This window comes from Glycine soja, chromosome 10 (assembly GCF_004193775.1).
Source record: "Glycine soja cultivar W05 chromosome 10, ASM419377v2, whole genome shotgun sequence".
NCBI lineage: Eukaryota > Viridiplantae > Streptophyta > Magnoliopsida > Fabales > Fabaceae > Glycine > Glycine soja.
Window position 1 is genome coordinate 9,951,105 of NC_041011.1, and position 72,089 is coordinate 10,023,193.

Here is a 72,089-nt window from a genome sequence, read left to right on the forward strand (position 1 = left end):
AACTGCTCCTTAGCTTTATCTTCTATAATATATCACTGAAGCTACTTAGAAGTCCCAATACATTCCATTGGATTTTGTAGAATTCCAAGCCAAAAGATAAGGTGCATTTAATGCATAGTGGGAATTGTATTTTTATCACTAAGGTTTAAGTGGTTTAAATGCAAAGTTGAAGATTGCATTTTATCAGATGAAGCCTTTTTGACTGAATGCTTTGGAAGTTGTTTTTGTTTCAACTTTCAAGAGAACTTATTTATTATAGTTAGTGGCAATCTTCAGTATAAATAGAGAAGAGAAATAGTGGAGAAGATACACATGAAGAAAGAGTGTGTGAGAAGAGAAATTGTGAAACAAAGTCACTTTGTTGAGAGAAAAGTGTCTTTGTGTGAAAGTGTTATCATTTCTTGTAACCATTGAGTGATGTACTTGGATTTGTAAAGTGATACACAATTTAGGGTAGGTTACAATTTTGTAATCATTTTTGTGATAGTGAAATACTTTTGAGACGATTCTGTGGAGGTAGGTAAGAGGCGTCGAACTACGCTAAATTCTTGTATTTGCTATTATTTTTCCTACGGTATAATCTTTATTGTGTTCTCACAATCCTTTGTGGGTGTGGGTAATTTTGTTTAAGGGAGTGTTGATTCCCAATAGATTTACAATCCAATCTGATAAAATAAAGGTTGTGAGAACTTGCCAGTTTCTTGACTCATTCCCAAGTCATAATTTGCATTGGTTCACACTTCAGCTACCTATGCATTTTGTAGTGCCATTTGTTACATTGATTAACATGAAGCACTCTAAAGATTTTTAAATTAATGTATGTACTAGTAAAAGATTTTTTAAAATAGAAAACCCATGAAGGTTTTATGCCAAGAACTTCGAAAGAGGCAAATTAAATTGAAATGTCAAACCAATTAAATAGAAAACCCATGATGATTTTTTTGTCGAAAGAGGCATTTCATCAAACCAATTAAAACCTCGTGCAACGGGCCTACCAGAATTAAAAGTTTTTTTTTGGTTTTATTTTCTTTTGGGTTGTAGCAACTATTGTCCCATAGCTTTAAATGGGAAATTTTTAGCCTAATTTAGGTTTTGAAAACACTAAATGTTTAGGAAAAAAAGAGACTCGAAGAAGTGCTTGGCAACTTTGCATGCGGAGGGATTCATTCTCCATTATTTCTCCATCAAGTATTTCTTCATCCATAACTAGTAGTTAATTCTTCTCTTTAGTTGGGGTTTAACATAATTAGTCTTACTTTTATGTAATTGCTACCTTATTTGTATTCATAAAGTGTTATTATAGTTCTTCTTCTATGTTTAATGCTTGTATATGACTTGATCACCTGTTTACGTGATCTTATTTATTCAATTGTAATTGAAAATTTCCTTTAAATTGCAAACTAGATAGACATCCAATAATTTTTATGTCTAGGGATAGAATAAAAAGGATTGGGCATCAATAAATCCTTTTTTAAATGCAAATGGTTTGGTTGTACTAATTCAAGGAATTGATAATATAATCAAGGGACTTAGGTATTTTTGCTAAAGGAATTAAGGTACAAATAAAATATTGGGTTGATGATAATATGAGTTTAATTGAATAAGAATATATAGTGATTGTATGTTTGAAAGGCCAATGAAGTTAAATCCCGACAACATCTTTCATTGAAATTAATCCAATTTTTTGTGTATACCTAGTGCCTCTTTTATTTGACGCAATTGTCTTTAATTTTGGTTACTTAATTTCTTAATTCTCATAGTCTATAATTTTATTATTAATTACTCAATTATTGCACAAGTCCTTGTGCATGTGATACTTAACTTATTAGTGTGTTATTTGAACTATTTGATATTCTTGTCAAAATCCCAACAAAACGCCATGATCACTATATGATCACTATTTGTTCCTCGTCCTTCATTATTCTTGCGACTCTGACGCTCAAATTGTCATGACCTTTGTCACTCTTTCTTTTATTGCATGGACGAGGTTAAACAAACATTATGAGAACAAATCTCACACTTGTGTGTGTCTCTAAAGAGCGTCTTTCATTCGTTGTCAAATTCACCTTTAGCGTTAATGATTATTTACGTTCAATCCGACTCATAGCAAATGAACTTGCTCTCATTGGTTATCCCGTCAATGACCTTGATCTTGTCATTGCCTTCCTTAATGGGCTTGGCTCATTATTTTGTAAATTCACAATCTAAAACGATATTTATTTTGTGACAGAATGCGTTATATAGATAACTTTTGTTTATTATGCACATTGACATATAAATTAATACGCACCGGTATTATTTTCCATATGTTCTATCCAAGAAGGGATTTTATCAATAATATAAATATATAATGTACATTATTTTCATCTATTTGAAGTCGATTGTGGGGGCAACTTAATTGGATCATGGATTTTTTCGGGATCATGGGTTGCACACAGTTTGAGGTCGGTGATGCTCGCTTTTCAAGTTTGTAGTTTCACTCCGTCAAAATATTCAAACTTTGAATATTTCTTCCCTCACAAAAATAAAAGACAAAAAAATAGTTGTTTATGTGAGTGCCAACCCGCTACAAAGTGTATTATGGTTCATGAATTTCGCCATGTATGTATGTTATATTACCACAAAAATATGTCCAATTTGGCCATTTGTGTTCATTTAATCTGGAAAGTCAAATTAAATACATGCACATACACGAACATGAAACAAAATGTATAGATGGGCATAATTTTATGACCGAATTAAGGAGAAAGAGTGACCCATCATCAACTTGGTTATGGCCAATCAGTTATTTCATAAAGTTGATTTGGAATTCAGAGGGAAAATGAGACTCCCCGATTAATTAATTGTAAACTGCATTAATTAATTAATGTCCATGCTGACCTTTACACTTGTCAAAGTCTTCTGGTGATTCAATTCAATGAAAAACTATTTAAACCCCAAATAATTTCAAGTAAAACCACATTCGTTGATAAACAAGTAGTCTATGATATATAAGGTGATGTTTATTTTTTAAAGTTCAAGTAAATTGGAGGATACTTCTTAATTTTTAGCTAATGCAATTCATTCAATCTATTTATAAAACAAAATGGGGAAGTAGTCTAAATTGGGAGGACTCAATTTAAAACAAGAAGAATCGGTGGGATGAATACGTGGTTTAAAGGAACTACTTTGAGATGCGTGGTTAATTATGACTTACTAGAATGATAAACTTCTTAAAAGTTTTATAATAATTTAATTAGTCAAATGAAAAGAATAAGAGGAAAGTCTATGGCAACTAAAGTATCGTTAATAATGTAAACAGAAAAGTTTTTATTTTTATTTTTTATCAGTAATGTAAATAAACAAGTTTCATTGCATTTGTTACTATAATAAATTTTATTGACCAATAAGTGGTTGAATTGAGTCCTAATGGAGTCCGTCATCTTAAATAATATCTTGGATTTAAATTTTATAAATGAAAAAATTATGATTAAGAGAAAAAAATTAATTAAATATGATTAATCAAATTTTTTAACGAATATTAATCATCATTAAAGTTGATGAATATTTTATATTAATAATACGGTAAAAAAAATAGTAACATTAATTATCATACCGAATATTCTCACATTATCTAGCTAGGATGAGGATTAGGAATATTCTTTTTTTAGACTTCGGACTAAAAAATATAAGCTAAAATGAATCGGTTGCAGCATGCTCTTATAATTTTGTTAATAAATTATAAAAGAAAAACAAAAAACACAACAATGTTTGGATAAAATTTGTCTCCTGAGCATTTATAGGAAAATAAAATAAATTTTAATTTCTCCTCTAAACAAAAATCAACTTATGTAATAAACTTTTATAAAAACAACCTCATGGAACAAAAATCAACTTATGTAATAAAATTTTATAATTATTTCTCATAAAAACATCCTTATGAATTTAAATTATATAAAAAAATCATTTTATCTTTTGATTTTCTTTTTCTATAATGAAAAAGTTTATTCCAACAACATGTTCACAGTATCACTCCTGCCATGATACTTATGGAACAGTAATTGTTTGATGTCAAGAAATTGTTTGAGACAAACTCTAACTTCTCGTGATGAAGAATTCCCTTTTCAGACAACCAAATTTGAATACCAGGGAACTATAAAACCAGACTGACATATAACACTAAATGTGATCATCAATATATAGTGTTACTATATATATATATATATATATTAATTATCTAAACAAAAGACCCTCCTAATTTGTTTACATTTATAATAATCTGATTATTTAGTAGTAGCAATCCATTCTATACATAACTACATATAACAAGCAAACAATGCAAAATGAAGAGAATAGTTTATTTATTATCAAGGCCTGGAAAAAGAAGCATCTCTTGGCAAATCAAAGGAGCTCCAATTGCCTATTAACAAGTCTGCATCATGAACATCAGGTCCAAGAAGTGGAGGTTGTGTGACTTGAAATGCATGATGATGATTTATCATCATCTCAGAATTTGACCACATCATGTGATGATCGTGTGAGACTTCCTCTTCACCAGGCAATGGTGGCAGCTCAAAATTCATAGCACCACCACCATGATTACTACATTGCTGATCAATTCCATCTTTTTGATGAAGTGTCTGCATAGTGTTGAACTCACCATAGCACATTTGGTTATGATTATTATTAGCCTCACTAGAATGTGTTTGTGGTTGTTGTTCAGGAAGATTCAAACACCCAGTGAGACCAAGTTCTTCAGGCAAAGTATTTGGTCCAACAACAACTGTGTTTGATAGCCTTGAATTGTTTTCTAGAGAAGGATAAAAAACTGTTTGCACTTGATCTGGATTAGTACTCTCAACCCTAGCTTCAGAATTGGGCTTTTGGTTGAGGAAATTTGCATAAACTAGAGCAAGATCAATATGAGGTCCATCACTCACCACTGAAGAGGAGCTAGAAGCTGAAGAAGTTCTTATTCTAGGATCATAAGAATGCCCAATAGGGTTATTATTATGATCTGTGACATTGCCACAAGGTGGTAGTGAATTTTTGAAAGTGAAACCATCAATGGATTGTCTCAATAGGGTCTTGTTACCTCTTCTGTTCTTCCTGCAGCCACCTCCAACAGGCACATTTCGGAGAGACCCTCCTTTGGTCCAGTACCTTCTGCACCCCTTGCAAAAGTACCTTGGTTGAGTTAAGCTGTAGTTGTTGTAGTAGCAGAACTTGGTGTTGGAAGAACCACACCTAGGGCAATTTGGTGATATCTCAACCTCAGGCTTCCACCCACTCTCCATCACCACAAAGCATACACCTGCATTCAAGGTTTTAAATTGCGGTCAAAAGTCGCAGATTCGTTGCCTTTCTTGATATTACAAGAAATAGTAGATAAACACTACCGACGATATCCAGCCACAATTGTGTTCCCCTTACAGACACATAAAAAATCTTGATATTATGGCCAAAATTGCAATTGCAATTGTGTTGCAGTTACAGACACCCCAAAAACTTTGATATTAGGGCCGATGCCACTACAATTGCAATCGTGTTGCAATTGCATAAACTCCAAAAACCATGATATTACGTTCAAAATTGTGGTTTTTTAAAACCTTGCCTATATTTTATCATAAAAAATATATACACCCTTTTTGTTTGTGTGTTATATATATAGAGAGAGAGAGAGAGGAATTTCAAGAGAAGGTGATAATGCTAGTTTGCTAATTAGAGAGGGGTTATATGTGGTACAGGTGAAGCTTGAGCTCCCAAAGCACACATTGAGTGTTGGGGTGAAGTTTATTTGGATGCACATGAGATGATGAACATGATGATCTTGGAAGTGTGTATGCATCCCATGCACATGAGGATGCATGGGGTTAGGTAAGCCCTGTGGTGTGTCACAACCCCGTAGGCTAATACATGGTGTCGGTGTTGAGGACACGTGGCGTGATGGAATTGGTGGAGGTGAGGGTGAGTGGGGAAGCAATGCCATCGGTAGCACCATTTTAGGTTTCTTTCAACAGCAGACAACCTAGTTATGAGAATTAAGCACATTCCAACAAAAAGGGTAGCATCCCAATTCCACTTATCACTCACTGGTGTTTGAAAGTAGAAAGTGGAAACTCACACGGTTTTACACCCATGTCCCATTTTTGTAAGATGAAGAATTTACTGCAGAGATGACTGATAAACTATGTTGCATGATGTACTTCATATACGTATATAAGGAAATTTATTAAGAATTGAAGCTGTGAATATGTTAATATAAAATTTTTTAGGAGTGATGTTTGACACCTAATAATCCCAAACACTTAGTAGTTATTAACACGTATAATTTCTCTGTATCTTATTAACACATTTTTCTACATATTCTTTCTTTTTATCTCTCTAGCTAGGTGTTATTTAGAATTGGGTGTCCACTAATTACTTTTCAATTTTTTAAAACACATAAGATAAAATAAAAAGAATAACTTGTAATGTAGAAATTGTTGTGAGAACAGTTAAAATAAAAGAATTTAAGGAATACACATCTTACAGGTAAGAATGAAAGTATAGGTTTCATTGAGTAGAGAAACAAAAATGAAAAAAATTGTATTGCTAACTATTCAGACAAAACCTAACATGTACACCTATACTTAATACATGCCCAATATATGTAAGAGCGGTGATACTTTAATATCTCATATTTCAAACACATCCTAAAACTCTCATTTTTTTCTATTTTTTTATCACGTCATATCACTAATTATATTTATCTTTTTTTTCACTTTTTCTTTCTTTCTCTCACTAGGTATCTATTAGCATTTATGTGTCAAAATATATTTTTCCATACGTGTAATATTCAAAAAATGAAGTGGAGATGAAATTAACTGTTGACATTTCAGAGCTAATAAAGAAAAATGAAAGCATGGCGGCTATCTGACTTTTCCAAATAATGCTAAAATTAATTAGGTTATCAAGATGAAGTGGAGATGCAAGCTGTTGAATTGATGCATCCACATGAAAAAAATAAAATGGTTTACTGCCGACAAAAGATTTGAATCCAGTCCAAAAGAACGAAGGTTAATCAAACCCTTCAAACCAATTAATAGTTTGGATTTAATCATACCTATTACTCATTTAATTTCAGAACACCTTTGTGGAGTGGAGCGTTGCCATTTGTACTAATTCATCCTTTTTGGGTTTTTACCACTTGGTTCTTTCAAGTTTTGCTTCTCAACAAAGTAGTTGTTTAGTGATTAATTAAACTGATATTGTTATTTTTTTGCAATTTGATTACAAAATATAGTTATAAAAAGCAAATGTAACATATACGTTTTCTAGTTTCATTCATCTTCATGTTAAAATAGAACTTCAACTTATTTTCATCTTTATTGGCTGCTAATGTTTTTTTCTCTAATAATGGTAAGGTAAACTTTTTTTTGTCTTTTCATAACCCTAAAACTGAGATGCTTCTTTATACGAGTTCTTTGGTCCGCAATTTGGAGGTCTGGCTGTCACTTCTGCAAGAAAGAGGCACATGGGAGCCAAGTATATTAGCATTTTCTGAAGAAAGAATGTCTCTTTCAAGATGACAATGAATTTTTCGTTGACTCTTATTTCTTGGATCATGGGCTTCTCGGATCATGCAACTCTAAGATTTTCATCAATATTCCCATAATACTACTTTTATAAATCAATGAAAATGCAAATTGTTTACTTGTTTTAAATATTCCTAAAACGTCTCCCACGTTAGAGGCTTATAATGAGGCGAAATGCATAATCAGCTAGCGGAACAAGAGCTGCCTAGAAGCGTTTGCCATGTATGACAATATGAAATCCTCAAATATGTTCAAAATTTAGAAAACGAAATTTGTTTGACATGATAATAAAAAATGGTGATGAAAGACGACAATGGTGACAATATGATCAAAATCCAATATATCGATTTTTATAACAAATATAGTGCAATTCTTTGGGTAATTCTAAAAATAATTATTTCTATAAAAAAAAGATCTTTATGTTAAAGTATATATAAATAAAATAAAATATTCCTGAAATATCATTATTGTTGTTAGTTTTACACAAGTCTTATTTCAATTATCTATCATATGATATATCCAATAAGAATTCGATGGATAATTTAACAAGGAAATGACAAAAAAAGTAATTTAGAAAGAATGAGGAAGGTTTGGGGGGTGTCAAGAACAGTTAATATGCAACCAAAGTAATCAACTTTCTAAGAAACTCATTCCAGTTACGGATTAACTTGTTTAAATGAATTTTTTTATGAATCGTAGCAATATAAGTAATATTTATAGACATTAAATTGTGTACTTATTAAAAAATTACAAATATGATTTGAAAATACTTTCTAAATAAAATTACTTAAATCAAAATAAGGGACCAATCTCATGTTAAATTTTCACATGATCTTGTTTTGTAAATTTTTTGGATTTATCTCTCTTAACATACATGTAATGGTTAGATAAATTTAAAAACGTATTGATAAAATAGCCTACGTGGCACAGAGGGACAAATTTGTTACTGAAATAATTGTCAATGTGATCATCTCTAAGTGTCTGTTTCCATTATATAATTTTTAAGTTTCATCGACGGTTGAGACATGCATAAAATATTATCAATGAAAGTAAATTTTTATTGCTTTGATGAATTCTTCTTACTTTTCTTCAACTACAAAAAAAAAATCAATACTTCGGTTGTTAACTCTTGAATAAATGCTATCAACACAGAAAAAAAAAATATTGTGAAACAATAAGAAAATCATTTGTTTCTGTTTACTTAAACACTATTTATTTAATTTTTTTTAATAAATTTTTCATAATAAAATATGAATGTCTATTAGTATATGCAATGACATCAAATTACAAATTATAATAAAACTTTGTTGATTTTTAATTTTTTTTAAATCATACATAATTATTTTTTATTGATCATTTAAAAAATCATAACCTTAAAAAAAATTATTCTAAAGAAGGTGAATGTTTTTTATAAATTAAAAGTGTCATTGCAATTGCAATTTTTCCTAAAAATTATTCATGGACCTAATTTAACAATAATGTTTTACAATAAGCATTTTTTTTACTTGAACCTTTAATCAAGCATGAGAATGTAAAAAAATTATTTATAGTTTATAAAACGAGTATTCCTTTTTCTTTTAGACTCAATTTAATTTACGAGTTTGTTAAAAAAAATTGTTGCAATCATTGTAAATTCTTTCAAATTATAATAATTAATCACAATTTATTATTGACGTTTGGATATATTTATCACACTTTTTTTACACGTTCGGAGATTAAAAATATATCCAATAAGAAAGGGCTTTAAGGAGGAAATCGTTAACAATTTCGAAGATGACATCATTATTTTGCAAATCACGCCTCAAAGATAGTATATGGTCTGACCTCTGATAAAAAGCCTTAGCTAGTAACTCCTTTCACACACTAGAGAATATTAATCATTATTCTTGTAAAAAAAAAATCTAATACTCTCTACGTTCTTATTTATAAAAATTAGCCAACAATGTTTTTTTTGCTTATCATAAAATTTTATTTCATCTTTCTTGTGTATTAATTATTTTTTTAACTAAAATATCCTTATTTATTTTAATATATAATCAAATATTACTTTAAATTATTATTTTCTTTCTTTTGTGAAGATCGGAGAAGATGAATAGATACCTATGAATATTATGGACAAATTTGAACGAAGGGAATTTTCTCACATGATTTTAATCAATTTTTAAATGAATCTAACTACTTACAGATGATTACTTATTGAAATAGTAAAATGTTAGTGTCAAATTTAATTAGCCAATCAATAACTACACATATAACCATTAAGTTTAGAGAAATATGTTCAAAGTTTAAATTTAAGTTACTACTATTAAATCGTTGAGACTCTTTCCTTTATAAGACTATTTAGTGTAAAAAAAGAGGAAGGAAATGAAAAGAAATGAGATAATATTTGTTTGAGAAGAAAAACAAGAATCGGGAATTTTTTTTGTGGGATCCCAAAAGCATTCCCCCTAAAATGGAGTAAAATGGAAGAGAAGGAGTTGTCTCTCTTTCCTGTTTGTAGTTTCTTAAAAAGTTAAATAAATGTTATATATATATATATATATATATATATATATATATATATATATATATATATATATTTCTATCCACTTTCTCCTAATAGTTTTTTGTTTAATCCATTGGAATTAAACATGATATTAGGAATATATAATATTCACATATCTTGTTCAATCAACTGAGTTAGACTCCTTTAATATATTTTAATAGTTTAATTTTCTTACACTAATAATATAAAATAATTTTATACTATCAACCAATAAAAAAACTTTATCGATATAATTTTTAAGATATTTATTATTTAAATTAACAAGCATGTAATATATGATATGATTATTTATAAATAAACAGCTATATAAACTATTTTATACTATCAACACATTATTTATTTTTCATCTCTTTAAAATTCTATTTCTCTTTTATTTTCACCATTCATACCTCTTTTCTCTCTAATACTTTTTTCATTCTATCTATACTTCTGTAAAAAAATATACTTTATACTACCAATACATTATTTATTTCTCATCTCATTTTATTTCTATTTCTCTTTTATTTTCATCATTCATATCTCTTTCCTCTCTAATGCTTTTTCACTTCTGATTCAAATCTAAAACACTTGAAACATAAGATTGGTACATTACTATTTCTCAATCAAAGTTCCTAAATATATATTAAAAAAAAAGTAGACAAGATTTCAACACGAAGTTTGAATAATCTTTTTGTTTATATTCTTAAAATTTGAGAGACCGGCAAAGCTAAGGGAAACAAAATATGCTAAACCTATCGGAAGCAAAATTGGAGTTTTAATCAAGTATTGACTATCCCCATTTCATCTATTTAACAATGTAAAATAATCTAACACTATCATTCAATCACAATCAAAATTTAAACTATCATTGCATGAGCATTAAATTCTAAAAAATTTAAACCAAATTTGTGTGTGTTAATGTTAGCATGGAAAAATACTGTGTAGCACATAAAAAATGAAGTTTCAAATTCAAACAAAAAAACAATCAAGTAGATACGAAGACAAGATTTACTTAACCTCCAATTCCAAGGTTTAATTGTTAAGATGTGACCCTATCCCTCAACCTGAGACCAAGCTCTTGTATTTGATTTGTCCCCAAATTAAAAAAAAAAAATATATATATATATATATATATATATATATATATATATATATATATATATATATAGGTTTTACCGTCTCAGTGATGTTAGATTAAGACAAGTTTAAATCAACTCAAGCCATCTAATCCAAAACATATATCACATATTTTGCCCTTTTACTCTAATAAACTAATAATCATCTATTCATATATTTTCACTCGTCAAATAAAACAGACTAAATTTAAAGTTTTCCATTGACCATTTTCTTCCATTCCCTCCTTCCCGTCATCTCTTAACCCTTGTTTTCATCTTCCCTTTCAACAACCATTTTATCGTACAGAGAAAATTTCAAATTGTAGTATAACAATAATTTTATAATTCCCTTGTGAAATCAATTAAGTCCTCACCTACATCTTGAAATTAAAGTAAAACAAATAATAATGCATAATGATCATTATTCACTGAGTTCCAATTTTAACCAACCCAGACCCGTCCAGGAGCTATACCTGTACAACATTTAATACAACAAACGGCATAATGATTGTACCAGTAATTAACAGTTGGACCACTGCCCCCAGTGACTTCAATGTAAACATCCCCACTCAAGCTTCTCATCAGAAGCCACTCTCCAACCATAATATTGGCCATCAATATTCTGCTCATTGAAATAAAATAAAATAAAAAAAACAGGACCAAAAAAGTACATATGAGCAAAATTTCAATGCCCTGAGGCATAAGCATCAGCGCAACTCATCATTTGGATAATGAATGAACATTTACAGACATATAAATTCGGCAAAGTCATGCTTCTACAGTCTACTTGGTCATCATTATGCGGCTACAGTTGGCCCAATCTTTCCTGCATGAAAGAAAGAAACAATTTTAATCCATGTTTCAGAGCAGGAAAATAAAAATGATAAATAAACCATCACATTTTTTGAAAAAGGAATTTATGTAGATAGAAGATATGTCTAATAATTTTGTCATTAAATACTAAGAATGCTGGGAAGTGAGAACAGTAAAGTTATACATAACCAACAGACAAGAAAACCTTCCGACTATTTCCGCAGTTTACCATTCCAAACCACTAACACGAACAACTAACGACACTAACAAGAAATGTATGGACAAAAAAAAGAATCTGGACACTATTCAATAGGTATAAAAGAAAACCACTAACAAACAAACAAAAGATCTGTGAAATAAATCCCAAGAAGAACAACCTGAAGCATCTGCATTAATTTCGGATGCTGCTCCAAAAGTTGGCAAAGTTTGTCCCGATCACTCAATAAAGACTGCCAGTTCAGAAGAGTAAAATGATTAACATTAAAAATAGTAGTAATCAAATTGTCCATCTGGCTAAAACAGAAATTATGCATGGTATGCATCCTCCCAAAAATGAATTACAATTAGAAAATACCTGAATGGCCTCTGGAGACTTGAAATACTCGTGTAATGACATTGCTGCATCTTGTTGCTGCTGTGATTGACAATTCCCTGGCTGTTGAGTATATTCAACTTGCTGCTGCTGCTCATGGGAAAACTGTTGCTGCTGGGTTTGGTAATTAGTCTGCATTGAAGGAACCTGAGACTGCTGCAGCATCTGTAATTGATGCACTTGAACATTGCTTTGCAAACCCATCCCTTGCTCCAACTGCTGTAAAGCTTGAACAGTCGGCCTAAGGAGCTGAGGTGGTTGTGGTGGGCGTGGAAGCTGGGGTGGCTGCAACTGAGAAACTGAATGCATCGACTGAAAGGAAGATGGAGGAACAGAGACACTTTGTAACATGCTGGGCTGGTTCTCAGTCTGTTGCTGATTTAGGGAGTTGCCAAACATAGTCAATGGCATGGAAGCTGGCCTACTAAAGCCCACAGACATCATTGAGGGATTTGGGTAGGATGACAATCTGGCTCCTGAAGATGCAATGGAGGCCTGGGAAAGTTCAGTGGCCCCAATACTTGTCTGATTATACATAGAAGGTTGGGAGGCTGAAGCCTTAACAATGGGTAAATTATACTGACTAGATGCAAAAGGAGGTGGTGTAGGAGGTAGGGGAGGAGCAATTCTATTAGGTCCACCAGGGGAAGACACAGAAGTCCTGGAGTATTTTGAATCTGGCACAGGAACAGAAGATGCAGCAGTTGAACCATTGTTGAATGGTGATGAATAGTCTAACTGAACCTGCAAGTGCAAGGAAGAATTATAAAAGTAGTAGGTGCTTATCCAGGACAAAAAAGAACACATGAGAAAAAGAAGATTCATATGACTGCAGCAGTAACCAGAAAAGGAGGAAATAACTAAATAACAAGGAGGGAAGGTTCCTCACTTGGAATGCCACAGGACGCTGTGTGCCTGCTGGAGAATTAACATATGGAGATGAATGACCAGGAACTGAATCTGAAGCATGCGATATTACAGGCAAGACTGTAGGTGGAGGTGGCATGGGTGGTAAAGGAGGTTGGTTGGGCATAAACCTTTGGTCATACAGTCCTTGAGAACCAGAAGCAATACCACCATGTTGAGGACTGGTCTTTAACAAGTAATTTTGGGAAACCATCCTTGAATCAGCTGGTGATTGCATAGATGCGGATGGATTATTGTAAAGAGACATTGGAAATGAAGTATTTGATGCTACAGAATCATATCTGCCAGAGGGCCTAGCTTGAACATTTTTCGAGTCATCAAGCTGCTCAGCAGACTTCCTGTCTGAAGAAACACTTGATTCACGAGTTAATGACATATCAGGACGTGAACCAGACATCTTTGAAGAAAATTCACTTTGAGCATTTTCATCGATGTTAGATCCTAATGGAGTACCCATTTGAGAAAATTGACTACTATCAACAACGTCACTTTCTGTTTCTTCAACAATTGAGTGAGGAGAACTTTGTTCAACAATAGCTGGGGCAGGCTGTTGTAAGTTATCATCCAGCTGAGGGAATGGCAACTTGTCATCAGGGTCAGACCCCTCTCCATCAAAAACTATATCAATTCCTTGAAGATCATCATCAAGATCTGTTTTCAATTGCTTAGATTTGTTTAACTTCTCCGTATCTGTGGGTTTCACAGGAGAAGCATTTTTTAGGTGTCCAACAGCCTCTCCCACAACTGTTGCTGAAGGGTTCTGCCGTTCCCTCTGTCTTGCCATAAATTCATCTACATGAATGGATGGAGGTCTCCCACCAGTAGATCCTGCTCGTGGCACTGATATTACATTAGTAACCCCTTCAACATTTCTCTCTCTTGCAACATAATCATCCACATGCATAGAAGGTGGTCTGCTGGTATTTGGCTTGCGCTGCCGGAAGGCATCCCTACGTGTAGGACCAGAAGAAACAGCAGACTGTGCTACACCCCGTGAAAAAACATTTTGAGAAGACATATCAGCCTGAAAACTTTCTCCTCTAGCTCGCCTTACAGGACCATCCATTGATGGAAGCTTCCTCTTGGCAGCAAGATTTGTCTGTGTTAATCTATCCGGTAATGTTTCTGGACATTCCCAAAGAAATTTGTCACCAAGTCCACCAACATAAAGATGATCATCAATCTTCTCAACACTGTTTTCAAGCAACTGATGTGTCTTTGAAAAAACTAGAACTTCATTTTGATGTAAAACAACATCTTCTAGCTTCATGGAATCAACAGGCCTTTCCAATACTAATGACAATGACTTAACTGACTCGGAAACCTTACATCACAAATTAGAAGCAGAAGTTACAGAGTAATAAGGTAAAAACTATGAAAGAAGAAGCTGTGCTCAAATGGATTTATACCTGATATAATGGGATTTGTGAGTGAGAGGTAACCAAACAGTCATCCATAGAAGCTTTGGAACTTAACAGAGCACTAAATTCTTGTATGTAATTTATATTTTCCTCAGGAAAGACAACTGATCTTGTCATATCATCGGAAATCCCAAAGAGGTACTTCAGTGCAACAACTCTGTCGGAATTCAAACTAACCAAGAAAGAAACTGTAAATTATCCTGCTACATGATCTAAAAGAATAACAAAAAAAAAAGTACAGAGAAATTTTCATATACATCATTGCCTTCTTTTCAATGCTAAGAACCTTGGGATATCAAGAGATAAAATCAAAATTTCAGAAATCTATTTTTTGTAATATTTAATCCTTTTATTGCCACTTCTTCACAAATATAGATAATATAGGTTCAAATTTCAAAATGTTGTTTCACCTTAAGTTCACCTTATGAAAATACACCTACAAGGCTACAAAAAGATTTTTTTTCCACTAAGAATGGGATACTATTGACACAACCAAGAATGTGATGGTGCATAATCTAAACAAGGTTTTATCTTGTACCAATTGTATTCTGGGTTTTCAGAGTTCTGAAATTGGCCTTTAGTTACATTGAGAACATAGATGGCAAATATACAGTAATTTAAGGTGTTTTTTAAAACCAGTGACTCTGACCAAATACCATAAAATTGAAGCACTGTCTCTCACTATTCTTTAGGATCTATACATAGTTATCAATCCCATATAATAGTACATAGAGTCAATCCCTAAAAATTGTTTAGATATGACCACTACACTGAGTTTAGATATGGATTAAATAATTTATTATAAACTTGCATAAATACGCAGTATTAAAAAATTCAAAATTAAAGACAAACTTGTAACTACTAAAAACAGACAACAAACAACAACAGAAACTTTAACTTTACATTTCAAATGATTGTTTATGTCCTATTATTTTTCTTCTCCAGATATATTTTAGAATAATTTATCTAAAAAGTAAAATGAAAAAGTAATACTTATAATAACATTTTAATTGCATATGAAATTAAGAAAATCACATATATATACAAAGGAATTATTTCATAATATGTGCTTTCAATTTACATAAAAGATAATAAAAATTATACATACATATACATGCACACACAGGGACGGATCCAGGAATTTTTTTTAGTAGCGGCAAGAAATAATTTATAATATTTCTATAAAAGAAAAATATCGTAGGTTTTTACAAAATACACAATGTAATGACAAAAGAATAATTTAAAATACTTAAACTTCAACAAATTACAATTGTCCTTTATGTATTTTCATTGAAAACAATGTGATTGTTTCATTGTCAATATTATAAAAAATATTTCTTTATATATGTAACGAAACAATCATTCAATCATTCATCTTCTCCCATGTGATTGGGCATTCTATTCTTCACAAAATTAATAGCAGAGAAGCATCTTAAATGACATTCTGTTAATCCATTTCTTGCTCTATTTGGGAATCAGGATGAAATCACTCAAACAAAAACATGTAGTAGTATAAGTTAGTAAATGAATCATTGTACTCCGTTGAATGTATATTAGAGGAAATGGAGTATTAAAAATTAAGTTATTATTTTGGCCCTCTAATTTTTTTAGGTTCAATTTATTCCTTTTATTTTTAAAAGGTTCAATTTGATCCCTTAATTTATATATATTAGATTCAATTCATTCCCTTTATTTTTAAAATTTCTAATTAGGTCTTTATTTTTTAAAATGGATCCAATTTAGTCTCACTTTTAGAAAATATTTGGAGATGATGGTAGAAAAATGCAATCAAATTGAACTCATTTTAAAAAATAAAGAACCTAATTGAACCTTTTTAAAACTAAAGGGACCAAATTGAACCTAAAAAATAAATTAGAAGACCAAAATAATAATTAAATCTAAAAATTAAAAGGATAAAATAGTAAACTTAGTATAAATTTATTCTCTTAGTTGAAGCTGTGACTAGAGTGAGGAAGAACTATTCTCTCACTTGCTTACTTTATTTCATTCAAAATAACATATATATACATCAAAGAAGATAGAGACAGCTTGACAAGACAAGCCATACTGCTGTCTTCTACAACAAGCTAAGCAGGAAAAATAAGAAAGCTAAACAACAGAAAATCTCTCGATAGATACACATAATTATAACACTCCCCCTCAAGCTGGAGCATATAAATCATATGCACCAAGCTTGGAACATATAAACTGAATCCTAGGCCCCCTTAAGGACTTAGTCAAAATATCAGCTGGCTGATCATTAGAATTAATGAACTCAGTGACAATCTCTTTGGACAATAGCTTCTCCCGAATAAAGTGACAGTCAATCTCTATGTGCTTGGTCCTCTCATGGAAGACTGGGTTTGAAGCAATGTGAAGAGCAGCCTGATTATCACAATATAACTGCATTTGCATCACTTTGCAGAATTTCAACTCTTCAAGAATTTGTTTAACCCACATAAGTTCACATGTAACCATAGCCATAGATCTATACTCAGCTTCTGCACTAGATCGAGCAACAACAGCTTGCTTCTTACTTTTCCAAGAGATAACATTTCCCCCAATGGAGACACAGTATCCTGATGTGGATCTCCTATCCATGGGACATCCAGCCCAGTCCGCATCACAATATCCAGATATTTGTGTGTTACCTTTGTCTTCATAAAGCAATCCTTGTCCAGGAGCTCTCTTTATGTATCTAAGAATACGTGTAACAGCATTCCAATGATCAACACGAGGATTTTGCATAAATTGGCTCACCACTCCAACAGCAAAGGAAATATCAGGTCTTGTAATGGTGAGATAAATTAGTTTTCCCACAAGTCTCCTATATCTTTCGGGATCATGATAGATTTCACTTTGATCTGCCATGAGCTTCAGATTCGGATCCATAGGACTATCAACAGGTCTACAATTTTGCATGCCTGTCTCCTCCAAAATGTCAAGAGCATACTTTCTCTGTGAGATCACAACACCAACTCCTGATTGAGCTACCTCAATACCAAGGAAGTACTTCAAATACCCTAGGTCTTTGGTTTGGAAATGACTGAATAAGTGCTCCTTTAGCTGGACAATCTTAGTAGCATCATTCCCTGTAATCACTATATCATCAACATATACTATCAAATAAACACATTTCCCAGGGGATGAATGACAATAAAAAACAGAATGATCAGCTTCACTTCGTTTCAACCCAAAGAGTTGAACAATATGACTGAATTTACCAAACCAAGCCCGAGGGGATTGCTTCAACCCATAGAGAGATCGACGCAGCTTACACACAAGACCATACTCCCCCTGAGCAACAAACCCAGGAGGTTGCTCCATATAGATCTCTTCCTCAAGGTCACCATGAAGGAATGCATTTTTAATATCAAGCTGATGGAGGGGCCAATGACGCATGGCAGCCATAGCAAGAAACAAACGCACAGTAGTGATCTTGGCGACTTGAGAGAAAGTGTCACAATAATCAAGGCCATATACCTGAGTATAACCTTTAGCCACTAAGCGAGCCTTAAGTCGATCAATCTCACCATTAGGCCCAACTTTAACTGTATAAACCCATCTGCAACCCACAGCCTTCTTGCCAGGAGGAAGGGGAACAAGTTCCCAAGTACCACTATGTTCAAGAGCCTGCATTTCATCAATCATAGCCTGTCGCCATCCAGGATGACTCAGTGCCTCATGAATATTAGAAGGAACAGAATGCAAAGATAGAGAGAAAACAAAGGAAGAATATGAAGGAGACAAACGATGATAGCTTAGAAAGTTATAGATAGGATGAGGATTACGAGAGGATCTAGTACCTTTGCGGATGGCAATGGGCCAGTCTGAATCAGACGGATGAGAAGTGGCAGGATCCATGGCCTGAGGATTGATTGAGGAAGGATGAGAATCAGGAGGAGAATCTTCAGATACTGTAGAACCAACTGGCTGTATCCTGCGTTGATATGTAAGAAGTGGTGGAGGAGCTACTTCAGGTGGATGTGCTAGAGAGGATGGAACTTCACTGACATCTTGGTGTGAGGTACCTAGAGGACATGGAGAGGGAATCGGAAGAACATCCTGGATGGAAGAAGAATGGTCCGTAGATGATGGAAAGAAGGGTGTGTCTTCAAAGAAGGTTACATCTGCAGACATATAGTATCTCCTGGTAGATGGAGAGTAGCATTTGTAACCCTTTTGAAGACGTGAATAACCTAAAAATACACACTTGATTGCTCGGGCAGAGAGTTTATCTAAACCAGGGGAGAGATCATGGACAAAACAAGTACTGCCAAACACTTTAGGTGGAACATGGAATAAATGGTCATCAGGAAAAATGATTGAGTGAGGAATTTGATTATCAAGGAAAGAGAAAGGCATTCTGTTAATTAGGAAACAAGCAGTAAGCACCGCATCCCCCCAATGGTGTGTAGGAACATGAGAGGCTAACATTAGTGATCGTGCGGTGTCAAGGAGATGACGATTTTTCCTTTCCGCTATACCATTTTGTTGTGGTGTATGGGGACATGTAGATTGATGTAGAATGCCTTTTGAAGATAAAAAAAGAAGAGAAATCATGAGAGAAATACTCTTTGGCATTATCACTTCTGAAAATCTTAATTGTTTTTTCAAATTGATTTTCAATTTCATTGAGGAAGGACATGAAGATAGGCAAAAGTTCAGATCTGTCTTTCATTAAATAAACCCAAGTACATCTAGAAAATTCATCAATAAAAGTTACAAAATATCGAAAACCAAAAGATGTAACACGGCTTGGTCCCTAAATATCAGAATGAATGGTAGAGAAAGCTGAATTACATCTTTGAATAGTTTGTGGAAAAGATGACCTAACATGTTTTCCTAATTGATAAGATTCACATTCTAAGACTCGAAGATTCTTCAAACTAGGGACCATCAATTTTAGTTTTGGTAGACTTGGGTGACCTAGACGATCATGCAAAAGCTTGGGATTTGAAGTTGCTGAACAGGAGACAGAAAAGTTGGACTTCAAGTAGTAAAGTCCTCGTGATTCATGTCCTTCTCCAATCAGTCGACCCGTGCCATGTTCCTAGATAACAAAAGAATTAGCGGTAAAGGTTACTGAACACTTTAATGAACGAGTTAACTGACTCAATGAAATTAAATTATAGGGACACAGTGGAATAAACAAAACAAAATCCAGCTTCAATGAGGAAGATAAAGATACTTGACCACTCCCTTGAGCTGCAACTTTGGAACCATTAGCTACAGTAACAAGATGAGGAATTTTTGAAAAAGAAATGGATGTAAAGGAGGACCTGTTACCAGAAATATAATCAGAGGCACCTGAATCAAGTATCCAAGGACTAGGACAGTCAACAGATTGAGAAATACATGCTGTTGAATAACATGGTACAGAGGAAGATGGAACATGGCCGCTGGATTTCTCGGATTTCAGCTTCAGATACTTTGTCAGGGAAGCCATGCAGAGAGTAACAATTCTCTTGAGTGTGGCCCATCCTCTTGCAATATGTGCATTGAGGACGTCCACCTCTTCCACTACAACCTCCTCTACTGTTCCGTCCTCCCCCTCTCCCCCGAGATGCAACCATGGCTGATGTTTCCATTACCTCAGCTGGATTTTTTTCTTTCAGTGCATGAGGCACACGAAGCAGCCTAGTGATGAGAGAGTCCATTGATGGAACTTGGTCTCCAGCTAGGACTTGATCACGCACATGATCAAAGTCTGAATGTAGACTCCTCAAGATAAGAACCATATAGTACTTATCCAGCTTTCTGTTCACTTCCTCCAGCGAGTCAGCCACAAGGAACCTCTTCAACTCTTCCACTGCAGCCCGAGCTTTACCTATGTGTGCAATCATATCGTGGTTGGCTTGCTTGAGAGCTGTAACCTTCATGGTTGCATCAAACAAACTCTGAATATCATTGGCGAAGATTTCTCGAGCCTTCTTCCAGAAAGAACAACATGTTTTGAATGATCTAAGGATCTCCAAAACGTCTGGCTCAACTGATTGCCATTAAACTGCACAAAGCTGATAATCCAGCTTCTCCCATTCAGGTCTTTTATCGATTGGAACCTCCTCAGCAGCTTTCTCGAAGTGGTCATGGTGACCGGCCGAGAAACCACAGCTCCACTGAAGCAGACCAAGATAGATAATTTTTCCAGTTGAGTTTGGCTGTTGTGATGGTTGGAGTTCCAGAGAAGGAGAGAACTAGACCAGATGAAGCCATTTCTACTCAAGAACACAAAACCCTAAGAGAAAACGGAGAGATGAGCAAGGTCGACACGTTCCCAGTGTCGAAACCAAAAACTGATGGCTGGAATGGCCTCAGGACGCGCCGGCGAGGTGACAGGCACTGGTCTGGCCGAATTCCGGCGCCGGGAAGACGGCGCGTGGCGGCCCCGCGCCGGTGAGAACAGCGAACGGCGAGGGCGCGTGGGTGACCTGATGGTCACGCGACTTGTGGGGTTGGGTTGCGCTTCTCGAGGCGCACCAAACCCTGCTTGTCGCCGGAAAAAATGGCGACGACGACGGCGGCGCAGCGGCGGATGGCGGCGGCGGACGACGGTGCGGACGAACTCAGCTCTGATGCCAAGTTGAAGCTGTGACTAGAGTGAGGAAGAACTATTCTCTCACTTGCTTACTTTATTTCATTCAAAATAACATATATATACATCAAAGAAGATAGAGACAGCTTGACAAGACAAGCCATACTGCTGTCTTCTACAACAAGCTAAGCAGGAAAAATAAGAAAGCTAAACAACAGAAAATCTCTCAATAGATACACATAATTATAACACTCTTCAATTTCCTATATTTTTTTATATATTCTAAAAATAATATCTTATAGGAATGATAACTATTTTTTTATGATACATATATAAATTAAAAAAAATTAGTGGCAGCAATTGCCCCCGCGACGGAACACGTGGATCCATCCCTGTCCACACACAATTTATGCTAATGAACAATAATAGTAAACTGGGTGTAAATAAAATAAGAGAATAACAGATAATAAAATATATAACTAATAAAAATATATTTATAATTATTTTTTATTAATTCGGTATATTTATAACTAAAAATAATATAATATTATTAGTTTTATCATATTATATAGATATATTTTCATTGCAATATAATTTACACTAATAACATAATATTTATATATAAATGATATTATAATAATATATATGATTAATTATTTTGCTTGAAAGACACGTTTTTGTATATATAATATAATACAGTGTGATTCTATTAGTTTTCATAGAAAATAATTTTCGTGCATATATATTTTAGCAAGATTCCATATTCAATTAGTTTTCACTGAAAATAATTTTCGTGCATATATATTTTAGGAAGATTTTATACCTTCGGCTCCAGTACACTTCTTAACAAAGTATGAACACTGTAATTTTCACAATTGATGACAAGCTTAACCCAAAAAGTTCAACTTAGTATTAGGATGGATCATTATAACCTTCAGTATCAGTCAGTTATTCACACTTTGTGTAGTTAAGTTGAAAACTTCTATATGCCAAAATATATCAAATTATCAATTTTTTAAAAAGAAAATAATCAGGTTTCAGTTACTACCTAATTTAACCCAACAACAATTGTCTTCTGTAAATCAGCACTACTACACAAAAAGAAGCAGAAAACAAGAGAAGGGAAATGTTTTAATAACTTCAACTTCTCCATTCTAAAATTACATCGGGATATGAGCACAGACGAGTTGGAATAAATGTTTTTTCAAATCATGTTATCATAAGCACATTTCTAGAAGTTAATCAGAAGCAGCAATCCAGAAACAAAACACAAAAACTTACCTGTCTCCATTCATGCAAAACTGTAGGGACCCCACAGATAATGCGTAGGCAGCCTCAATTGCATAAGTTGACAAACCCTCCTTTGTATCAATCGATCTCAACAACTTCATCCAACAGCTAAGTAAAGGGGGGCATTTTATCCATTCTGCTACACTAGAGACATAATTTACATTCCTATCATCTTTCCGAGGCTCAAGTTCAAGAGCATGAGAGTGGATACCAAAATGAGTAGCTCCAAATGCCATTTGACCTTCACCACAAGAAGCTAATTCTTTGAAAGCTGTAAGGCAAGCCAGTAACTCTTTTCCAACAGGCAGAACCTTGAAATAAAAGAATTCTTAGTTAACATTAAGAAAGCAACAAAAAGAAGCACACTAAAATTTAAAACTAATGTAAGACCATGATCTTGGCACCCCTTTGCCCAAGGACAAGTGCTCAATTTACATGCTGAAGAAAGGGCACAATCTTCAAAAGTATATACAGACAGTATCAGAGAGTCACCTGACAACTCTTCAAAAGATATCGTAAAATCAGGGCACAATCTTCATCACTCAATTTTTCAAAATTTTTACTGCCAGAACACCAGAATATTTGTCACTTAGCTGTCAAACTTGAATAAAACATAATTTTTACAAGAATGTAAACTGCTCACAAGTCATGTCTTCGGGGGTAATGTCGAGAAGTTTCAGAATGAAAAAGAAGCATGATAAACTTGAATATTGGGAGACACCAACTAAAAAAATTAAAGCTGCATTTTGCAGAACTTCTATCATGAATCTGCTTTCCATCAACATCAACAATAACAAAACATCTATCCAGTACTTTTGTTAGCATCTGAAGAGTGCCCTCCCTCAACAATAGGCCCTGACAGAGAGAAAACCAGCTTTATATTATGTAAAGTTGCAAGCTACTATTATCAACAATCAACAATAGTTAATAAAACTAGATTCATCACAATAATCCTAATGAACATAAGAGACAAGAACAAAGGAAAAAGCAGATAAAATATAAGTACTACCTTTCCAAGTGGATGCTCCAACAAGCTCGCAAGAAAATCAAGAAGCCTCAAAACCTGAAAACAGAGAAGAAAAACTCATCAAAATGTTAAACTAGAAGGAAGAACTGCAAGCTCCAAATTTTAGGGGCAGACAGGAATCTTACCTTGTATGCATCTGTATCTGATGGACATGATGATTCTGACACATGATGAATAACTGATGACAATACCGGTTCCATAAGCATGGAAGCATACTTAGCATTTTGGCAAGCAATTCGAATTACAAAAACACACAGCAGATCTTGAATTACCACTAATGCCTGCCAAAAAAAGCAGAATAACACAAAAATAACATTTAAGCAAACTTTATAACAATGCATACTCCATATTAGAAAATTGGAAGTTCATTATTTAGGCAGAAACTACGTACAGAAACTGCATAATGTTGTATAATCTCGGCAATTTTGTCGAGATGTGGTGCCAGCTGGCCAACCAGCTTCTCTTGGTGTCCAGATTCCAAATACCAGTTGATATGCTTCTCCTTTTGAGGCCCTAAAATGTTCCCCACAGCTAACATTCTTCGTGCAGTTAACAAGGGCATTCCACTAGTCCAAAGCCATATATCTTCTTCAGGAAGTAAATCAATCTTGCAATAGAAAGCAAATAAGACCATAGGAGTTAATCATACAAACAGTCCAAAATTCTTGAAGAATGGATGAGCACAAGTAATATATAGTATTTAAAGAAATAACACTAACAACACAACTTTGGACAGTAAAACTTCAAATAGAATAGCCATACCAAAAGATAGAGCAAACTGCATGTTTCTTTTGGACCTAGAGTCAACAATGAAGTACTCTGAACGCTGGCAAGAAGGGTGTGAAAAAGACCTGGACTCCAACCATGTTCTGGCCAGAAAGCAAGTGCTGATGCAACAAGATGACAGACAGCTCCATAACCAATAGCATAATCAGGATATGGAGATGAAAAGTCATCTGCACATGCAGCTAGCTTGGGGCTGCAATGACCAGGATTTGATCAGCATAAAGTAAGATTCTCTAAAATCAGATGCAAAGAAAAAGGAACTAATGGATACCTTATTTCCCTGTGCAATCGTAAAAGAGCATTCATTAATTTTGTATTTCGGTGTTGCTCCTTTGCTTCCTAAAATGCAACCAAAACCATCTCTATCAAAAATACTATGATTATCAACCTGTGTTGCCCAAGGTACTGTAACACTAACAGATGAATCTCAGATTTTTTTTTTTTTTTTGTTTATGGAAAAAAATTGTTAAGGTCAGAGAAAGGTGAAAGCAGAAAACATACATGCATGCATACATACATACATACATACATACATATATATAATAACAATAATAATAATAATATAGATAAATAAATTAGACACCTGTAATTTCTTAAGTAGTGTAATCAATAGCACCAGAGAAGGAACCAAAAGATCAACTATGTTCAGCTCACGATTACGTTCCAGTAGTAAATCAGAAGTAGCATTGCATTCTGTACCCTCATCTACAAGGTAATCTGTTCAATGATATGGAAAATTACATTTGCTAAGTTTTAGAAAAAATAGATGATATGAAATTTCATAACAGAAAAAAAAAAAAAAGCATTACAAGTTACATAAGGAAAGTACAAGTAAAGTTGGGGCAAAGAATCTAAAACACAAACAAAATGGGGTTACTAAAAATGCAGCAAGGATTCCCAATCCCCCTGCATGCTAAAAATGGCTAAGACCTCTTGAAAAATCATGGGAAAAACACCAGAAGCTAAAAATGCAATCTAACCCCTAAAGACCTAAAGTATATTTAAAACAGCAAGATGTAAATAAACACCATCGATTTACATTTTGCTTCAATCAGATGTTCATATCAATTACACCGCACACTGTCACAGAACTTGGCCACTTACCAAAACCTTCAAAACAATCAATGGGTACTTGCTTATCAAAAGATGATGTGCTTAAGAACAAAAAACAGCCTTTTCAATTACTCTCTTCATCCAAGTATCATTGTCCATTTGGTTTCGAGAGATTCGGCATTTTATTAGAGAATAATATATAATGAGGAATTATCATTATGTAAACCAAAATACCAAATACCATTAGTAAACGGAATTAACATTTAAATTTATGATTATTAAAAAATTAAGATAATATAAAATGTCTGTCAAACAGCTATTTTATTGAAAACTATTCATAACATTAACTCAACAACCTGGTATGTAATGTATATCAAATATTATGAAGGGAAGGTAGGATAATTTGATGTGATAACATAATCATATAGGCAATCTATTGTAAATTTGTAATTAACTTACCATAATTGTTTGAGGACCTCTCAAGCATGAATCTGCAGTTGACCAAAATGGCATAAATAACTATTACAGCGCCTTCATCATAGAGAGTCGCAGCAACAGTCTGCATTGATTAAAACTGTCATAAGAAAGGACATATAATTATAAGTTGAATAATTCAAAATAGATTATAACATACTGGGTTCTCAGAAATAAAAGACAAAATCCTTAATGCAGTAGTCAACTGTGCCAGAGAAGAATCACGAAGAGTGACACCATCAAAAGACTTTTCAGATATAAACTTTCCGAGATTCTCCATGACATTAATATCAGAGCAACTGGAAGATTCTCCAACAACAGTTTCAACATCAGTCAGATCTGAAACTAGCACACTAGTTAACTGGGCATCTCCTCCAGAAGCCAATACAGCAGCATAACGCAGGAGACCAATACCCCCTTGTTTGTGGAATACTACGCCAGCATCTATCCATTCCAACAACCGTGAGGGAGCATCTTTTCTGTTGGACCCTGGAGAGGAGAAATTCAAAGCCCTATGAAGTTCCAAAGCATGTCCAATCCATGAACCCAAAGATGATGCTGTGGAATCTGTAACAATGGCTTCAATGATCTCAGCAGCTGAGTGAAATATTGTAAGATTTACCGCTGAAGATCCTGAATACAGTAGAGTTAAAACAAGCAATTTAGACTACTAATGAAGAAATCATGTCAATACCATGTATGTGTATAAGAAAAAGAATAGAGTGACTTGACTACCGCTGCTTTTCCCAACAGACTCAGATTCCTTGATGGAACTTAGAGCTTCAATTAAGAAGGAAACAGCCTACAGAAAAGGAAAGAAACATACTATATAAGTGCCTGAAAATAAGCAATATATCACATATTAAAATGTCTAATACCACAAATAAAAACTCCAGTTATATAGATCTGTAACAGAAACTGCCATCTGTAGCATATACAGCTAATTTCTGCAACTGCATATTAGCACTGATTTTATAGACAAAAAACCACATTAAGCATGACATAAATGTTAGAGCCCAACCCAATTTATCAGGCCCAAAAGAGCATATGGTACAGCATGTCACATGGACCCAAGGTGTGGAAGGTTTACTCTAGGAGACAAAAGAGGGAAGTCAGGAAGGTGTGAGGTGGGATGCTGTGCTGGCAGAGAAAGAGAATAGTAACTGTTATAGGGATTTTCGGTTAGCATATAGGCTGTGGGTGCATGAGGGTATCAGAGGTAAATCATTATATTAGTTATGGATAGAGAGCAGTAGCTCTCTATAGGAGCCTTGCTCTGTGGCAGTAGGAATTTTCTTCCTCTGTAATTTCCCTCATTCCATGAATAATACATATTCCCTACCGTTATTGTTGCATCTTTTACAGTTTAATTGATAGGTTGTGACTCTGGCTCCTATCAATCTCTAATGTGATAAGAACTTATTGAATAAGCGATTAATAAAGTTGTTTACTCAAACACACCCTTAGACATTGAAGTGTTAGAGAACTCCTGGTAAAATACCAAAAAAAAGACCAAACATTCACACCTTACATATATGAGTATATTACTCTGCAAAATATTATCCAGTCATCCAGTGAGTAAGCCAACAGATCATACAATCATATAGCATAAGCTTCCTGATGCAGTATTATTATAGCTAAAATAGCTAACCATTTATGTGCATACCTCAGGAAAATTCCCTAAAGCCAATAATGCCTGGCGCCCACAATCCGATCTACAAATCATCAGCAGGTTTAATTCAGAACTTAAACTGAGTTCACAATATTTAAGATTCGATTTCGATTTTAATAAGAATAAGGCAATTGGCACCGTGAGAGCATAGAGAGTTCCCAGACAACCCATAAGAACTCTTCCGACTGCGGATTCAAAGAAAGCAAACTATCAACGGCATTAACCTAGGGAAAGCATAGAAATTATCCCAATTAGATACAAGCCAGAAACAAAATTAAAATTTAAGGGGGGAAAAAGCAGCAGAAAGAGAAACACAGCAAAAAGTGGGTGTGAGGACATTATATTTTTGTTGCTCAACTAACCATTTTTAAATGTATCTCAATTATCATTCCAATCTCGGGTGGACTACAAAAGAAACCCTTTGAAATCAAAATGGAAGCATATCGAAGAGGAATACAATCTTCCTTGTTGCCTCGGTGACCGCCCCTAAGAGCACGGATTAATGTACTAGAAAGTTCAGGATCCTGCAATAGCAATATCAAGCCTACAATGGTAGGGGGAAGTGAATCAAATTACTTGATATTTCGCTTGCTTCTTTCTAATAATTGATGAAAACAGTGTGTGAGTGTGTTAATTGTAGCCAACCTGAACGACAAAAAAGAAATGATAGAATCACGGCCTCAATGGATGATGTGACATCCATGAAGATTTCCATTACATGGCCACTCTCCACACGCAGTATAGATGATGACAACAATGCAGTTGATAATGAAAGAAAACCCCTCTCCTGCATCCAAGATAATATGAGAATAGGAATAACTAAAAGCATGAGTGTAATCAATACTTGTAAAAACAGAAATCAGTGCCCAGCTCTCACATTCAAATATCATCTTCCTTTACTTATATACAGACAAGAATGCAGATTTCACTTAATAGAGACACATGATGTTTAAGTTTAACAAGCTGCAACCCGAATCAGATGGTATACCTTCAAAAGTCCCAATAAATGGGAATCAATATCACAATCTGAAAAGCAACAACTTGAAGAGCTAATCAAGCTGGAAGTTGTTTTATATGACAACAATCCATCTGTTTGACCAGTAATAAGTGATCTGCTTGCACAAGCTATGGGAGAAGGATCTTCAATTGGACCACGTGAATTTATCAATTTCTGCATTAGTACTTGTCAACAAACATTAACAATAAACTTATTTAAAGTTAAATTACAATTTACAAATTACTACTACGAAATCAAAAGAAATAAAACTATCTATGTAGTGTGGAAAAATAAAATAAAATTCTGCATACTACTAGTTTCTAATACTGCGAAAGCTATATTGAATTAAAACTGACCAGGAGCTTTCTGAGCAGAATTTCAGCAGAACTGAGCATATTCAGTGTAACATCTGTAACCCTGCCAACAGTACCGATGTTTCCCAGCACAGAAAGAACTGCAGACTGGCAAAAATTAAATTACTACAAGATAAAGATGAAGTTCAGAAATGCAAAGAAACATTTATTTCAAGCACAATCATGGAAGTAATACCTCATATCTTGAAGCAATTTCATAAAATCGTAAGCGGTGAAGCAAATAGGTTGCAAGAGAAGCAACATCGTGACGAGGTTTTGACAATATCAACTTCAACAAATGACTATAACCTTCACTGATACTAGAGGGTATATTTTCATCTTCCCGGGGCCACCAACCTAAAAAGGCTTCACATCCAACTGAATACCTAGTAGCCCGCTCTACAACACCAAGAAGCAGTAGCATAATAGTAGTAGAATTTTGCCAATCCTTGGAAAAAAACACTGCAAGCTGCTCCATTCCCCCACTACTAACAAACTGAAAGCCACTCTCTCTACCAGAACAAAGCAAATAAGCCATGCTCAATATTAATAGGGCATGCTCACTCTGCAGTAAAGCATATGAGGGGAAAAGAAAAACATAAGCAAATAAATAAGCAATAAAGTGGGAAATGCATTTCTATGATTCTAATTTGCTCAACTAATAGGAAGATGCTGGTAGAAGATTTGACCAGAAAACAAAATATTACCTGAGAAAGGCAGTGATCTCCTATACAAGAAGAGTGCCGTTGAAAATGAAAGTACTGGTTAAACATATCCACCAAAGTTTTGGAATCCAACATTTCAGCATCCATTTCAAGATAATTGGCATCTGGTGAACACTCAGAAGATCCACTCCTAATTTTTTTGTGAAGAACCTTATAAACCTCTAGAAGCTCTTTTCTTCCCTCATTAACAACACTGTGCAACTCTTCCAAATTCTCAGATCTCTTCTGCATCTGATATCTCCCACCGATTGATTCACATATGTCACTGGAAATGTAAGAAGTGATTGCAGACACTACAGGATCTACAATTTTATGCCCAGCATCCCCAAGCTCTGAAAACTCCAAAATTTTTAACATCAACTGTAGAAAAAGATTGACTTCAACAGAAATATCTGTTGCAGGAACTGGAATAGACAACACCCTCAGAGATGAACGTGAATCATCAATTGTAAAATTAGTTGAGCGTAATGCAGGTGGAAGGTCTTCAAGCTTCCCCTCAGTAGAATCAACAAGATCAGTCAATGCATTGTCATCAATATCAATGTTAAACTGACCCAGATCCTCAGCTGTGTTGCCATATATAACCAAACTCAGACTGCGATAGCTGCCCCTTACAACTAGATGACTAGTAACAACAGCCTGAGAAAGAGAAAGAAGTACTGAAACACCAATAACAGTATAAATCCTTCTGATAAAAAAATAATTATAGACTGTTTGGCAACCACTTTTTTTAAAATAATCATTTTATTAAACTCGGGAAATTAGCAAAAAAAGCAACTATTTTTCTAAAATAAACTAGTACTAACAGAAGCTTGGGCAATTTAGTAAGAAATCAGGAGGACAATGCATCCACCAAACATCTTTAGCAAATCAATGAAAGAAAAATAATAATATACATTAAAATGTATGGTAAGCAAACAGGAACCACACATACTCAAAATTTCAATTGTATTATTTTCACTTAATCATCAAACTCAAATTATTATATTTAGATCAATTCATGTCAAAAGATCTTTGAAACACTAATTCTTAAATTATTATATTGGACAATGCATACACAATTTATTTTTCATAAGAAACATTTTTTACATCTATCAGTAAAAAAAGACTCAAAACTCAAGAACCGCATAATACAATTAGTAGATCAAACTGAGAAATATAACAACATTGATATACTTTTGAACAAATCCAACTGAAATAGCAGCACAAGTAAAGATTTAAACTGTGAAGTAACCAGGAGCCAGATTAGAAAATCATCTAAAATGTCATAAATACCTCTACTTCTAGTACATTTGACGAAGAGTGTGAATAGAGAAAAGGCTGACAAAGTCTTCTAAACCTTGTCTCTCCCTCACAATGAACAAACACCTCTATCGCAAATGATGGAGGTGAAGTTGCCCTGAAAAGGTCACCAGCAGTTAACTAAATTAATACAAAAACTTCAACAGTCAACCAAAATCATAAATGCAAAATAATCCTTAGGACTAATTAAGCATGAGCAACACCAACAAGAGTGAATCTGGGTAAACAACTTATTTTAGCACTTATTCTAAGCTTATCACACAAGGGCTTATGACATAAGCTTAATCATGAAGCTTACAGAAATAAGCTAAAAAAAGCTTATTTTGATAACATTCACCAATCAGCAATTCAGCATGAAACATATTGAAATATGATTATAAAAAAACTTATAAGGTCATAAGCCCTTTTCATAAGCACAAATAAGTGGGTGTCCGGAAGCCCGTCCCGTTCTCTTTAAAATCATGTAATTTTCACGTCTAACATGAAAGAATGAACAACTAGCTCCAAAAGGTCATCATGTCTCATTCGCACTTATAATGGGTTAAACGCCCAACTAAACATACTATAAACTTCCCATAACCTCTTCCAAACACTCCCAAAGAGTATATAAAGTGTTCTTCTACATTCCATTACACAATGTGTCCATTCTAGGAACAACAAAACAATCCAACTCTCAACACCAAGCAAGTATCTATACACCATTCAGTCCATTCTTCTATCATTTCAAACCAATTTCAAAAATCCACACACACACACAAAAAAAAAACATACCCAACAAGTGTCACTGCTTGAGCAGCTGATGACGCAGTCTGTTCCAGAAACTCACACGCAGTAATAACAATGGGCTCCGAAAACATCACCTGCAAGGAAGAAACAACTCTTAGTTAGTCTCATACCCAACAAAAAAAAAATCCCCCAAACCCTAACAGCAACACCAACTCAGTACCCCCACTAAAACACATTCTAATCCACACAATAACTACGGTGAGGAAGAGTAGCAAGTAGCGAGAGCACCAACCGCGCTTAAATCTCAACCAAAACGATTCATTCAAAAAAAAATTGTCTACCGAGCAATGCAATTGAAAGAACGAAGTAGCGATAAACGAAAGTGAAAGTAGGAAAGTAGGAAAGTGACGTTACCTCGTCGACGTACTCGTCGAGATGAGTATGAACGAAGTTTTGGGCGAAGAGGACGCATGGCTCAGGTCGACCCATGAGAAAATTGGGATCGAAAGAAAGTGGAACATGCAAACTTTTAAATTTCAAGGGTTTATGTTGGTAACTCTCTCTCTCTCTAAAGTCTTACAAGTTGATGCAGATTCGTTTTAAGGTTCAGCGCTCGTCGCCGACCTCCGAAAATGAGAGAGACAGATACAGGGTGATTAAGGAGAGAGGGAAAGGAAATTTTGTGTTTTTTTTTTATTTTTATTGTTACCATTTTGGTTGTTGAATTCAAAACTAATAATCTTTTTTTTAAATCTTAATCCTCTTTAAAAAAATCTTATCTTTTTTTATTAATCCGAGAGAATAAAAAAATAATATTGCAAGTCGCTGCACTAAAAAAAATCTTATCTTAGTTGATGTTAACTCGAATAAAAAAAAGTAGAAAGAAATAAAATAAATAAATATTTTTTATTGAAAAGGTATAATATTATAAAAACAAATCTATTTTTTTATAAATTAGAGTATTGACTTGCAATATGTTTGACATGTCAAAAAAATAAAATTATTTGTGAAATTAAGTGATTTGGGTAAATAGAGTTATGAATTCTATCTCTATATAAATTAAAAACACTCACAATTTTTTTTTAGACAAAATATAATTCTTCTTCAAGAGAATATTTAGTTAATTTTAAATAAATTTATACGTTACACTTGTACTTTTTGTAAATTTGCTTATATTTTTTACTAAATATAATCACATTTTAAAATTTAAGATGATAAAGGTATTGTCATTTTTTATTTTTTCTTGACTAATTTGTGTGTATATTAGATTATGTTTGTCATTGTACAACAATAATATATATTTTGAATCCAAACGTAAGGTTGTTTATATATACCAAATTATAAAAAAAAATATGTTGGATGCTCAAAATTTTAAACAAGTTCATAACTATATTTCTATGGATCTTGAATTTTATTAAACTTTAAATCTTAAGTATACAAGTTTAATGTAATTAATTTTGTTTAATATAGATATGATCATGCAACTTTGATGACTCACTAAGTTGATGCTTGACCTTGTACTCTAGCCGAACCAATACCAGGTCCAAGTCTATAAAAAAATCACTTCTAAATTTTTTCTAGACAAAATATATGTCTTTTTCAAGAGAATCTTCCGTTGATTTTTAAATAAGTTTATTAATTATTTCATTCACGCTATTTATTTTTGTCTTCATAATTTTTTTATCTATGAAAATAAAAAATAGATGGTAAAAAATTTACAATAACTTATGTGTCATGTTCAAACAACTAAATTAGATCTTCTTATCCTCATAACTTATAATTTGAAGGAGCACATTTCCATTCCATGTACCAAATCCTTTCTAATTAAGTCTAGAAATCTATCATTTTTTTTTATGAATTCTAGAAATCTATCATTACAAGTATTTCTCTTCATGACTTAAATATGTTTTTAAATTCAGGGTAAGATTGCTTTTGTCTTCTAATTTAAAATTGATCTTTTAAATCATATAATTTGAAAGAAAAAAAATATATATTTTAGCCATTTTGTCTATACATTGTTAGAATGAATGTCTTGAAACAAAAACATTGTCATGAAATTTATAAAACTCAAATTGAAAGTAATGATTTGTCTTTTTTATAACATCCAATGTAATCCTTTATAAGAAAAAAATCCAATATAATCCTTTTTTTCAGTTATTTTTCACCATTTAAGTTTTTTTAAAATATTTTTTACATTAATTATTTTTAGACTAAAATTCTCCTAATTGAAAGAAAGATTGTAATGAAAAATAATTAGAAGAGAGGGAAATTTTTTAATGACAATGGTAATTTTGAAGAATAAATAAATAAATTTAAGACATATTTATTGTCATCAACTAAATCAAATCACTTTGATAAATTCAGATGAATTATATGATTGAGTCTTATAGAAAGGACCAGAGAGAATAATAAGAATACAAAATAAAAATGGATTATCATACAAGTGACTTGTATTTCATTAATTTCATAAAGTAAAATCTTTAAGGACTAAAACATTTTTTTTAAAATTACTAGATCTAAAAATCCAATTTTAAATTTAGGGAACCAAAAACAAACTTAATCTAAATTTAAGGGATTAAAAATATATTTAAATCTTTATTTCCTTCCAAATTTCATTATGTCCATGTTCTTATAATAAAAATTTGTATTTCAAACTCACTTCTAATGCCTTCGAGGTAAAGGTAGTTATGATTAGAAGATATTAGACTAGATTTGATTGTGTAAAAAAGAAAAAAAGAAAAAAAAGAGAATTAAGAAGAAATATTTAAATTAAAATAGAAAAAATAAGATGTGAAACCCACACTATTTTTTTTAAATTTCTTCACGAATAGTATTGTCTTCTCCATAACCAAACACGTTATTAAGAAAAATATATACAACTAGAAATTTAACAGAAGTAGAGGATTAATATTAGAAGTGACCTTTATGTTTTTTTTTTTTTTTTGCACAGCAAAAGATAGTGTATATTATAATTAAGGGTCAGTACTAGATGTACTGAAGTGTACAACATATAGCATAGGCAGTGAAAAACACTGCCCAAATAAGAATGAATACAATGATAGGATATGTTAGCCCCCCTAAGAGAATTCCTCCCTCAAATTAGATGACCAGTGGTTAAAGTGGGTATTAAAATCCTTCTCCATACACCTTAGCCAAGACCAAGTATGGAATAATGCTTCGTCCATGACTTTTTCGGGGATGAAGAGCTGGTTATTGAAGACCATGTTGTTTCTGTGCTTCCAAATGGTCATAGACAGTGTTATCCATAATGCTTCCCATCTTTTGTTTGTGCTTCTTTTCGCATTCCAGTGTGAGAACTGCAAGAAATGATTATTTGGTTCTATGGGGAGAGGACCCACTTTATTAACCCAGCTCATAGCCTCCCACCAAAGGATCCTTGTTTTAGTGCAGCTGAACAGAACATGACTAGTAGTTTCCTCTTCAGATTCACATAAAGGGCAATTATATGAAGGCATCTCCACCTGTCTTCTCAAATTAGCCTTGGTGGGTATCCTATTTTTGAGTAATCTCCATGAAAACGCTGTTGCTCGTGGAGGGATTTGCAAGGACCAAATTATCTTCGATGCACTGTCCTCAAGAACCTCCCTATCAGCCTCCTGCAGCAGTGTATAAGCTGACTTTGTAGAATAAATACCATTAGGGTCAGCTTGCCAAATTAGGGAATCCCTGCTGGACTGAGTAATGTGGACATTTTCAAGCTCAGCCAAGAAAGCTACTATCAGTTGGATTTTATGGTCAAAGAAATGCCTCCTCCATTTTAGCTTCCATTCCCACCTCTCTGCTACCAATTCCCCCATTAGGTTGATTGTAGAAGACTGTTGGCCACTGATTTGATACAAAGTAGGGTATTTCTGTTGGAGAGTCAGATTATCATGCAGCCACTTATCCTTCCAAAAGCTAATTTTATCACCCGATCCCAGCTTCCACTTCAGGTGATTGCAAAATGTGTTGATTTGCTGCTGCTGGAAGACAACCTTGAGATCTTTCCACCAAGGAGAGGCTACATTGTTGTTTCTACCAGAAATCAGTTTCTTTCATCCACCATATTTAGACAATAGAATTTTGGCCCAGAGTTGATTCTGATTATTTGCCAACTCCCACCCCCATTTGGCAAGCAAAGCCTCCTTAAATTTAGTTAAATCTTTGATCCCTAACCCCCCTTTACTCTTAGGTAGACAGACTATGTCCCACCTCACCTAAGGAATCTTGTTGGAGTCTTGGTGACTTCCCCATAAGAAATTCCTTTGAATAGATACAATCTTTTGCACCACATGTTTAGGAATCTTGAAGAAGGACAACAAATAAGTGGGTAAGGCTGTTAAGACTGAATTAATGAGGGTTATTCTACCCCCCATTGATAGATTTCTTTGCTTCCATCTTGCAAACTTGGCCTCAAACTTGCTAATAATAAGCTGCCACACAGACCTGCATTTAGAGCTCACCCCTACAGGAATTCCAAGGTAAGAAAAGGGAAATTCCAATTGACTGCAGTTGAGAAAAGAAGTTGCTTCCCTACACCAGCCTTCAGATTTACCCAGACACCCGAATTGGCTCTTATTGTAGTTTATCTTTAGACCAGAAACCAATTCAAAACATTTCAGGATACACTTTAAAACTCTAACATTATCATTAGTGGCAGCCCCAAAGAACAAGGTGTCATCTGCATATTGAAGTATATTAACTTCCTCTTTTTTCTTTCCCACTTGATAGCTGCTGAAGAGATTTTTTGTTACTGCTGATCTCATCAACCCGGTAAGGCCTTCCACTACTATATTGAATAGCAAAGGTGCAAGGGGATCACCTTGCCTTAAGTCTCTTAGGGACAAATTCCTGAGAAGTACTTCCATTAATTAAAATGGATATTGTTGCTGAATACATACATACATTAATCCATTTCCTCCATCTTTCACAAAAGCTCATCCTCATCAACATATAATCTAGAAAATCCCAAGAAAACGAGTCATATGCCTTTTCAAAATCCACTTAGAAGACCATGCAAGGTTTTTTCCTTAATTTGGCCTCAGCTATAACTTCATTGGCAATCAATACACCATGGAGGATGTGTCTCCCCTTCATAAACGTTGATTGCCTTTCATCAATAAGATGAGACAGCACGAGGGCCAACCTTTTAGCCAGAATTTTGGCCACAATTTTATAGACACATCCAATGAGAGATATGGGTCTATAGTCATTAAGAGATTGAGGGTCTTTGATCTTTGGGATGAGAGCTATAAATGATGCATTGCTGCCTTTTGGAAAGGAGCCATTAATGTAAAACTCATCCATGAACCTTATAAAGTCAAGTTTCAAAGTCTCCCAAAAAAGCTTAATTAAGTTGAAATTTAGTCCATTCGAACCAGGACTTTTATCCCCACCACAATCCCACACAGCTGATTTAATCTCCACTTCTGAAAATCTAGCTACAAGACTTTCCTTTTCTCTTTGAGGAAGAGAAGGAAACTGTACAGCATCTAGGGTTGACCTACTAGTATTCTCCTCAGCAAATCTACTTTTGAAATAGTGGAGAGTTGCATTTTTTACACTGCTAGGATCATGCACCCACACGCCATTTATGAAGAGCCCTTGAATAGCATTTTGTCTCTGATGTGCCATCATTTTCTTCTATTTTCTAAACCCTTTTTGCACCATTTTAATTACTGATTGGTCTTAATTATCAATTAATTAGGCAGTTTTATTATTTGGTCTCATTTAGCTAATTTGATGTTTTTAATCTAATTTCAGGAATTAATGAAACATTGGGCTTAATCCGGATTTTGGTTGTGGACTTGAAGAGGGCAAATAAAGCAGCGCTTACCTTAGTTAATTTTTAACTAGGAAATTTCGCAATTTTATTTTATGTGGTTTAGTGTTTATTTCGTTTTGGGCCAGAGTATTGTAATAAGGCCCAGTGACTTTGAGTGACTCTTTTTAAATAGCAGCCTTGGGATTCGTGAGATGGCATTCTGTTATGCTATTTTATTATTCAGAGCTTTTGTTTTAGGTTTTTACGTTTTTCTGTTCTAAGGCTACTGTTTTCGTTCTTAATGCAATTTTCCATTTTCTGCTTCTAATTACAATTTCGTTCTTGCTTCTTCTTCTACTTTCATTTACGTTTCTGTCTCATTTACATTTCTGTTCATTTACGTTTCTGTTCATTTACATTTCTGCTTCATGTTTCATTTGCGTTTCCTGTTTGAATCTATGGAAGGCTAGTTTTTCTGGTGTTGTTTCCTTTTGAGGACAAAGCCCAACTCTCTTTGAGGTTTTGTTTGTAATGTGGTTTCCTGGCAGTTTTCCCTTCACTAGTTATCCCAAATTCGTGAACATTAATCAGTGCACGCTTCATGTTCGATTAATTGCCTCTGAGCCTAACTTGCGTTCATGCTTAATGGACGAAGGGCTAACTGGTGTATATGGTGCCTAATCACGTATTGACAACCCTAAGTTGATTTTCGCTTAGTAAATTGAAATAGGGTTGGATTAAGTGGTTGACTGTTAGGGACGAATTCTCCATAACCCAGGATAAGTGAATGGCTTCTGAATCAGAGGAAACAACCCGTTTTTAATATTAGTAGTTTCATATTCCAGTTTACTTGTTCTGCTCTTTAATCACAAAACAAACAACCCCCCCCCCCAATCGTTACTGTTACTGTGCAAGTATATTATGAACATTTGGTTTGTCATTGCTCGTTGGGAAACGACCTAGGATCACTTCCTAGTTACTGCATTTTCATGTTTATTTGATTCGGGTACGGCCTCGATCAGTCTCCTTCTATGGTTGATCAATCTGTGGAAATAATTGGAGTTGTTGTCCCCTTCTTTTAACCACCTCACTCTAGCCTTTTGTCTCAACATAGATTCAACTGCATAGGCTGCATTCCAGAGTTGTTCCTGGAGTGATTTCTTAATTTTGACTTCATCTTGAGATAAAATTCTGTTGGAGAGACCATCCTCCAAAGCATTCAGGTCCCTCTTTAGGTTAAGGACTTTTCTAGTACTGATATGACCCTGAGATATACTCCACTGCCTTATTCTCTGTTTGATGAACTTGATTTTCTGTTTCAGAACTAACCCCCCCCCCCCCCCATCCCTAAGGGTGATAATTACCCCATTCAAGTTTCACCAAATTCTGGAACCCTTTATCCTTTAGCCACCAGTCCATAATTCTGAGAGGTTTAGGCCCCCAATCAATGGTTCTAGCCTTCAGAAGGATAGGGCAATGGTCAGAGAAATTCCTTTCCAACACAAATTGGGTAGAATCTGGCCATTGGGACAACCACTCATCAGAGAGTAAGAACCTGTCCAATTTGCTCATGACGCTGCCATTAGGTTTACACCATGTGAATCTTCTCCCAACAGACCTAACCTCCTCTAGAGCCATATCTAAAATCCAGGAGTTAAATTCAGATATGTTGGATGATGTACCCCCTGTCTGAGATGAACTGAGCCTCTCCTGTCGATGCCTTATGGAGTTGAAATCCCCCAAGGCACACCAAAGGCCTTCTTGATAGGATGATTTCAACTGCAGTAACTCAGCCCACTGCTCCCTCTTCCCTTGAAGTTCACAGGGAGCGTATACATTGATAATAAAAACCCTCTTATCCTCTTTAATCCACGTACCTTCCAGCATTATGAAACCTCTCCCCAGCACCCGCCTATCAACCAAGAATGATCCATTATTCCAAATGCATAATAGTCCTCCAGCAGTATTGGAAGAAGGAAGACACTCCCAAGAAGCACTGTTGTCACCCCACAGGTACTGACATAATTTTGCATCAACAGATTCCTTTTTGATTTCTTGAATGCAGAGAACGTCGATGTTGTTTGCCATGGTCAATTTTCTTATGGCTGACCAATTTGACACCACTCCCCAGCCCTCTAGAGTTATAAGACAAAATATTCATGAGGCATTGTCTTCATTTCCCAACACAGCTGCTGATTTTGGAGGATTTTCAGTGTTGTCCATATCAGTCATCAACTTTGCACCATTGCTTTTATCATCTGCGAAAGAAACTCCCAATTCCTTGGCTAAGTTCCTATAAGCATCATCCTTAACCTCCATGTCATTTATATTGAGGATACTTGAAGGGGAAGGGCTTTGATGGAAGTTATGCTGTTTTGGAGACTCCAAAACTTCGTCCGAACCACATGAGGCAGCATTGTGCTTGTGGTTACTGGGTTTTTCTGCAAAGTCCAGTGTCTTTGGATTGATCTGTTTCCCCCTATCCTGAGCCCATTTCTTTGAACACCCCTTTTTTCGGGAGTATACCTGCAGAGCACTTACAGGTTTTTTTCTGCTGGTTAATTTGTTGGTTCGTTGGGGTTGTAGGTCTATGAAGGCCCATATTAGGATTAGGCCCAAATAAGTCCACAGTGGTGTCACGTGACTTATTTAAAAACTCCTCTAGAGGCCCGTTGCTATGTTTTTGAAAATTCTCCCCCACAAGTCCTTGGTCCAAGGCATCTGGCTCCCCTTTTTGGTTCTCCCCTGTGTTGGCCAGAAAACGTTGTGGGATATCTTCCCCTTTTTGCGTAAACTGTCCTTCTGCCCCTGCAAGTTGACTTTCCAATTCCTCGTACTCTGCTACTGGTAAAGTTGGGTTGCATTCTTCAAGGTTTATCTCCTTTCCTTTTTCAGCTCCTGAGTGGCTAATAGCTTTACACAGACCACGTTTCTTTCTACTACGAGTAATACCCAATGGGCTACAGGTACCGGTTTGACCATTGGATTTTACCAAGCTTTGCCAGAATGTGTTGTCACCGTGCATTACGAAGGTGGTAGAAGGCAGTGAATTATCGATCGGCCACGATTGCAAGGTGCCGGTGTCATCACTGTTGGAAAGGATTTCCTCCGATGACCCCCAAACACTCTGATGGTGCCTTGTGCATACTATCCCCGCGTTGCAATTCTCCTCTACGATTGAAATTTTGTGGGCGTCGCCATCTATATGGGCTATGACTATGTGCTCTACTGTCGGCGTCCATGGGGTTCTGACCAGAACCCGAGCTCTATCAAGCCTTTGCATGTCTTCGAAATTGTCGTCAACTTTGACCAAATCGCCCACTTCAGCCACTATTTTGCGCAGTTGATCAGTACTCCATGCCACTAAGGGGATACCCCAGCATTGCACTCAAATCAACCTGATGTCTGGTTTGGTCTTCGGGTTCCATTTCTCCAAGCCGTAAAACGCAGATGTGCCATGATTGGTTTCTTCCTTAATCAAGTCTTGGGCCTTTGTATCAGAGAGCCCGATAAGGAGAACCAAGTCATCTCCAAGGTATTTCGGCGATACTTCTGAGCCAAGGGTCCACGAGAGTTCGTCCTCAACTCGTTCGAACACCTGTTGTCTCTTCAGTCTTCCTACCCAGGTATCTGCATATCTTTTCTTCGTCTCCTCCGAAATCTCAAGTGTGATGGAAGAATGGGTTCTCCCATGTGTCGTCGTCAAGGAGGAGGTACCGCTTCTTCTTTCCTTGTTCTCTGCGTGTGAAATGACAACCTCCGCATACGATCTCTTTGTGTTTTGCTCTGCTGCCACGTTGCACCTCGGATTATCACCCTCCTTATGCCCCCTTTGTTTGGCTGCGGTTAGTTCTTTTTCCTCCTTTCCTCTCCCATACTTTGGGATGTTCAAGTGCAATTTGAAGCCCCCAACGATCATGTTATCTAATTTTCTTTCCATGTAGCTCGCGTTTGAGACTCCTTTGTATCTCACGAACCCATACCTCCTTCCTTCTTTGTTTCGGTGTTTAGGGATGAAAATTTCCCTCACGTCCCCCATCTGCTTGAAATGGTACCACAGCTCCTTCTCCGATGTGTCCTCCGGAAATCTAGTGAAGTAAAATGTCATGACGTCAGGTCTGTCACGCCAGTTTACTTGATAGTGGTTGCGTTGTTGTCCAGTCCTTCGTTGTCGCTGTCCGCCATAGTGTTGTCCGAGGCCCTCCGTCGGGTGCTGCCATCCACGCTGTCTCTCTCTCTTTCGGTTCCTCACAGTTATCCACTCTCGATCCCTGACTGAGTCTCTCTCAGTGTTTCTCTCGCACTCTCTGACTCGTTCTCTCTGTCTCTCATTCTCTCTCTATCTCTCGTTCTCTCTCTCTCATTCTCTCTCTCATGCTGGCTACTCTCTCTTTTCAGTGACATTTATGTTTTATCATGACAAGTGAAACTTCAAGGACAATTTTTTTGTTGGACAAGAATCTAACACCTTGTTTTTATTAAATCTCTAATTGACTTTAGAGTTAGAGATAGAGAATCTTGCACAAAAATTTAGACTGATTCATTCTCTACCATTGAGAGCTTAATCCAGTCCGTAGCTAACAGTTGAGATTTTTACTATTATTTCTAATTCTTTACAAGAATTGCACAAATAGTATCAACCATTGATTCTAACCTTCAAAAGACTCCATACCCTATACAAAATTCCAAAAGCCCACACAAGAAATTGGAAAAAAAACTACTTACACACAAGAGAGAACCTATCTCAAATCACAAAAACTTACGGTTTAGGAAGATATCATCTGAGTAATCTGAAAAACATAAAGCCTAACGAGAAAACCAATGAGAACTCCATTTATTCAATGAGTAAATTTATTGACTTTTTAATAAGTAATTTAAAAGTCAAACCAAAGATGATATTTAATTAACTGGCAGTGTAAATTTAAGAGATAAATTAAAATTCTTAAAAAATGCTAAAATTTAAAGTTAGAATATATGATTTATAATTGATTTTTTTTAATATAATGTAAATTTTTTGGTTAAGCAAAGTAAAGACAATATTATTAATAAAAAATCAAAGAACAAGTTGTGCCTCAATTGTGACATTACAAGATTCTTAATTAAATGATCAGTTTTTACTTTTCTAGTACTTGTAATACAACAGAGATTGAAATAGCATTCTTTTGCTACATTTGACTGTATCACGTAATTAGCTTACTTATAATTTATAATTTGTTGAGAACATTATTCTTTCAGACTTTCACACGTAATTTACACAAATTTTAAGGGGGAAAAAGATTTACCTCATTTCATGAATATATAAATTTTAATGAACACAATTTATTTTAATGTACAAGAGACTATATAATAAAAAATCTGAGATGGAGGGGAAATATACTACATAAAAAATATCATAATAATATTTGACAAAAATTAACAGTATTAATTAACTTTTAAAGTCTTAAAAATTATTAATATCTTTAAAAAAAATACATAAGCCAAGGTTACAACCTGGTTTGATATTGTAAAGTTTCAGCATAATTTATTTGATATAAAGTTGTTGAAAGTTTCTCCTAATCATGGGCCAGTTGATGCAGAATGATGCAGAAGTATAATCTATTCTAGTGAAAGAAATATAACTACTGCATGCTGAGTCAAATATTGCTATATCTAGCCCAAGGCTACAGTGTTCCTTCAAGCAGAAGAATCCACTGTGAAATTCGATCATGACCTTGTCTCCTTTCCTTATCAAAACACTATCTCCTTTTTAACCAAAGAAATCAGATATTGCACATACACATTCCAGAAAAATACTATTGCTAGCAATCAATAAAAACTGCTACCAAAATTATGCTAATTATAATATCTAATGAATGCCAGGACTCAGACCAACATGATGTTAGCCCTGGAAAAAAAGAAATTATCTCATGACTTAACTGTGCAGCAATTCAACAGCAGCAGCAACCACTCCCTTTCCTTCAGACGAAACATCAAATCCTGGTTCTTCAATTTTTCTGTTCAGAAGCTTGTCAAGCTCCCCACGCAATTTCTGCATGTCCCATTACCATGACATTGTTAGGCTCATGCATGGCTTAAAACAGGATTAGGCTCTTCTAAAGTGAGGGGAGTGCACTTTAGAGTTTGATTTCGTCATGTTTAACAATTGTGAGTGCACTTCCTCGCTTTGAAGGAGCCACATCCTTTAAAACAAGTTATAAAGACAAAGCATAGGTTTGCTGGGAAAGGACAGAGGGAACATTACCCTTATTAACTCAATGACACTTTTTGAAGCAGAGAAATGAAGGTAACCTCCAAGCATGTCAATGCCCTCACCACTTTTGCTAGGGACAAGATTACCACCAAACAGAAGTAGGGCATAATCTGAAATGTTGGTAGAGTCTCTAATATAGATGCTGGTTGTTTTCACCTTTTCACTATACACCATGTAGGGAAGAGGGAAGAGATGAACCCCAGCATTAACAGAAGCCGGATGGATGTCAACCTTCCCTACTTCTTTAGTGTAGAATGCTGTCCGTTTTCCTCTTCTTTTGCACTGCACAACGTTAGGGTAGAGCCCAGCACAAAGAATTGCACAAACCATCTCCAAATCATGACTATACTGGTTGTAAGCCTGCAAAGACAAATTATGCTTCATAACTACTCTCCTAGTACTTATTCAGAATTTAGCCATAAGCTATACTTGCTTTTACTTTCAGAAGAGAGGGAAACTAAATTGGGGGAAAGATGGGAAGTATTTTTTCTGTTGAAAAGAAAAGCAATTGGGGCTAGGGGCTTACAGTAGCACCCCTGGACTTGTCAACAAATCCGATGTCAGATAATAAATTGAGAAACTGCATTCTCATATCGTCAATCAACCGCAAGGTTGCAAGGGATAGGAAATTATCCCAACCAAATTGTTTTTCGTTCCCACTTCGCTTTGCCTCCTTCCATCCTTCAAAAGCTTTGAGAAGGGCTAAGTGATCACTGAAATGAAAATATATTTATAATTGAGCACTAGCTTGATCAATGCAGTAAAATTTGAATGAACACCACCAGGGAAGGAACATTTTCTTGAATATCAACAACTAACCTGCAAGAATCACCTGCAAAAGATTGTTTTGCTGCATCGGCTTCCTCTTTTCTGTTTATGGGTAAGACAAATGGGTTGCGGTATGCAAGAGCAGCAGCAATAGTTAAGGCAGGATTTAGGCACTGAAATATAGAGCCCATGAGAAGCATCTTCCCTATATTTGGGTCCAAAGGTATGTTACAAAGATGCCGACCTGCAAGTATCAAATTAGCTCAGCCTCAGATAACATCCAAAAATCTAAACTCAATAGCTTAAGGAGACAAACATATTCAGCATAATATACCCAGTGGAGTGAGCTCCTCCTGTTCATCTAACGCCCCAATTGTTTTGAGAAGTTCAATAGCATTCTTAACAGCTAAAGGATCTGGTGGCTGAAGTGCCTTTTCTAAAAATGATCCTACAGTCCCAAGCTGCAAACTTTTAATATGAAGGCACAACTCTTGCAAAGGTGTTCGGAGGATTTCAGCTAACTGATATTGAGGCATTGCATCATGGATCAGTTTTGGATACAACCTATAGCAAACTCCAGGTTGCACTCGACCAGCACGACCACGTCTCTGAAAAAGTATATTCATTAGTGGGAGTAAAATGCATGTTACTCTCTGTCTTTTATCTTAGAAAATGGGGAAGGGAGGGGAGCAGGGGGATTAGAGTCAAACACAATGTTTGGCAACTAAGGGATTCGGCAGTAACAGAAAGCTCAGCTTCTGAAGAGTCACATGTTTAATAAAAGCAATAAACCTCATGTTGTGAAAAACCATGTTCAACTTCAATACCTGATGAGCTGAAGCCTTTGAAATCCACGATGGCAACAAGCAAGCAAGCTTATTTAGAGCATCATAGCTGGTCTCCTTTGCTTTGCCACAGTCTATGACATACACAACGTCATCTATGGTGATGCTACTCTCAGCAATATTTGTTGCTAGCACAATTTTTCTACAACAGAAAAATAACAATCAAAACATAGATGCTAAAATGATGAGAAAATCAAATATATATGAGCAAAATACCCCTCATCTTTACTGATCATCTGATATATATTAGAATAAAGCAAAAAGTCACTTGACACGGTCAATACAGTAAACCGCGACACAAGTAGAAGAAAGACCGTTATAAGAAGTTAGGTTTTCAAGAGTTTAGACTATGCAGGGCACCTAAAATGGACTTAGCTCCTGGCTCCAATTAATAAGTGGTTATTGAATAGCTAATTTTCGTGATTATTTTTAAAAAAAAAGAACAGACACACCATCTGACAACTGTTAAATTCTGCAAATTATCACTAATGAACAAAAGTATTCAGCATCTATTGCAGCCTTTCTCCAAATTAATATATTTCAAAGACAATTTAAATTCCTTGCCAACCTTGGCCTTTTTTATGAAAACAAAAAAAAAAAAAAATGCTTTGTACTGGATGCTAACTTGCTAAGCTACTTTGGAATGTTAGTAAGTTAGCAATGGTACACAGTTTATACAGGGAAAATCCCCGAAAATAAAACCAAGTAAACTAGATCAACTAGTTTCCATTCACCAGATCCCCAATCCAGGTCCAACATGTTGGATTTGAGTTCTGGCTCAATCTTTATTCTTTATCCCATTTATATATAGAGCTTGTCAACTTTCTACTCATAAAGACATAAACTTCTCCAAACATATTTCCAAAACAAACCATCAATGATGAAATTGGCAAATGAAACACACTTGCCTCTTGTTAGGGGGAGGACGGTCAAATATTTCACATTGGTTGACAGTAGGCATTGAGCCATGTAAAGGAAGGATTAAAAACTTGCTAGAGTCTCCAACTAAGTTATTTCCTTTTAGTTTGTCAAGCAGCTTAGAAATTTCATCCCAGCCAGTGAGAAATACAAGAATTGCTCCACCAGCTTCATTCCGACATATATACTCAATTGTTGCCTCTACCTGAAAACATCATAGTAACTAAAATGAAACAGGCACACTTCAAAAAGGATTTGAATCATCATGAGGAACAGTAATCAGGAAAATATTGAGCTAACTGACTAAACAAATTCATGAAATTTCAGTAAAGACATACAGCCACGTATGTACGGAAAAATAAGGCAACATTAGCAACAGAGAACACTGTCACTGAATGCACAATTCATTGGCAAGAGGGAAGTCAAGTAGAAGATTGTTAGAATACTAATCTAGATTCATTAGCACATTTTAGAAGATCAGTCAACTGTAGCATATGATTGTAGTTAATAGCTGTTAATTATCTCTGAAGTTAGGCCTTCTCAGCTCCTGCAACACAATTGTTGAAAATAAGTATACAATTATACATAAGAAACTTATTGTATAAATAAGATGAACTATACAACACAATTCTCCCAAATGCTTCCTGTTTCAACAAACTTTTACACTAGCAGATAAATTAAATTTATGAAATACAGATTAATCTGCCAAAATAAAGTGCATACACATACCAAACCCAAATCAATCTGCGAGCCTGACCAAGCTTCAAGAGATTTTCTAACACCCAAGCTGTAATTTTTGTAATTAGTATCTACATCAATATCCTGAAACAACAAAGAGAGATGTATGAGCATTTTATATACATTAAGTGACAATAGGAAGAGGTGAGCCAATTAGTAACAGAAGCAGGTAGCACATATCACTAATTTAAAAGACAAGTAAATGTTTAATTTGCCAGGAAGATTAGGCCCCTAAATTCTAGACAAATTTTCATCAAGTTTTAGTTGTTTTTTTTTCTTTTTGATAAATTTTTCATTAGAATGATGAGAGATGCATTACATAGGAAAGGGGGCATTATAATTAACTGCCAACAAGACATCAAAGAAGTACATCCCAAAACAAGAATATGACCCAACTAACATCGACCAATTGAAGCAAATTGTCAGTTGTCAAATTTCATCCCTCGATATTAACAGGAAGAATCTCTTGGGAAGTTGCCAACTGGCTTTCAACAACAATTAGGAACTGCTTGTAGTTCAACAAATTTGACATTTATAAGATTTTAAAGACATGAATTGATGGGTCAAATATACATGCCTCAAACATTTCAGTCAAAGGATCCTTCTTTGAATCCTGTTGTTTCCTTCTCCTTGAATTCCCCTCAAAATTGTCAAAATCTGACTTGATGCTGTATCGAGTTTTCTCCAACACATCTTCTAGGAAGTGCTCTGCCACAGGGTAAGTAAATCCCTGACACATGTCCAAATATAATTAAAAAACAGAAATACTTTATTTGCATTGAAATCCACAAATTTAAATTGATAATGTGAAATATAAAATAATTCATACCGGTATGTGCATTGTTGGGGCATTGGCAAAGTATTTAGAGAACATATCAGCATTAATGGTGGCACTCATCAGAATGAGACGCAAATCTGGACGCCTTGGAAGAAGGTCACGTAAAATTATAATTAAAAAGTCTTCATTCATGCCTCTTTCATGAATTTCGTCCACCAGCAAATGACTAACACCTATCAAGTCTGGGTCTTGTACCTATTTAACAACAAAGACAATAAAAACAAGGCCACTAGTTGCTAGGAAGAATATAAGAAAATTTCATATACGGATACAAAATTCTCAACTATATATTTTTCCTCTTTCCAATTAAAAATAGAAATTAAGTTATGGACCAATCTTGTAATCACCTAACTATTCTATCCTCTCCTCACAGTATGAATTTTATGTTCAATACAAGCACCAGTGACAATCTGCAAGCAGAAACAGTCCCAAAAACATAAACTAGGTGAAGGCTCACATTTAGTTTTATAAATTTATATCAAACACATCTGATCACACGAGCATTTAGGACTAAAAACAGCACAAACTAACCTTATATTGAAATTCATTTTTCTTTTATTTGGAATATTGGGGACAAGAAACAATTTTCTGACCATTATACCACGTCATCACCAACTCTCACAAAATTCAAAAGCATACGCTATTAGAAGATGGCTCATAAATGGTTTTATATTTACTATATGTATGAGACAAGCAACCTCCCCTGACCCCCCTTTTTCTCCCCCTGTGCCAAAGAAAAAACTTAGGAAAAATAGCATAGGGAACATCAAAACCTCAGACAAATACCAATGAGTGGCAATAGAAGAAAGACCGAAACATAAACAAGTTTAGACAGGAACTGGAGTCTAAAAAACAGGAGACTTTCAGTTTGAGAGGAATCTAATATTACCAACTGCCGAAGTAATACACCAGTGGTGCAGAAAAGAAGGCGTGTTTCTGCAGAACGTTTTGATTCAAGACGGATTTGGTATCCAACTGCTTCTCCGAGACTCTCACCTCTTTCAGCAGATATTCGAGCTGCAACAGAAATTGCAGATACTCGACGAGGCTGAGTACAAATTATGTTGCAATCAGCTCCGCGCAAACACGATATTTCTTCTTCTAGAATGAATTGTGGCAACTGTGTTGTTTTACCACAGCCCGTCTCTCCTGAAACTACTAATACCTGTGCAAACACAAGCCAAATTTTACGCTGTTGCAAAATCAAAGATATAACTATAACCAATAATGATTGCAATTGATGATAATTCAGAAACAGTCATAAACAATGTAGGAAAAGAAGTCCAAACAGACAATATATCATCCATATTCACAATGGACTCCACCCATAGATCTAGCAATAAAGTTTGCCCTTTCTTACTTCCATGAAGATCTATAGATATTATTTTTTACAAACTTATTATGAATCAAGTCAATAAACTATGATAAATAAGCCACTTTAGTCACAATAGATAGAAATATCTGCCCACCTGATTTTCTTGAACAGCTTTCAGAAACTCAGACTTCATTTTAAATGCAGGAAGCTTCTCCCTAAATGATTTCATTTCCTTCAAACTATCACTTGCCTGCACATAAATAATATCCCATCCTGATGTAAGTTTAAAATAAAGCAGTCAAGTAATTGGCACAAATGATGCAAACAGATGATATCAGATTATGGTAAAATTACTGACAAATACTTAGGTACCTGTACAAGTTCTTGCCCTTCCTTGAGTGCAACACTAAGTTTCTCCTTAGAAGAATCAGCCTGTCGTGAAGAAACAGATTTTATAGTGGCTGCAGATTGTTTATGTCCAAGGTCAGCTGATACAGAAGGCAAACTAGATGGTGCTGCCCCCGTTGATTGTGAGCTATTCAAAAGATTTCCTACTCTTCTCTCAATGTCTGTGGACATTTTAATCTGCCGAAAACTTAAAATAGTTACCACATTTCTACATGCGGCAAGAAATAAGTAATCAAACATTGAAATAGGATAGATATACTCCACCTCCTTCTGTGTTGATCCATGACGCTCATCAAGATCTGCACGATAATCAGGCAATGGAACCTTGCTAATGACGAGAACCTTCCCCTTACTATAAGCATGGCTTTCTTTGCCCAAGTACAAATAAAACCATTAAGATGTTAGTTATAAAAAATCAGATTAAGCTCAACATGTTCATGAGTACTGCTAATCTATGCGCAGTATGTAGCATATTCTATGCCAGAAATGATTATTTCCACAAATTCAATTGCAGTTAGGAATTTAGAAAGTTATGTTACTCATTGCAGTTGCCCAGCCCCTACTTCTAGATAACATAATACTGCTAGCAGAAGAACAATATAAAACTTAGGTTAGTCAAAACATTGCCCAGACCAAGTACAGCATTGAAACAAATCCAAGCCAAACAATGTTTGCTGTTCCATTTGGTTCAGTGCACATTACAGCAACAAAAGAATGTCCATACCACAGTTAGGGAGGAAAAATCTAGCCAATAGTTTATATTTAAATATAATATATTTACCCAAGAGCTAGTGGCACCAAGTCCTTTTGTGGACTACTTGATCCCAGTGTCAAATCCCAGCCAGGCCACTTTTACATGCATTTTAGCCTATAATCACCATCCTCAATTTCCACACCAGTTCATTTCACTGACCTTTCCAACCAATTATCACATAAACAGGACCTTTATTTTAATGTTTGTTTATCTAAGTTGCTACAGCTGAAACTGTATAAAGAAAATCTGCAACTTGAGAAACTAAAAATCTATGATTCATATTGTTGTTAATTGATGTGATCTGTACAGAACTTTGTTGTTTTTGATTTATTGTTGAGTGTAAATCATAGCAAAAGAAATTTAGATTGTTATCTAATATATACTGTCATGTTAACACAATTGACAGATGGATGTGTGTTCATACAAGAAAAGATAGAATATGGAATGGCATTACCTATACAAGAGAAGATTGGTGTAGCACCCATTGAGGATAAGATGACAAAATTGGCTAAGGTGGTTTGGCAATGTACAAAGAAGGCCACAAGAGGCGCTAGTTAAAAGAGTAGATTGAATGATTTTTAGCCCCAGAAAAAGGAGGGATATCGAAAAGGATGTTGGAGGACATCATCAAGGAAAATCTTAGACTTAATAATATTTCTGAAACTTTGGTTTTTCACCGTGCCAAATGGCATTGTGTGAACTCATGACTTGGCTAATTCACAGAATGTGCAGTATGGTTTGGTTCAAGCCTAATCCTCAAAAAGACCTAAACTTGAACACCCCTAATTCACACATCAGCACTAATGCAAAATCAAAGCAAACTACAACCAAACACTTTGCAAAGCGGAATCAAACATTAGCCAAAGAAAAGGGAAACCGATAGAAAAAACAAACTAAACTTTGTTTCAAGTGATATTCGGAAAAAGAAAAAACATCATATTAGGACAACAAATAAATTTGGCACAGTGAAGAGTTCTTTCACAAGGAAAATGATGAATCACAATTCACAAAAAACAACTTTTTTCCCACAAGGCACATGAGGAAATAACAACAAATTAAAAATATAGTTTGTCTTACGTGTGCATGTATGCAGTCATAATCCCAATCAACCATTGATTTTCTTATCAGTAATGATACATGAACCTAGTTGACACTCTTAATTTCTCTATCTCTCTTTTTGTCACATCATATCACCTATTATATATCCTCTTTTCTCTCTTCTATCTCTATATCTCTCAATATGTAAATAATAGGACAGGTGTCCATGCACCATTTTCCTTTTCTTATCAATGATTGCACCTTCTTGTTTCTCTCCCTCCAAACCGAGGAAAATATGGTAAAACATCATATATACAATTGGAAGCATAGTCCTAACTAACTATCTAGTTGAATGATGAAGCAGTTAAAAGTATTTAGTGAACATACAAGTAGAGCTCATGCTGATAGGCCATATCAGCTAGGGTTTTCTGGTCTGCAATACTAAAGTTACGCTTAATCACCATCTCCTGCTCCCCTCCTCTCTTCATCTTCTCTATCTTATCCCACCACTCATTCTCATCCAACACCTCCTTCTGCAAAAAAATTTATAAAATTATTCAAAATATTGTAACAAAAAGAATCAAAATATCAACCAAAGTCACCACAGAACATGCAGTGGCAGTGCACATTATCAAACACACGAAAGAAAGAAAAAAACTTAAATAGTTTCCTTGTGTCATTCTCCTATCAGAATTAGAGTTTCATCTCGATAATCCACATAATAAAAGTTCGCGTTAAAGGATTATACAAGTGAAACTTCAATTCTAATTGAAGAACAACACATCCAGAAGCAACTAAAGAACTATATCTAAGTTTTTTTGCCAAAAGAAATTACTACTTCTACTACTACTACTAATAATAAGCTATGTACATTGACAAAATTTAAATTATTTATTTTGTTTTGAACTTTGCATTTGAATTTACCTCCGCTTGTTGTTGCCTCAGGCGCTCGGCGCGCCAGACAGGGTCCCACCACCTCTGCTCGCCGCGTCCTCCGCCGCCGCCGCGTCCTCCGCCGCCTCCACGGCGTCCTCCGCCGCGACCGGCGGAGGAGGAGGCACCCCTGCGGCCGCCTCCCTGGTAGTTGGGGCGGTAGGCCATGACGGGGGAGGAGATTCGAAGGTCTGTGGGGAAAAGTTTGGATGCGGGCGGGTGTAGGAAGGTGAGAGTGAGGCGATGGTGGGCGGTGTAGAAAGTAGGGCGGAAGAGGCAGCGAGGCATTTATAGGAGGGACCGCGGGAAGTGGAAGCACATACACGAGTGCGAGTTGCAACGTGTGGGGGTGCCAATCTCTAGCGTGCGAAGGAGAAATTGAGTTTGATGGATGTGAAACTTAGATGTGCCGTCTGATTTAGTTGTCCTTAATCCAATGGTGTATTTTGGGTTCATTCGATGATATATTTGTAATAAAATAAATACCACATGTAACTTATCTGGACGACATGTGTGCATACATATATTTACTCGTTCCCCTAAATGTTATAGTAGTGGCCGCCCAAAAGTAATTGTCCCAAATTGACAATTTGATTTTTTTTCATTTAATTTGTGCTCTAACATTCGAAATTCATCCCCTTATCGTCATAGTTATTTTTATGTCTCTCATTCGAACAGCACATACGAGAAGAATCCCAGTGGGAGGCTAGGAGTTTGATATCAAGTTTTACACTATTGTCTTGTTTGCACCTTCTATTTTGTTTGTACCATCGCCTTCGTTTTTCACTTAATGTATACACACCTCTCATCTCTCGGTTCATAATTAATGTTTTCAAATGATTTTCGTAGTGATTGATTGCACTTGTTATGTTCATCAGCAATATACATATTGTTTCATTAACGATGAAGTTGTATATTGAATGGATTTCCCATGCTAGATCTAATTGTGTAATTTTAGTGTTTTTAAAGGAAATTTTGAATGTGGAAAGTTTATTCTTTTTTTACTTTTTTGGTTGTTTAATTTGTTTAATATCATCAATAATTTGTTAATCTATGCATATATAAAAGGAAGAACATTAAATAAGAGATAATTCAAATGATGGGAAATTTGAGGAGGTTGATATAGAGGATGATTTTTTGGAGGATGATGGGTTTGGTAAGCAAGATGTAGAAGATGTGTTGTTTTTGGAGGAGGGGCTAGATGATAATGAATGTTTTGAGAATGATGTTTTGGATGATTATGAGTTAGATGATGAAGAAGGTTGCGACAATGAGGTTTCGGATGAAGAGGGTTATGATGAAACTGTTTTGGAAGACGATGTAGAATATGTTGTAGAAAGAAATGATGAATCCTTTGATGATTAATGGTACTTTTGATATTTTGGAGTAGTAATTAATTTTTTTTTCTATTGAGGATATTGCAAGGCTAAATTTTGTTGATCTTGATGTTGCTTATGAATTTTATAAGTGGTATGCACGAGCCAATGAATTTTCTATTTGAAAAAGTCATCTCTCATAAACAAGAAGGGGGAGATGTTGCAACAAATATATGTTTGTTCAAGGGAAGGTTATAGACAAGACAAATGATCGAGTCCACGAAAAAGGAAGTATGAACATAAGAATTTCACTCGATGTGGATGTAAGGCATATATTTGTGTTCATGTGAATGAGTTGACTGGGCGTTGGTATGTCTTTGTCTTTAGTGGTCGTCATAAGCATAAGTTGTTGAATGAGCAAGATTGTGGACTGCTTCCAGGTCATAGGAAAATTAGTGCAACATATATTATGCAAATTGAAAATTATAGGAAAGTTGACATTAGACCACCGCACATATATGTCTCATTGGCCCAAACTTTCGGGGGTTATAATAAGGTGGGATATGTTGGAAAAGATATCTATAACCATTTTTGCAAACAAAGGTGAGAACAATCATCAAATGTTAATAAGGCTTTGAACTACTTTCGCCAATTGTGTTTAAAAGATCCTATAATGGTTGTTGCTTATAATGTAGATGTTGAAAAGAGATTGCAACACCTATTTTGGTGTGATGTGGAGAGTCGAATGAATTATGTTATTTTTGGAGATGTTTTAGCGTTCAATGTAAATTATAGGAAGAATAAATACAATTGTCATATAGTTGTTTTTTCGGGTGTTAATCATCACAATAACACCACAATGTTTGTTATTGCTTTGGTTACCAATGAGATTGAGGAAATATATGTGTGGCTTTTAGAACAATTTCTAAAAGCAATGAAAGAAACACATCCTAGTTCTGTTATTACAGATGGTGACCTTGTAATGAGAAATGCTATTAGATTGTGTTCCTTAGGGTGCATCATCGGTTGTGTGCTTGGCATTTATTGCATAATGCGTTGAGTCATGTAAAAAATAAAGCATTTTTTGCAAGCATTGAACACATGTATGTTAGGAGACCTTAAGATTCTTGAGTTTGATGATAAATGGAATGACATGATTGTAAGATTTGGTTTGGAAGATAATAACTGGGTGAGAAAATTGTATGAAAGAAAGCAAATGTGAACCATAACTTACATAAAGGGAAATATTTTTGTAGGAATACAAATCGCCTCACGATGCGAAGCCTTCCCCATCCATGTTGCCAAATGTGTTGATTTAAGGACAAATCTTACTGACTTTGTGTAATAGTTTCAAAGGTGTCTAACGTATATTCGACAAAGGAAGCTTGAGGTTGATTTGAATTCTAATTATGGAAAGTTTGGCCTGAAAATATCTTTGCATTGTCTAGAAAGATCTATAGCTGAACACTTGACAAAGGAATTGTTCCATTTATTCTAGCCTTATTTAAGCAATACAAGCTTGTTACGAGTTGTAGAATCTAAAGAAATGGCGATGTATAGAGTCTTCACTATTGTAAAATATTGATCAAGTGCAACATGAAAAGTGTCATTTTGTCCCTCATTGATGGAATTCAAGTGTTCTTGTCTAAGGATGGAGTCTGTGGGGTTGCCTTGTGACCATATTTTGAAAGTATTGTCGAATCTAGATATTATAGAATTGTCGTAGTGCTTGATTATGGCTAGGTGGACAAAACATGCTAAGAAAAGTATTCATGGTACGTATTCTGATGGATCTTCCTATTAGAATTCTCATTATATTGGAAGGTACGCAACGTTGGTCAAGTTATCCAGGCATGCAATTCACTATGCATATCGCCTTGATGATCATTATGAACATTTGGTGGATTTGCTAAGTGAGGCATTGAATCAGGTAAAGCAAGACAACAATGTGCAACATGGTAAACATGCAAATAAAACTAGTGGGGGAAGTCATCATTATGATGTGCAAGACCCTTCTGTCATAAGATCTAAAGGGCGTGGTCAGACTACTAACAAAGATAGTTACAAGCCTCAAAGGATGCAAATTTGTCACAATTGTGGATAAGAGGGACACAACAAACAATCTTGTGATAACAAAGCAAGAAGAAGCCAAAACATCGTTGTCGGAATTGGATCAAGATGTGATGAAGACACAAATTATAATGCAACTCTGGTAATGTCCTAAGTTTTAAATATGTCAATAATAACTATGTTATTGTTTTTTGTGCTATAATGTTTGACATGTGTTTATTGTGTTGTTAATGAGTAGTTCAAGCAATTTCCTGAGACCTTTGTCCCTTCAACAAGTTGCACAATGGGTTAATGATGGTTGTTATTCTTGAAGCCTAGGTATGCACAACATTGTCAATGGACAACAAACATTTTTAATTGCAAAGATTTCATTAATGTTTAGTGTACCTGATGCAAAAATTTCATTATTGACATGATAAATTGTTGTTTAACCCATTAGTGACATGATAAATTATTGTTTATGTATTGTTTAACTTATTAGTGGACACTCAACTCTTAACCGTTGGATTAGTATGGATGACCTTATTCTTTGCCTTCAGTATTATATATTTGAATGAATTCATTGTGTCTTCTAAAATTCATGCCGGGTGTTTCATTTTAATTTCACAAATGTGAATGGCGCCTTTATAGAACCATTGTGTGGCATTCATAATTAATTAGACAAGAAGGCTTGTAGCGTGTACTGATAATTAAAGGCCTAATTTTGTATGATTATATGAAAAAGGCCAAATTTCCTAATATAAATATCTAGTGCATCACATAACAATAATAATGCTACAAAGTAAAAGACAAGTCGACATACATTAATTTAAATATAGACAAAAAATCTCCAAGTGTTTTGGACCCTATAGGTGGCACTAACAACACCAATACATTAGCTTAAGGTGGATACAAAAAACTTGTACACACAAATTGCAAATTCATTATACCATTCAAACAAAGTCTGTGTACAAAATAAATTAGCTAGCCACACCCACACGACCCATAGGTTTCCACTATCTATTGCTTCTTGGTGAGTTGTTCATGCCAATTCTGGAAAGCCTTATTGAGGATCGTGTTCTTGTATTCATTATGGTCTCATTTACCATAGCCAGATCAAATTTCATCCTAGTCCATTAGTCATCGAGCTGTAAAGTGGGTTTTCAACATGATGTAAAGTAAATTATGCATTTGAAATGTAACAATTCAAATAGAACAAGTGAAGATAGGTATGTGTTAAAGACACTTACCACTCCAAAGAAACTATTGACAAAGAATTCCTCCATTTGCATCCATTCCAAAACCCACAATGCAGAGTTTTCACTTGTGTTTGCATTGACAAAAAAAATAAAGACATAAATTTTATTTATTATAAATAAAAAATTGTCTTTATATTTGTATGCACTATCTATAATAATTGGTCATTATTGAATAGTGAATTGTAGGGTCGGTTGCCCTTACCTTTGGCCACAATTAGGAATTCCCCTAGCTTCAACAATTTTCCATTTGTCAAATGGTGGTAAAGTCTCATTGAATGAGTTGTTGTCATAGATAATCTCCATAAGAGCTGATTGACTCAATGACTATTAATACAATGGTGTCAAATGAAATTGTAACTATTTGTAAAAGAAATAATGAAAATATGGTATTTCGATAATTTAACAAACCAAATTCCTAATGGTCTCCTTTCTTGGGATGATATTGTCGGCTCTTAGATGAGAGTCTAGATGGTAGTTTTTTTTATTCGCAAAACATACAACACAAAGATATCAATGCTCGAAACTTTCTTGTATTGGTATATATATATTTGTAAACCATCCATCAGGAGGTCATTTGCACCTATTTTGGTTCCAACTCTAAATAAAAATGAATTTCATAATTTATGAATATTCATGCTCGTATTTGTATCATATTCAAGTGCTCAAAAGGAGTCAACCAATCTAGGTCTAAAATTTCACCAATTCATAAAGGTTGTTTCCGGCTAGGATATCATCCTAAAAATTAACGAATTATCAATACTTGAGACATGTTATGTTGTTTTGAAACATTAATTATTAAAATGACTTCAATTGGCAAACAAGATTAAAATACTCACAACAAATGTTGGGGGTAGGCACCAAACCCTCCTTGATAGAGTATTTAGTTGTGTGTTCATAATCTTTAATAACATAATTAGGACAATCTAAACAGATGAAGGTAATCATTGTTATTGTCGAGCCCATTTCAATTTCAATATGGAGTAGAAGTTTTAAATTAATTGCAACCTCCGAGTGAACAATTTTCCTTGGAAGGAGGTTGTAAAAATCCTTCCTTGTTCCAATATTGTTTTCAATGACAAAGACCATTTTATCTCCACTGCAATGGAAGTTTACAATAAATTAACATAGACAATATCAATGTGTTAATTCGAAAAAATGTATTGTAATTTTTTGTAACCTTGGGTCCAATTTCTAGTTGAAGAGGTAAGCATACATTTGCAATTCATTTTGGTTAAGCATCATGTCAACAGTAGGCTTAAACATGCATGTTACTTGTTGTTTATTACAATGCCTTGAGTCGTTTTTGTTGGGCAACTAGTACTTGATTGTGTTATGTTGTTTGTTGCTTGTGACTCAATCTTAGGTTTTTTCATAGATCTAGACCTTGTTATTGGTGGAAAGGACAACTTCCTAAATGAAACAGAACTCTGGGAACAGATGTTACCTTCCTACATTGAAGGACACATTTTTTATTTGTGAAACAACCGTGATCTTAAAATAATGTTATTATATATGTTAATTTCCAACCTTTGACTAAAGCCCTATCTTGTAGTTACTGAAGAATAATCGTGATTCACTTTGGCTTTGTGTATTTATAGGACTCTCCTCCAAATTAGTAACAATTTCGTTGCTTAACATTTCTTTCGATTTACCAACTTCTTCCTAGAGAAAGTTACTTTTAAACATCGATTTTTTGTTTGGCTTGTTGACGTAAGGTTCATCCCCCTATATAAATGGTTTCAATAATGTTGATGTTAGGGATTTTTTGCTTGTTCTTGGTATGATAATCAGTTTTAGCATAGTAAAAGACACCATTGTTTGACATGTTACGACTCCAGGATTGTTCGTCTGGCCGGGTAGAATGACTTCCATTTTTTGGATTGTTCTGTGAAGACATTTCCTTGTTCAATTATATTGTTCCCTTTGTTATATAGGGGAGTACAACTTGTACAAGGGATGTATTTGATTCCTCTAGTCGGTAAATTCTATTACCAAGTGCCTACATACAACATGGAGCCATTAATGTATATACATGTTCATCAATATTTAGGTTTATATTTTGTATTGTAACACATAAAAAAAATGTCGATATTGCAAATTTGGTTGTATTGTATTATGATAGTTGACCTATATAGCCTCCATCAAATCTGGCAACGTGATGTCCTTGTTGGTGTCAACATTTTGTCCCACAGCGATGCCTTCAACTATTATTGGTGGCCTATTAGGCATCTCACACACTGTTCGTTCGCTTTCTTCTCTATTTGTTACTCCTGGAGCATCTCCCCTTAACCCTGTTGGAGCCTTATTCCTGGGAATTTTTTATTCATCATACTAACCATGAATAAAAATCTTAATAGTGGAAACATAGTAGGCTTGGAAAAATCTTACTCGTCAGATCTGATGGTTTTGCTCTGAGTTTCCATTGTTGACTGACGACTTCTACGTCGGTGTGACTATAGTCTCTCTCATAAAAATGTGTTTGATAAAATCAATCGCAAGTGATTCCATGTCCAAGCCAACACATGGCCGTCCCAACACATTTATAGTTGTAATTTCAATTTCCCATGTAATTTCTATACCTTGAAAGAATTCCTTTAAAATAAGTGGGAAGCATGCCAAAGTGACTAGGGTTTCATTGCTATGACAATATTCAATTTTCACACAAGGCATTTCCTATCTATCACATTAAATGCGATGTGGACACAATAGTTAACTTAGATTATAATTTTTAGGTTAATTATTTATTTTATTTACAATAATATTTACATTACTTATTTAAAACGTTGTTAATATTTACTTATTAAATAAATATAGGTAAAAAATATGTTAAAAGCCACAATTCTATTTTTACATTTATAAATGTAGAATTTTAATAATTAAACAATTTTAATGTTATCGAAAAACATAACTATTTAAAAGCAAAAATATAATATGATTGTGCTTATACTTGCTAATACAAACAATGTACCATTATTTGTTTTTATCAATAAAGGATATCAAATAATTATATATATACATGCACGTAAATAATGACACAAATTTTTTGATAATCACTTAGTTTTCGTCAATCAACCCTAATCACTAATCCATTATCGTAATTGTTTACTCTTTTCTCCAAAGATTTAAAAGGTGTGTCCAATATAAGCTAGATTCAAAACAAATATTTACAAAAAAATTTACAAGAACGAAAGAATGCTTCCATAAATAAATAGGTGTTGTCCTTATAAATAATATTTTCAATGTAGAAACTTAAAACTAACATATAAGATAAAAGTCAATTATTGTCCAATGATATATAAAACATATGTTTTTGTAAAAACCTAAAGTGCATAATGTGTTAACCTTGATTAAAACAAGTTTTCTTTTCTACCATTTATGACTTACAAGTATACTGAAGGTCACTACTTGCATAACCTTTGACTCTTCGTGAATCTAAAAACACTCAAGAATTGGTTTGTCACTAAGTCACTCGTAGCTTTCACAAACAAAAGTTTGATATAGAATAAGAAATTCTTTAAAACACTAAAAGCCTAAATTTACAATGAAGTTCTTAACTTTCACAAGTACTTTGTATATTACAATAGATCGATTCACTTAAGCTCAGTGTATTTATGGTCTAAAGCTTTTCTTTACTCTTTGTTTTTCATTCACGACTCTTGTTTTTTTGTACTTGTTCATTGTTGTTTTTCCCTTCTCTTGATGTTGTATTTGTAGGTAGATAGAAGCTTGTAATTGTGGTTAGTATTTTCGGATTGAATAATATGAATGTTGTGCAACTTCATCTTGTTTCTTGAAAAAACCAATTACTATGCGTTTTTGTCTGATAAAGATTTGGACTTTTGATATGTTTGTTTTCACGAAAACTATAAGATATGTCTGGGTCGTCCAATGATGGATTAGGTAGTGTCTAACAAAAATAACTTTCAAAAGTCAATGAGAAACACACACCTTTAATATTAAACATTAAAAATTAACCACAAATTAAAAATCAAAATTTTAACATAACAAATTAACGATACTTGCAAATTGTACTTAGACATGTTAAAGGGGTAGTCCACAACTTTGCAGATAAAACACTCTAGGTTTCCCAAAATCAATTTCTGACTTGTATAATTTTTTTTTCAAAAAAAAATGCACTTTAGAAATGAGTTCCCCAGCAACCGATTTGTAAAGCGATTTGTAAAGTGTGGTTTTGTTTATTTTTTTCCTAGTTCAGAAATTAGTTCCTTTTAAAGTAGATTTTTTCTTAATACTAAAACTCATTTCAGAAAATGAATTGATTCTTTTTTTGGTTTTTCTTTTGTTATTTCTTTATTTATTTTTTAAATTGTTTATTTTTTTCATTATCTATATGTTGATATAGAAAAAAAACTCTCATATGTTGTTAAATCATATTTTGTATATTTTTCACAATTTTTTCTTAACACTACATTGTTAGTTTATTACATTCGATAATTGAATTTACTTTTTTATTTTGACTAAATAACTCTAATTATGTTGACTAAATAATTTTTTTATTTGACTACATTGTATTATTCATACGTAAAAATAAGTGGAATTATTCATTATATATGAAATTTAATTAGTTTTCTTTTTGTTTGTTTATCTTGATCTTTGTATTACATTCAGGTTCGTTTAATTTTAATATCATAGATATATTTAGACACAAAAGATATAAAGAAATAAAAGTAAAAGTTAAAGCAAGATCATTCACCAACTTTCTTTGAGAAAAAAGTGCAAGCTTTATGAATTAAAAATGATAATTTCATTGTTATATTCATTCTATATAAAATAATGTAACTAAAGTTATAATATGCATATGGATAAAAAGAAAGGTTATAATATGCATATTATACTAACAAAATATTTGTATATAATTCATTAAATATAAAATAAAACACACACAATAATAGGTAAATTATTAGGAACACTTACCCACATTCTATTAAACACATCCCTTCGATATATTTTATTTAAATTTTTTACTATAATAGAATAAAGTTAATTTAAAAATCATTATGTTAAAAATAACAATATTTAATATTCAATTACTTTTCCATTTTTAAAATAAAAAACATTGGACAACAGTACAACCTGACATAGATTTCAATTCCTTTGTGTTTTCATTTTATTTAATTATTAAAATACATATTTGAAATTAAAAAAAATATATGCAACCAACAATTTAAATTGAACATGTTTTATTTATTTAATTTGTTTACGAGAAACAATTAGATCACTTAAATATATGCATTTTTTTTATAAATATATTTAACTAAATTATATTTATATTTAGTATTTAAATATATGCATTTTTTATTTATAATATTCTACATAAATTATATTTTTTTATAAATTAATATATATACAAATTACTAAAATAAATATTTAAAACAAAAAACAATTATTTTTTATTAAAAAATTGTAAGAAAAAATAGAAATAAATTTAAAAAAAACCAAAAAACTCTTTATATATATATATATATATATATATATATATATATATATGACAACCCATGCAACGTAGAGTGGTTTCCTATGAACAAATGTTGCACGGTAACACTAGAAGTTGGTTTCAATGACTATGTTTTGAAGATGTTATTCTCCTCATAATATATTGACTTCTTCTTTTTTGCATGTCGATCGGTCAAAAAGGTATATAATTACAGCAAATCCCTGTAATATTCAAATTGCACATGCGATTGTTAGAAAATGTTGTCATTTGTAATCATCTGGTGCACACACCAATGACCATGAATTCATGATATCATCATATGTTCCAACACAAGTTTGCAGTCGTTGAAAATGAACAAACTTTGCTTATGAATTCAAATATAGGTTTTCAAAAGTTCATACTAATATCTACTACAAAAAGTGTATGATTTTAATAATGTTCATACTTCGGGTTTATCAGATACATCACCACACATGATTATCTAAGGTATCTTTTGGAAAAACCTGTATATAATTTCAACACAAAAAAGTCAACAACTCATATCAATTACATAGGTGTCCCTAACATTGAGTAGGTATAGTCATGAAATACCTTAACCATGTTGTATAGCGTGATATTGAAATAACAATTTGGGTGTGGTAGGAATAGGCAAAAGACAATAGCCTACCTATTTATGATGATGGTGTGAATGACAGTAGTTGGTCCTGGAATGTTGCTTTTGGAATTGAACACAGATAGCCAGACAAAATATTTGAAATAAGAGTCATCAATGTGTAGACATTCCCACAGCTCCTTCTCCATTGAAAAAGGAACACCATCATGTTGCAATGAACCCAACTCAAAAAGTATGTTTGTTTACTCTGGTGGAGGATGAATTTAAAGATCAGAAGATGGAATAATGTTGCCTTTAGAAACTAGGAACAAACAAATCATAAAATGATAGTAGTGTACTCCATGTAAGGTCAGATAGGTCAGGCTTTGGGGAAATTGAATATGTTAATAAAGGTTCAATAAGTCACTTTATACCATTGACACAAGTATAAACACAAGATTAATTATCAACATAATAATTTTGTTTTCAGTGGCAAAGAGCATTCCATGTTTGGTGCATTATTTTCAAAATAATTCATTAAAATATACGTGAAACAAGCATTAAAAAATATCAATGACTGATATTTTTTTTTATTTTTTTATTAACAACAAAATTTATGCAATGCATATCAGTTGTTATAAATATAGGCCTGCATTATTGTCTTCTTGCCATTGCAATTCTTTGCACTCAAAACAGAGAACTATTGCAAGTAGTCCCTACTTCCATCTCACCACCAACATTCAACAATGGTTGTGTCACAACTGACTCAATCACTATTTGTTCAATACGACGACTCTATTAATTGCTCATGTCTTGTATTTGATTGTATCTTTGTTAGCAACTATGGTAGTGCAATTGAAGTGAAGAAAGATATCTCTCTTGAAGCCTTGAAGGACAATATTGCAGCTTAATGAACACCATATGAGGGATTCAAGGTTCGCGAGTTGTATTTTCACTGTCCTATTTTTCCATTAGGTGAGTTTGTTCATTATTAGCCACAGAAAATTGAGAACAACGATAACTTGAAGACTACATTTGCCATATCTATTGCTTATCTAAACCTACCAACTCTTTACTTAATGGCAAGTATGACTCGTGGATATTAATGGTGTCATTCATTTTAATTTGTGATGAAAGGCAACATAAAATAATATGGATGATAGTTATTAAGTTAGGTCTATCTACTTTGTTTGTGTATGCTTATTACTAGATAGAAAAAATGTAGTGAAGGGAGTGGTGGTTGTAGGAGGGGGAGGGGGGAGGGGTTAGTGTTGATGTCAAACCACCACCGTTTTGTTCTTGTTTTTATTAGTGAAATGTGTTGCCATAATTAATGTTTATTATTTTTTTTTTCTTTGGTGAACTATCAAATTGTTTGCTTAAATCATGACTATATTACAAAATAATTTATTACTAAACAATGTTCCAATTACCATATACAATTTTAACAATACAAAAATATACAATAAATATTTTGACATGAATAAATATTTTGACATATTTTGCAATTTCAATTTTATTCATGTTGTTTTCTTTAAATATTAATAAATATTATTATTTATAGTTTTTTTAAAACATATTTTTATGTTAAAAAATTCAATTTTTATTATGAGACTGCACCTTATTAAAACTCCAAATAAAAAAATGACAACATTTTCACATACTTCAAAATTCTCCTCGGGACTATTAGCTCTGCACCAAAATAGTTGTCTGGCTTTGTATTGTAATTTTTTCAATTAACAAGTGAGCTTACTAAAAAGACAACACACAACTTAGTAATTCGGTTGCGAACGTATTGATTGAACAACTTGCTATGACAACAATTCATTGCTTTCAAATTCAACAACAAAAGTGCACAGCCTCAACAAATACCTATTAATTGTTCTATGCCCCTCGAAAATCAAGAGGCCCTTTAAGGTCTATAAAAACCCTGAGACGATTTATTTTGTAACATCTTGCATCTTATATAGAATAGAATAGAGTAGACAACATAGACCCTAATGAATGACAAAACAAGATGTATCGTATAAAGCTTGCCCACTGATGTAAGCTCCATTGGAGCTTGTAGGCCTAGGATCTTCTTCATCAACGGATTCCTTTGCTTCTTGGAAGATGAATGACAGTGAAATGGAGAAGGAAGAGAGAGAGGAGATGTCACTTCAAGGAGAAGATGAGTCTAGAAGAAGCTCACCACCATAGGAGGCCATGGATAAGAGCTTGGAGGAAGAAGGAAATGAATGAAGGGAAAGGGAGAGAAGAGCACGAAATTTTGTGCTCCAAATGAGCTTTGAAATCTGAAGTTTAATATTCAAATGATCAAAGTTAAAAAAAATGCACACACATGACCTCTATTTATAGTCTAAGTGTCACACAAAATTGGAGGGAAATTTGAATTTCAATTCAAATTTCACTTGAATTTGAAATTGAATTTGTGGAGCCAAACTTTGGAGCCAAAATTTCACTAATTGTGATTAGTGAATTTTAGTTATGGTTCAACCCACTAATCCAATATTAATTCCAAGATTCTCCACTAAGTGTGTTTAGGTGTCATGAGGCATGTAAAGCATGAAGGACATGCACAAAGTGTGACTATATGATATGGCAATGAGGTGTAGTAAGCAAATACTCACCTCCCCCTCTAAAATTTAATTGGATTGGGCTTCTACCAATTCAATTAAATTTATTTCCCAACACACATCAAATATTCACTTAGTGCATGTGAAATTACAAAACTACCCCTAATACAAAAACTAGTCTAGGTGCCCTAAAATACAAAGGCTGAAAAATCCTATATTTCTAGGGTACCCTACCTACATTATGGAGCCCTAAATACAAGGCCCAAAAATAATGAAACCTTAATCTAATATTTACAAAGATAAGTGGGCTCGTACTTAGCCCATGGGCCCGAAATCTACCATAAGGCTTATAAGAACCCTAGGGCCTTCTCTTGCATCTCTGGCCCAATCTACTTGGATTTTTCTATCCAATGCCCTTGCGGGGTAGGATTGCATCACCCACACAACATGAAAAGGATTAAACAAGTGTACGGACAATGGTTGAAAGCTAATATACGCACTCCATGCTCTCAGAACGCATCACATCACATAATTTCCTTTTCTTCATAAATAAAAGGTCTAGCATGAGCCCGTGACTTGGCTCTAAATGACCATGTGCACCATTAGTAATTAACTATTATTAATATGGAATACCAACCATTACTTTTATCAAATGCATTAGTATATATTACAAAAAAATTCAAATTCAAGCAATTTTTTTGAGCATATTAAGAAACCAAAAAAATAAATAAAACACTATTCACCTAACAAAATTCATAATTTACTATACTCAACCTATTGTATCATTCACAAAATGAGATTACAAGGATGACATTACAGGTAACAAATTAATGTTATGTTTAATAAGGTCACAAAAACTATCTTAAATTACAACCCTATTTAAGCATATGGTCATTTTCATTATCAAGCAGTCTGTTAATAGTCCTTCATCCAAAAAACAATTCTTTCTAAAGATCGTAGCAGTACATCCTCAGTGGTAATTTCATGAACATTGTTTGAATACTGTTAAAATTTGTGCATTTCGTAAATGATATTCCATTTTTTTTTGTAAGATTTGCCACCCATGGAACCATAAATGCAGTTCAAGATTATGCTCCATTTCGACAGAATATGCATTGCATATTCAGTTGTGCCTTAGTCATTCACTCATATTGTCGCATACATATACATCCTTCATACTATTTACGTTATATTTTCTTCTAACAACAATCCCACAAAGATTTTACCATTTTCTACGATATGAATTGGAAGATATGGGTCCAGATGAAGGGGAAATCACATGCTCCATGGAAGCCATAAGTTAGTGTGGTCCACTAACGGATGATGTTTATGATATGAAAATCTTTTATGGTATTGAAGAAACGGTGTTGCTAAGTTTCCTTTATCTGTGCAACAATCATTAAGTTTGTCATCGAGCAAGACATTGATGGTTCAGATGATGAAGAAGATTATTTGTTTGAAGAATTATTATGGCAAACCACCATAACTGAAACAATGTTACAACTAACACAACCAATGGTGATGCCTTTTAATAACGATAATGTTTAATATATTATTACTTATTACATGTGATTTCACTTTTTTTTTTTACTAAAAAACTAAACTTATGTTCATCAACGATAGGTCATCCCACATCACATGATGCACTACATCTTCAATGAAAATCACCCAAGTGGCATTGTGGTCATGCTAGCTCTTGACACTCTAGAAATTTGGTCACTTCAGTGGTATGACATAAATCATAATATTTGTCAACTTGGCTTAGCATGACAACAATTTGTTGTTTTTTATCCGCTCTAGCTCAATGACAACATCATGTTTATGAAAATAAAACGATTGCGAATTTATCCGTGTCAAAGTTAATGGGATTTAGAATTCATAATCAGAGATGTCCATAGTCATATTTTAACATGTTATTTACTTTTTGGACTGCGGTACTTCTATTCTAGCCTTTACAATTTATATACAAAAATGGTGTATTGTAATGTTATTGTCATATTATATGGCTTTTAATTCAAATTGCAATAGCCCTTTTTCTTATGATGAACAAATTTTACTCTTTATCCACTAATTAAAAAAAAACAAAAACATATTAATAATGAAAAACCTTCATGCCAATGTAAATCAAAATTACACATATACTACAATTGTACACTTTCCTACCTTTAACTGCAACTTCTTATTAATTATCTTAAACAAATCCAACAATAAGGAAAACATGTTTCAATCATAAGTCCAAAAATTAAATTTGAAAAATATCTTCAATTTTGCATAATAACCAAAATTACATGTCCATTAAAAATGTATCCACTGTCCATTAAAAACATGCCCAATGTCCGATTTGTTGCACATGAGGACTATTGCAAAAGGCTGAACTAAATAGACCCATTTTCTTTTAAAGCATTCAAACAAAAATACATGTCACCATGACCATGTTCAAAATGAGGCTCATGTACAATTTCTTACACATTACAACCATTACTTCGACCTGAAATAAATAGGACCATTTTGTTTTAATGATTAACTACAACCTTTTTATCCGAAATTAAATTACATAAAAAAAGTTAAGTCAATAAAATCACTATATTTGCATAACCAATCAAAATTTGCCATGAATGCACTTCTATAAATTTACAGGAAATCACCCAACACTTGTTATGGTCATCAAATTGGTAACAAGATCCCAATGTCCAAATGCAATACATTTTCTTCACTTAACTTGACAATGGTAAAAGGTCCAAATGCAATAAACCAATCAAGCAGAAAATGTCGTACGTTTTGCTCTATTAAACTTTGTACTATTGCATCAATAATTGCATCTTCCTTAATTTTTGACAAAAATCAATGTTAATCGACTAGGTTAGAAAATGAAGCAGGCAAACCATTATTCACACACAATCTCTAAATTTTGGATCACTCAGAAGATGATATTACAAATGAAGCATATTCATGCAATGTTTTTTTTCATCACTACTAAACACAACCACATCATTCAACATCCAAGGTCAATAACAAAAAAAACTTAGCATTCTATTCATTCCTCTACACATATTCCATTTAATCTGCATTTATGAATTTTTCATACCAATAATATCAATATAGAAAACCAAAGCACAAAATAATAGAGGGTGACCCTACCTGCATTAGAGGATACCATAAAACACTAAAGTAGTGACATATCAAAAGTAAGGAAAAATCATGGTGTTGAGGATAGCATAAAACATTCTCAATTACAACATTATTCATGCATGACAAAAAATTTCAAGAAAATGACACATCTATTCTCAATCGAAAATAACTTTTAAAATACTAACAAATGTGAATTCAACATGCAACTTCATCGTTAACAAAACAATATGCATACATCTAGCATGTGAAATCCATTCAATTGCGGACGAACATAGGGCTGCAACCAATCATTATGAAAATCATTTGAAAACACTAATTGTGAATCGGGAAAGATGAGAGGTGTGCGTACATTAAGGAGAACCAACGAAGGCGATGGTACAAACAAAATAGAAGGTGCGAACAAGACAATATAGCAAAACTGGATATCAAACTTCTAGTCTCTAACTAGGATTCTTCTCCCATGCATCGTTCAAATTGGAGCTGCAAAAGTAGCTATCGTGATGGGGGGTTGAATTTTGAATATTAGGGCATAAATTAGATTGGGAAACCAAATTCTCAATTTGGGGCAATTACTTTTCAGGCAGCCACTACTATAACATTCTGGAGAACGAGTAAATACACATGTGCACACATGTCGTCCTAATAAGCTACACATGGTATTTATTCTAATATAAATATATCACCCAATGAACCCAAACTACAACATTGGATTAGGGACAACTAAATCAGATGACCTATCTAGGTTTTGCACCTACCAAACTGAGTTTTGCCTTTGCATGCTAGAACCCGTCCATGTTGGGAACATAGTGAGGTAATTGTTTGATGCTAATGGTTTATTTATTTAGTAAAAAAGGAACCTTTTAAAATGGTCCTAACGTGAAAAAAATTAAATGAAATAAAAAATAAAAAAATGTCTTAAGAGGAATTGAACTTATAACTCATTATTCATAGATAAGGCAATAAAATACTCATTTATTTTGGTTAACTATATTAACATTATTTTTTATGTATAATTAGTCAAAATTTAATAATTTTTTTAAATTATCAGAATTTATAAATTAAAAAATATTTAATATATAAACCTTTTTTTAATTTTACATAAATAATTAGAGTAAAAAAAATTTGTATATTAAAATTAATTTATAAAAACTATATAAATAATTTACATATTAATTTATTAAATTTAATTATAAACTGGTAAAATAAAAATAAAAATAAAATATGTATATTATTCAAAATAAAAACATATAAAATGATAGTAACTAAAATTAAAAAAAATTATATATATTAAATATTTTTTAATTTTAAAGAAAAAATAATAACTCTAGGCTAATGATACATAGAAAATAATGTTAATATATTTAACTAAATAAAATAAGTGTGTTAGTGGTTTATTGTCTTGTTTATGAATAAAGTATCATGAGTTTAATTCCTATTAAGATACTCTTTTATTTTTCACTTCATTTAATCTTTTTTTGCATAAGCGTCATGTCAAACTTTGAGACTATAGGAATATTTATATTATTATTTATTTGTGTAGATATGTTAATTTTATCAATTTTCATTCTAATCTCAATTTCATAATTTGTAATCAAACGGATAATTTTAATTACATAAACAACTTGTAATTCATTTTTGAATTTATTAGAAGATTACACATTAACAATTATGTTCAAGTTTTGAAAAAATGAAAGAGCATTAAATTATTGAGCTAAAATAATCAGAATGAGTTGTAATTGATGAGAAAAATAATATATATAATATGCATACAAACATTTTTGAAGAATCAGAATTTGTAAACTATTTCACACTCTATTAGGAGTGGGAATAGGTCATAGGGCCTATGGCCTAAATTACATAAAGGCCAAGTTTGATCAAGCTTTTTCAAAAATAAGCTACACTTTGACCTTTATTAAACTAGGCCAAGGCTTTTATAAAAGCCTACATGGATTAAAATGTTAGATTTTAGGCCATTTAAAAAGTTTTTAAGCTAAATAGACTGGCCTATTTGTGGTTGAGGAGGATATCAAGTGCGAAAGATAATTCTTTTTTGTGGAACATTAGAAGATTGTAAGGAAGGATGAGTCCTTTTTGCTATAAAAGTCAAGATATCAGTCTCTTAAGGAGTGTGACAAAAAATTCAGATATTTCCACACAATTGTTAAATGGAGAAGGATGAAGAATTCAATAAGTGGTTTATTGGTAAATGGTAAATGGGAGGAGGATCCAATACTGGTTAAAGAGAATTTGAAGTGTTTCTTTGAGAGGAGATTTCAATATGAGGGGGGATTAGACCAAGGTTAGGGGGGTTAAAGAGTCGTTCAAACATAAACCTATTGTGAAAAATGATATGCTTGTTGAAAAGTTTCAGGAGAGTGAGATTAGAGAAGTAGTAAGGAACTGTGATAGTAACAAAAGTCCGAGTCCATATAACTTTAAATTTAAGTTCTTTAAAAAGTTTTGACCAACACTAAAGGATGACGTGTTGAAGGTTTTTGCTGACTTTTATGAACATGGTGTAATCCCAAGGGGGTCAACCCCTCCTTCATTACACTTGTTCCAAAAGTTGATGGCTCATAGGAGCTTGATGAATTTAGACCAATTTCTCTCATTTGAAGCTTGTATAAGATCTTAGAAAAGGTCTTATCATCTTATCTAGGAGGATAATGAGGGTGCTTGATGGAGTTTTCGATGCTAGGCAAGGAGCTTTTATAGGTGGAAGGAATTTGCTTGATGGGGTGGTTGTGGCCGGATGGGAATAGGTCAAGCCGCTCACAGGGCTTATAAAAAAGCCTATTAAACCTAATAGGTTGGGCATTTTATTCATTTAAATATAATATATATATATATTATACTTTTATATTTAATATCTTAATAAGTTAATAATCTTTTTTATCATAAATAAAATAAATATTTGAGATAAAAAAATCTTTAAATAGACTAATAGGTCAGATCAAACTTTTAAGAAGGTCAGACCAGATCTTAAAAAGAAATTTTGACAGACTAATAGGTTAGATTTATTTATACAAAGTCTGGTCTGACTGAACCTATTTTCATTCTTAGTGGTGGAGGAAGTCAAGAGGGGAAAGAAGGAATGCTTAATCTTTAAAGTCAATTATGAAAAATCTTATGATTCAAATATCTTCATCCTTATTGTATTATATGATTCACAAACTTGGCTTTTTGTGGTAAATTGGTGGGATGGATGGAGCTGCTCATACATAGTTTGATTTAATATTACATCGATAATTCAATC

At 33.8% G+C, this 72,089-nt stretch overlaps 4 protein-coding genes across 5 annotated transcripts; all 4 read right to left on the minus strand.

Moving 5' to 3' along the window:
• Positions 1-4,253: 4,253 nt before the first annotated feature.
• LOC114369710 (dof zinc finger protein DOF3.5-like) lies at positions 4,254-5,608 on the minus strand. Its single transcript, XM_028326955.1, has one exon. The coding sequence runs from the start codon at positions 5,274-5,276 to the stop codon at positions 4,347-4,349; it is 930 nt and encodes a 309-aa protein (XP_028182756.1). The 5' UTR covers positions 5,277-5,608; the 3' UTR covers positions 4,254-4,346.
• A 5,974-nt stretch (positions 5,609-11,582) lies between these two features.
• LOC114372289 (protein virilizer homolog) lies at positions 11,583-32,573 on the minus strand. Its single transcript, XM_028329774.1, has 28 exons — positions 32,303-32,573; positions 31,934-32,022; positions 31,136-31,259; positions 29,843-30,499; positions 29,332-29,700; positions 29,139-29,243; positions 28,774-28,956; positions 28,431-28,572; positions 28,148-28,329; positions 27,924-28,009; positions 27,780-27,828; positions 26,849-26,915; positions 26,274-26,746; positions 26,099-26,198; positions 25,170-25,303; positions 24,858-24,925; positions 24,563-24,779; positions 24,192-24,407; positions 23,926-24,081; positions 23,783-23,836; positions 23,417-23,628; positions 23,266-23,335; positions 22,765-23,084; positions 14,937-15,120; positions 13,490-14,851; positions 12,583-13,344; positions 12,386-12,457; positions 11,583-12,021 (listed from the first exon to the last, which is right to left on the minus strand). The coding sequence occupies exons 1-28, from the start codon at positions 32,375-32,377 to the stop codon at positions 12,001-12,003; spliced, it is 6,549 nt and encodes a 2,182-aa protein (XP_028185575.1). The 5' UTR covers positions 32,378-32,573; the 3' UTR covers positions 11,583-12,000.
• Positions 32,574-34,965: 2,392 nt separating this feature from the next.
• On the minus strand, positions 34,966-36,756 carry LOC114371346. The gene is made up of 2 exons (XM_028328812.1): positions 36,335-36,756; positions 34,966-35,923 (listed from the first exon to the last, which is right to left on the minus strand). The coding sequence occupies exons 1-2, from the start codon at positions 36,754-36,756 to the stop codon at positions 34,966-34,968; spliced, it is 1,380 nt and encodes a 459-aa protein (XP_028184613.1).
• Positions 36,757-43,146: 6,390 nt separating this feature from the next.
• LOC114370813 (DExH-box ATP-dependent RNA helicase DExH1-like) lies at positions 43,147-52,817 on the minus strand. 2 transcript variants are annotated; one of them, XM_028328201.1, is made up of 16 exons: positions 52,449-52,817; positions 51,912-52,057; positions 49,997-50,096; positions 49,697-49,909; positions 49,479-49,574; positions 48,899-49,174; positions 48,001-48,204; positions 47,749-47,901; positions 47,163-47,255; positions 46,424-46,638; positions 45,498-45,657; positions 45,005-45,278; positions 44,722-44,914; positions 44,429-44,615; positions 43,894-44,262; positions 43,147-43,680 (listed from the first exon to the last, which is right to left on the minus strand). In XM_028328201.1, exons 1-16 carry the CDS (start codon positions 52,743-52,745, stop codon positions 43,564-43,566), a joined length of 3,093 nt encoding a protein of 1,030 aa, XP_028184002.1. In that variant the 5' UTR covers positions 52,746-52,817; the 3' UTR covers positions 43,147-43,563. The 2 variants fall into 2 exon arrangements, with proteins under 2 accessions (XP_028184002.1, XP_028184003.1); XM_028328202.1 differs by lacking the exon at positions 52,449-52,817 and having other exon boundaries at positions 49,997-50,100; positions 51,912-52,042.
• Positions 52,818-72,089: the final 19,272 nt, after the last annotated feature.

What these genes read in the sequence shown, in the direction of transcription:
- LOC114369710 (XM_028326955.1), bottom strand. Translation starts at nt 5,276, where the DNA reads ATGGAGAGTGGGTGGAAGCCTGAGGTTGAGATATCACCAAATTGCCCT.
- LOC114372289 (XM_028329774.1), bottom strand. Translation starts at nt 32,377, where the DNA reads ATGGGTCGACCTGAGCCATGCGTCCTCTTCGCCCAAAACTTCGTTCAT. An exon ending in GAGATCACTGCCTTTCTCAG is followed by an intron (nt 29,701 to 29,842) that starts GTAATATTTTGT and finishes GCTTTACTGCAG; the next exon opens with AGTGAGCATGCCCTATTAAT. An exon ending in CTTTAGGGAATTTTCCTGAG is followed by an intron (nt 26,916 to 27,779) that starts GTATGCACATAA and finishes CCTTTTCTGTAG; the next exon opens with GCTGTTTCCTTCTTAATTGA.
- LOC114371346 (XM_028328812.1), bottom strand. Translation starts at nt 36,756, where the DNA reads ATGGAAGTACTTCTCAGGAATTTGTCCCTAAGAGACTTAAGGCAAGGT. An exon ending in GGGGTGAGCTCTAAATGCAG is followed by an intron (nt 35,924 to 36,334) that starts GTCTGTGTGGCA and finishes GATTTCTGGTAG; the next exon opens with AAACAACAATGTAGCCTCTC.
- LOC114370813 (XM_028328201.1), bottom strand. Translation starts at nt 52,745, where the DNA reads ATGCCTCGCTGCCTCTTCCGCCCTACTTTCTACACCGCCCACCATCGC. An exon ending in TATCAGCATGAGCTCTACTT is followed by an intron (nt 50,097 to 51,911) that starts GTATGTTCACTA and finishes GGGCAAAGAAAG; the next exon opens with CCATGCTTATAGTAAGGGGA. An exon ending in CAAAGGCTTCAGCTCATCAG is followed by an intron (nt 45,279 to 45,497) that starts GTATTGAAGTTG and finishes ATACTTTTTCAG; the next exon opens with AGACGTGGTCGTGCTGGTCG.